Below are 62,163 nucleotides of genomic sequence, written 5' to 3'. Positions count from 1 at the left end.
TTCTGTTTTGATGGTATAGTGGGTTGTAGGATATTATTACAATTCCTGAAGATGAAGATGTTGGTGCTGTACCTGATGCTTCTGAAAGATTCGACGAGCTTTTGATCAGGTACAAAATTTGATCTCCAAAGACAATTATCAAAACTAAATCAATGTTTATTTGTCTTAAACTTAGACGTTTTAATAGTAATAGTTGTGGGTACATTATTAGCAATTAGGTTAATTGTAATTTGGAAATATTTCATAAATGATATAGCGAAATTCTAACTATTTAGGGTCCAAGCTAAAGACCATAAGAAGCAATCACTATTGAAGATACCTCTTAATTTAGGGCAAGATTTGGAAGTAGGTGTGCAAATCATAACTGCTACAGTACAACCGTTGGTAGCAAGAACGCAAGTATTAAGACACTATATCATTAATTATTAATAATTATCTAAATTTTATTTACCAGCTTCAGTTTATACCGACCGACTTTTAGGCTGAGCTATGTTCAATTCGATTCTAAGACTAACCAAGCACATACTGTAAAATACAAAAACGACTAATACTCTACGATATATTATGATGCAAAGATCCAGACTCATGCTAAAGACTGCAATGTGTACCGAAGTGTTACACTACAATGCCTATATCTGTAACAAAATCAAGTCTTCTTGGTACGGAGTTAGAGGGCATACTGTACATGTTTATTCAAATACTCCAAAGTCTTGACATACTTATTTATCCACTACCTACACATTCGGATCAATGATCTCGCATTTGAAAATAATTCCAACTTAATAGATAAGCTTCGATACAGCTAGTAAATTAGTAGCAATATATTTCTAAATCACGCTGCGCCTTAAATTCGAAACCAATGTTGCTGCCTAGTTGGAGGCTTGTAGCATAAACTGTTAAGTTTTAATACTTGTAAATCATTCTATATTATATACAAACTACAATAATTCTATCTCAGCAAGCGAGTGGTTTGTCGACTACGTTCAGATGCAAGTATTTATTGCAGTGCTAGAGTTATTGATATAAAAAATTTCTATCCCATCAAATCGTAATGTAAAGTTCAATTTTTTAATATTTTATTAATCCAGATCTTTGTCTACTTATTCTATTTGGCAAAATAAGCGACCTTTAAATTAAAATCATACCATGCACGTACGATGTATAATTTCTTTAAACAAAGTCGATATGATCGCAATGCATCAAATTTAGCTTTATCAATTTAATTATATTGTCAAGCATTTATACAGTAGTCAACATGCGTATACTATACATCCTATAAATCCGTTGTATAGAACGACTATTTTGTGTCATGTTATGGGAGTAAAGTAGTTAAGTAGTAGTTATCGTAAAAGACTCGCTAATAATTATTGTCTAAATGATTTCAAATAAATATAATACAAAACACTGAAATAATCAGTTACTACACAATTAGGTTATAATGATGTAGGGTTGTCATCAGGTTTTGAACAAGCTGGCCGTCCCGTGTAACCGGGTGTCTTCTTGACAACGTCTCGCTCAATTAATGAGTAGCCTAAATCAATTATTGCTTGACTAATATCTCGCGGTGGAACATTTAACACCTCCTTCATACGGGTGTTATCAAAGATAGTGGTAATATTCAAAAATGGTATAATTAATTTCAATGTCGGATCGAAAAGACTTGCAAGCCATAATACAAATTTAGGAGCGACCATGGTAGGAAATTTATAACCATAAGGACCAAATTCCCGTACATAAAGCAGCGAGATATCCTTATACCACATATTGGAATTGTAGATGATGTGACGCTGGCCAACAGCTTCAGGTACAATCATAGCTTTAAGATGAGCTGCTGCTACATCTCGAACATCACACAGTGGAAAGTTGAAGTTAGGCAATACCGGCATAGACCCATCGAATAATTTCAGTGCGGTTTGCATGGATAAAAATGGAGTATTATGTAGCACAGGCCCCACGGTAACACAAGGATTGATGGTGCAAAACTCAAATTTCTCATTATCGGAGCAATTTTCTATAAATTCCCAAGCAGCTTTTTCAGCTAGCGTTTTACTCTTACAATAGGGCTCGGTAGTTTCAATATCGGCCCAATCCTTTTCATTATAGACTCGTCCATTCTCGCCGTTCATACCTCCTATAATTGCCCCGACAGTGCTTGTCATAACGACGCGTTTCACACATCCAGCTTTAGCACAAGCTTTAAGCACATTTAATGTACCGTTCACAGCAGGTTTAATGAGTTCTTCTTCTTCATTTCTAGGCTTCCCTAATGGGAGTGGCGATGCAACATGCATGACATACTTACAATCTTGGACAGCAGCGTGCCAAGTTTCTTCGACTAATAAGTCAGCTTCGATAAGTTGCAACGGAAACTTGGCATTAGGACAAAGCTCTTTTAACGGCTTTACTTTTTTCTCGTTCGTTAAACTTCGCACAGAACCGCGAACACGGTAACCTTGTTGTTGCAATTGCAGTACGACATGTGTTGCAATAAATCCTGACGCACCAGTCACAAGAACCAAGGCTCCTTCATCGGTCTGTGCCATTGCGGATGTTGTTGAATGATCAAAGTTGGACAGTACAGATCTTCAGCTAGTCGTCGACTAGCTGCTCACGATACAGCCATGAACTACTAAACGCTACTACTATACTGTAATTAAGTAGTACTTTCTAGTACGGTAGTTGATGGTCATTGTGGACGTTGTTGAATGATCAAAGTTGGACAGTACAGAACTACAGATCTTCAGCTAGTCCGTCTAGTCGTCGACTAGCTGCTCACGATACAGCCATGAACTACTAAACGCTACTACTGTACTGTAAAGTAGTACTTTCTAGTACGGTAGTTGATGGTCATTGTGGACGTTGTTGAATGATCAAAGTTGGACAGTACAGAACTACAGATCTTCAGCTAGTCCGTCTAGTCGTCGACTAGCTGCTCACGATACAGCCATGAACTGCTAAACGCTACTAATTAAGTAGTACTTTCTAGTACGGTAGTTGATGGTCATTGTGGACGTTGTTGAATGATCAAAGTTGGACAGTACAGAACTACAGATCTTCAGCTAGTCCGTCTAGTCGTCGACTAGCTGTTCACGATACAGCCATGAACTGCTAAACGCTACTAATTAAGTAGTATTTTCTAGTACAGTGCGGTAGTTGATGGTCATGGATAGCAATTGTTTATCGTCATCATGCTTATATAAACAAATGTTGGACGATCTATAGTACAGTATAGCATCTGGGCGGGGAAATTTGCAAATCGGTGTACTGTACAGCAATTAAATTGCAGTTGAGATTTCATATTTTCCAACTCTTCCCCATGCATTTTGCAGTTACCGTACGCTCAATAGAAGCATAACATGTACTACCACAAAGTTGATGGTTCAGTAGAGTAGGATTTACCGAACAGAAGCACGTCCCTGTTGTCCAAAAAATGATAGCACACGTAGGGATTCACTTCCTCAATCGAATAGCCAATAAAAAAAAGTCATGTTCCTAGAGCTTGACTGAACTGGCATGGTTTTGATTGGGAAAGGCTGTGGGTTAACCACATATTGTTTCTTGCATGAGGAGTCATGAGGAGTACTACTGTAGACGACTGTTAGTAGAAGCAGGGATTAGTCAACCATTTTCCCCTCTATAAAGAAGAGGGGGAAAATGGTTGACTAAAAGGTAGTCATCCCCTGGTAGAACTGTAGAAGTGGATGGTTAGGCGAGAAGAAACGCGTCTGCGCAGTGCAGTCGCTTAAAATCGACAACATCTAAAAATAGATATTAGAGAGACAAGACTGTACTTGTCTATGACTCACTACAGTACTGAACTGTCAGGCGTTACACCACTGTCAGTGTCATGCCAAGTGCAGTTGAGATGCAAGTGGCATCACCCACCAGCGAGCTCAGGTAGACGCAAGCTTTGCCATTTTCACTGTCCAAAGAAGATTCAAAGAAAAATTGATTGCAAAATTGATTTTATTGGTAGTAGTATTTCCTAAATCAAGTCATAAATTGATTCATTTTAAGCAGTTGAAGGTAAGCTATTAATATTGTTGAACTTTGGATAGGGTTTGCAACTTGATTTCACTGTTTTTAGTGGTGTTGTGATGGATTGGCAAGCTTTTTGAAAGTCTTACACACTGTAAAGTAGTTGGAGCGTATCATTGAACCATGGATGCTCATCATTTGCAGAAGGGGAAAAGGAGAAAAATAGAACCAAACTAATGTTATCAATGCTTATAGGGAAATTGAATTGTCATAGAAGCCATTGGAGATACGATGACAACGTTTAGCGAAGGTTCAGCATGGATGTGGGGAGGAAGTGATATGTTTACTGCAGAAGAAGAAGATGGTCAAGACGTGGCTGCTGATCAGGAGGTACTGTCACAGTAGTCATAGACGATTTGTATCTGTACGGGGCAAAAATTTTAACCATTTGCAATCTCTATAACGTATTCGTATATTGATATGAATAGCAGTCTGTGGTAGCACACTTATGTATGCAAATTCAATTCAGCAAATTTCGATCATTTTGGATCACATTGAATGAGTATTTGCCTATCTCTACTATACTAGCATTACCGAGCTCTTACCATAGAGGTCAATAAAGACTAACCTCTATGATGATACCAATCACAACCTACGACAGTTATTGTACATAGGTACAGTATATGCGATATCCGATTTACTGTACAATCTATATTTGCATGATGTCTACCCAATGTATTATACGCAAATACTACATCGAATGGATTAATTTGCTGTATAAAAATATTATTGTTGTTATTTTGACGTGTATAATACAGTTGACTCTCTTCAAAACCCTAACAGATACGTTGGGCAAATAAAGATAGCTTAATTATGCTAATCGACTGCAGCATGCCAATGTTCCGACTTAGCGGTGGTAACGATTTAACGCCATTCCAATTGAGCATCAAGGTTAGTCAACGTCAACTTGGTAAATATAAAATAATTGGATCTACCTCGCAACATTGAGTTCAACTTCCCTAAATTGAAATTGAATATTACAATGCTCATGATGCAAGATGCAATACCTAAACACTTATACTACCAAGTGCTTCTAAGACAGCAATTTTTATGACTGAGCAACACTTGTGCTTGTAACATCTGGATATGTTCCATTGATTAATTGTCCTTGACTAATCCCTAAACTGGTTTATTATTTTCCTCAAGTGTACTAGAAGTGTTCTCATGAATAAAATTGTCAGTAGTGATAAAGATTTGGTTGGAATCGTTTTCTTCGGAACGGTTAGTTTACAATTAGCACCATGCTTATCTCTGATATTACGTGTAGTTTTGATCTCGTCAACGCATCTATTACTTTGAACTTTACAAAGCAATTACAACTTACTCTTAAGTAGCTATAGCAAGATACATAAACACTACAATATCGTTGAATATGATTAACTGCTAAAGATGACGCAATGCTACTGAATATATTGGGTGTGTACTATAATATGCGGGTTAAGTTACGTGAATATAAATCAATTTATATACATATATGTTGCAGCCAAAGCCGGTAATAGCTGGCCAGTTTCATACTACTTCCTGTATACACTTGCAGTTGCATATAGTTAAAGCTGTTTGCTATTATTCGTAAATGAATATACTTAACTTCACTTTTACTCATTTTTTAATTCGTACTTGACACAATAGGATAAATCCGGTAATCCGTCAGACTTCAAGCACATACACGTCTTGCAAGTATGCTATTAAATAAATATAAACGCAATTTTCGTATTTAATCTGTTTGCACTATACGAGTATACACATATTGATTGATTTCATTCTGCTACTAATGTCGAGTAACTTATGAACTCCAATAACAATTGTTAATTAACGATGAGAATTTTTGTTAGGAATTAGATTCACCAGATGCTCAGAGAATTTTGGAATTAGATACAATGTTAGCAGGTAATAGTCTCAACAAATAATCCGAACTATCCATTTCATACATTAAAATTAACTTATGATTGATTAATATAATTCGCTAAATACTCTCTTGTGCAGTTGTGACAAATAACTCTGCGATATTGCAGTAATATTTGATATTTGCACTTTTATAATCATGATAATACTGTCATCTAGAAACTACTTTAAATTACCCATTCAATGATATTTGTTTTAATTCAGTAATTGTAAAGAGTTCGTTTAGGGACAAAACACAATGATCTCACTAGTTGCTTACTTTAAAATCTACTTCGCGTCATTCACAGCTACGTACAGTATTATGGTATGTTAGACTATATCGAGAGTAAATAATAATATTGGAATTGAATAGTACATTTTGTGTTATCTGGTTATAGACGAAGACGGTACCGATTTTGTAGAAAATTATGGACATAATGATGACTTTTCCATGAATGATGCCTTATGGACATGCTCTCACATGTTTTCTAATAGGTAATTACTCTCAGAATATCAATGAGTTATCAATTTCAATTTGTCATTCATGGGGATGATTGACCTTGAGTATATTGAATCCATTGATTTAGCCAGCAAAAGATAGGCCACAAACGTATAATGTTATTTACGAATAACGACGATCCACACGAAGGAAATCTATCACTAAAGGTATGATTATTACTACAGATGCTTACACAAAGTATTAAGAATAGAAATTTATCGATGTTCGAATTTAGATTTTTGTAGCTTCAATATCGGCACAATATTACATTTTGAAGGGTTTTTACTAGTACTAACGTTTTGACACCGTTACCAATTTAGAGGCTGGCACAAACGAAAGCAAAGGTATAAATAATCTATCCACTAACTACATTATAAATCCGCTAAAGTAGCATGGTATGGACAAGATTCATATATAACATAATGGAATTTCATATGTTTTTTGATAAAATAGGATTTAAACGATATTGGGATAGAAATTGAATTAATGCATATTCAGTCAGCTAATAACATCTTCGATATTACTAAATTCTATCAGGTAGAAAGTTACTTTTGCTCTGGTCTAAGTTATACTATTGCAAAATTATTTACTGTTTTTCATGGTCTGGGTTATAGGATATTATTACAATTCCTGAAGATGAAGATGTTGGTGCTGTACCTGATGCTTCTGGAAAATTCGACGAGCTTTTGATCAGGTACAAAATTTGATCTCCAAAGACAATTTTCAAAACTAAATCAATGTTTATTTGTCTTAAACATAGACGTTTTAATAGTAATAGTTGTGAGTATATTATTAGCAATTATAGTAATTATAATTTGAAAATATTTCATAATTGATATAGCGAAATTCTAACTATTTAGGGTCCGAGCTAAAGACCACAAGAAGCGATCACTAATGAAGATACCTCTTAATTTGGGGCAAGATTTGGAAGTAGGCGTAACTATGTAAGTTTTCGAATTATAACTACTACAGTAGAATCGTTGGTAGTTAGAAAGTGAGTATTTAGACAATTTATATCAATTAATTATTAATAAATATCTAAATTTTATTTACCAGCTTCAGTCTATGCCGACCAACTTCAAGGCCGAGCTATGTTCAATTAGATTCTAAAACTAACCAAGTCGTTAAAACTGTAACCAAGCACATTTGTGAGGTTCGCTGATACATGTACAATTTGAATTTTATAATAAGATGGACTGTAAGCATATTTCAACGTCGTATTGAACGTTAGTATTACTGAAATTTCAAATACCGATAATTGTAGGATACTGGATCTGAGCTAATGGCTGCCGATATTAAATATTATCAGACCTTTGGCGGTGAAAGGGTATCATTGATAGAATTAGTGCTGTTAGCATGATCCCCTCAGGATATTTATTGTTTACTTTTCAGTTGTACATTTCAATTATTTACCGTTATAATTCTAGGTAATATTCGAGAAGGAAGAAGTTGGTGAAATTAAAAATTTTGGAAAAAATGGTGAAATAAAATTAACGATCATTTTCTAATTTTTTTCCTTGTACCGCATTTATACATGTGTTAGTATTAATAAACCAGTCATGAAAACAGTATACGCGTATCTGTTTTACTAGGATTAACATTAATGGGATTTAAACCGAAAAATTGTGTTAAGCGTCATTACCATGTCCGCCCATCATATTTCATTTATCCAGATGAAAGTGTAAGCAGAGATTTTAAGTATAATTAATCAATAAGCAATACTGTATTAGGAGATAGCAATCAAGGATGATTTTATAACTTTGAACACAATTAGGTGATATCTGGTAGTACTCGATTAGTTTCAGCACTTTTGGAGCGTACACTTGCTCGCGATGTTGTTGCAATTTGCAAATTTGTACCCCGCTTTGCTTCTGGTCCAAAATTTGTTGCTTTAGTACCTCAGAAGGAAGTATTGGATGAACATAAAGTTCAGGTTGTACCACCTGGATTTAACGTGGTATTTTTACCATACGCTGAAGATTTCCGGCAACTTAAATATGAAGAGACACCTGCACGTATGATTTATAATTTAGTGGATCCCAGACGAAATATATGTTATAAATTTACAATTTCATTAATTATTGAATCCCTTTTAGCAATGAATGAGCAAGTGGACAAAGCTAAAGATATCGTGAAATCATTGACTTTTCAGTATAATCCAGATAAATTCGAAAATCCAGGTAGTTTACATTCATTGCGTTTCTGCTTAACATTGCTAAAAATAATAATGGACGATTACTGCAATTCTCTGAGGTACCGTTAAAAATTCTAACTCTATTTTTAGCCCTGCAAAAGCATTATTCTAATTTAGAGGCTTTAGCTCTCGATCGCGATGTGCCTGAAGAATTTATTGATTATACAGGTACGGTAGAATAGGTTGATATATTATAATCTAAAGAGGTTGACTTTTAAATATTGTATGTTTATTTATATGTATTGTATTGATATAATTTCTATTAATACAATTTTGGGCAAATGATGACAGAACCTGATGCTGAAAACATCGATAAGCGTGCAGGACATCATATAAATGATTTTATCGAGCTTACTTTTCCTGAGGGCTATGACGCTAGTGCCGGCCTTAAAGGAGCAACGAAAAGAAAGGTAATTCATGCTACTATGGCTGCTGTAATATACTCGGTAATTTTGAGGATGATATAATGTTATCCTATACTTTGGTCACCCTCAGACCACAAGCGCAACCGGAGGAACAGCTAAGAAAGTAAAGCAAGAAACTAGCGAAATCGACGTCAAAGAATACGCGCAGAAAGGGCTGGTATGTACCCGTACATATTCGATCTATAATAGATAGTCAATCCACTATTTACGTATAATTTAATGATTACAAGGGAAAATGCTTATGCACTTCTATTGATATTACCTATTTCAATAGTTATCAAAATTAACGGTAAACGACTTGAAGGCATTTTGTAAAACCGCTGACATCAAGTGCCAAGGAAAGAAAGCTGATTTAGTCGCAGCAGTCGCCGCGCATTTTAATGTAAATTAACTTATAGGATGTTTAATAGATTTTCTCCTATTGTCTGCGGTAGACATTTCGAAAATTGATACATTTATCGTAAGCGAAATAGTAATATAAATATAGTAAATAACCCCTTTCTTTCCACTGGAAAGTCGCTGCTATAAACATAACTTTTGTTCATGCGATATTGCATATCACAATATTTTTCGTACATTCTAAGTTACAAATACGTAGTTACTTCCACACAAAGCATTCAAAAATTGAATTCTTTAGGATCTAAAGTTGACGAAGATGAACTTTTTTGGACATCTTGTAGTCATTTACGGCTGAATAGTACGGAAATTTAACTATAATCATGATAATAAAATCGGTCTAACAAATACATTTATATAAGGTCTACGCTGAATTAAGTTTTTATGTGAGGAAAATTCTTTAATAGTTCGGACTTGAATTCTTCTTTTATGCGCTTAAGACAACTCCGGTAAACTTTGCTTGACCTAAATTTTGTTATATCTCTCGATGGGCTATGAGGCATGTGAATGATAAAGACATTCGGCAAGACTAGAAATCGATAGCCTCGAGCGTGTAGTTCCATAATATGCGATACTTTATTCCATCCAAAGCCGATAAAGCGTTCATCGTATCGGGCTACATTTTTCGTAACTACAATATATGGCTCAAAATTTTCCTGCCATTGTACCTATAGTCGAATAAAGATTTTGTATATGAACGTTCCGGTAATACTCACAATGGATAATTTTAAAATTTTTATCGAGTAATAGTTCAGTAAATACTGAGCAAAGCTACATAGTAGACGTTAAGATTTATTCCGACTCATAAACATTCATCTTAAATGTAAGGCTCTTCAATAGATGCAAAGTGATTGACGGAACCGCTAAGATAATTTATTGACCATACAATGTACGGTACAGTAGAACGAAAATAATGACTCTTGTATTTACTATGTGTAGACAGAAATTTTTAAGATTACATTTGAAGCATTTTCCGGCAGAGATAATGATTATTTAATAATACGAGATAGTTAACCACGCTGAAAATTATTGCCACCACTAACTGTTATCATTCCGATTATAATAAAGTGCATACCTGATACGTTTCGTTTGCTGTCTGCCATTTCGTATAGTTAGTTGGAGAATGAGCTTTAGTGTAAAGATGATATCTAAAAGTAAATAATTCTTGCTTATTTAGTAGTGCTATCAGCCTTTCTTTCGACTCTGGAAAATTGACACGATAGCGTTGTGTTTCAAAGGCTGGTACGATTAAGGCAGCCTTATTAAAATTATGTTGCAGCGACAGAAAATCTCTATTAAAGCAGGAAAAAGTTAATTTACTAAATTTACTAGAAAATCTTAATGCTTCCTTAAAATGAAGACCAAAATAGTACCTCAAGTACTGATATGAGTTATGACTTGGAAGGAAATCGATATCGAGTAAGAAAACATAATCAGTGGTTATATAATCAAGGGCGATATTTCGCAATTTATTCACTGGGTAGCAGTCCTAAAATATTTACTACATATCAGTACAATAATTTTTATAGATAATTTCCTTCATCAATTAGTAAATAAGAATCTAAACGGGTATTCATCCTATAGTATATGAAGATACAAACAGTACAATCTGAAGCTTCCATTTATGCAAGTATACTTACTCCTTGGATATAAACGATATGATATCCTATATTTTTTCGATTGGACAAATTGTTAGAATGTTGGATAAAACTGCGTATGCTAGGAACGTCACGGTCTGTTACATAAAGAGCTATACTCATTGGACCTAGTAAATGAAAAAATGGCGTTACTATGCATCCGGCCGTGCATTTATGTTTTATATATTACATAAATTAGTTCATAAGGTAATGTCATACCAGTCCAATGTTTAGCTAAGCCGTCCAACATTTGTAAACGGTCAATTGATAAATGAGTTACAAGAGTAACATCGTAATTGTCATTCTAGAATTTAACATATTAATAATAGATGACTTGGAATTCTAATACGTCTGAAGACCTATTAAAATCAGTAACAGTGAAACAGTAATTGTTGATACTAGCAATCTGGAACAATACAGAACGCGATGCTAACCGGTTGATACTTGTAATCTAATAAGTATGGATGAATTCTGTGTGAGATGTAGGCTTCAACTCTAAATTGATAGCAAGGGTCACTCTTCTTTATGTTTATCGGCTAATAGAAGGCATACAGATCAGTTACCATAAATTATCGTTTGATACAATTTTTAGTTGTACGTGCATATTACGAGTTCTAACCGAAGTCGGCTTTAGATTGGATTTCTCACAACCAATTAGTTCACGTCTATACAGTATGACATTAATATCACAAAGTTTAATACATATTAATATTTAAGTATAATATATATAAATATGTTTATAAAGCAAATAATTAATGGAATCAGTTGCTACAAAACAAAGTTTGCTTACCTTAGCAAATTTCCATCTAATTCAATAAAAGTCTGATAAATGTTTCGAAAATATTGAATATGTTTATTTCTGACATTTATCTTTTTTGGTGAATTCCAGTGTATAATCTAAAGTCAATAAGATTTTACATTATTGTGGGCTATATTAAATCAAAAAGAAGATAAAAATATATCTATCGCAGCTATTTAATATTTAAAATCGTTAATCGTTCAATAACGTTATTAGGCTACCTTTATTTCTGATGATTTCTTATAACATGTCTGCCGTAACGGAGTGTAAAAATTGCAACAATTTACGTACCGGTAATTTATATATTATTTAATTTATTTCAATAATTTACAACTAGACAGTGATAAAGACTTGCATTAGCTTATTGATATAGGCCTAAAAAGGTAATACAATGTATAACAATGACACTTAGAGCTGAAGTAGTGTACTATTAAGTGACTGAAACTTTTTGCCTACGAATTTGCATTATAATACATATTATGAACAAACTTTACCTGGCTGCGAGTGTTATCACTTAATTGAATATTCCAGCTACACGGTAACCTGTACACTAACTTCGGATACGATTTAATTACAGCATTGATAATATCTTGATCTGCTAAGGTCGTGTAAGTTAAAGTCTTCAATTGTTTTTCGGTCACTTCCTTCCAGATATAGTTCCAGTTATTCTGTCGCAGTTTGCTTAGATTGATTAACATAACGCCAGTATTAAAACCACGACCCTAAGTAACCAGCCATTCGTTCATTTATTAATTAATTTTAAAATCGCCGTTTAACACAATTACCTTACAATGTGGTCGTAACATAAGTTGTACAATACCAAGCAAGTATCATTGATTTAGCGAACAATCTAAAACGCACATAACTGTGTATTCGAATGCTCTATCGACTATTCAACAAAAATTTCCTTGAGTAAAGCAGGTAGCGGAGAAATTTGGTTGAGTAGTCACTGGCACTATGCATATCAAGTATAATACGTACCAATGCTGGCCAGGGTGTGTGATTCTTCCATAGTTTGCCTAAGTACCAATCACTTTGATTTTCAACTAGGCCTAAAATCTAGTTTCAGCATTTATAAATAGCAGCAACTATTAAAATATTAACGATACCTTTTATTTGCGATAAAATGTATTAAGTTGTTGATATATGCGTAATAGTGATTACAACGTTAGTCTTTTACCTTATCCTTTGTTAAGTAGCGAAAATAGTACCATAAATCAGCAATATCGGCATTGAAAGTAAGATCTGTATCTAGTACGATTACCTAAATTTGCGATAATTAATTTGAAGGTCAATAGGGTGATACTGTAACATCAAATACTTATCTTAAAAGCTAAATAAGAGAAATTCATATAGTTATTTCGTACCCGCTTTAGACTATTGGGTAATATTGTAATTAATATTAATTTCATTAGTCCATAAATGCCGGAATAATGTCGATTAGGTATCCAAGCAATCTCTTTCTGTAAATGTAGTGAAAAGATTATTGATCATTCTTACTAGAAACTGTTTAATAGGTAACAACCATGCACTTCATACAAAATTGATGCGGATGAAATTAATGATCGATTCAAGCAATCCTTGTCTTACCTTGATACTTTGCAAGTTGTAAAAGCTAATATCAACTGTGTGATCATAAAGAAGAAAAATTCCTTGTTAGTAACCTTAAGAACTGATACAGCTGTGTCGTTCATCTTTACAGGAATAATAATAAGTCGCAAAGAGTTTAGTTACGCTTTAGTTGTTGCATTTAAAAATTTGGCTAACCATGGTGTAATTGCCAAGTAAAAAAGTGCTTGGACAGAATGTTCTGCGCAGAAGGATCAGCAATAAAGTGAAAATGCAGTGGATGATTTCGGTAAAATAATACAGACTTTATTAAAGTTATAACATCACGACTAGCATCATAGCCACCCACCACTATGGCCACATGAATAACCTATTAAGGTTCGATTGAAAACAATCACTTCAATTCCCATGAATACACAGAATTGAAAAGTATTACGTAGATCCAAAATTACAACATCGAAATTGAATAGTTAATGAATAGTTTCGTCAGTGAATTAAAAGCCTGGTGGAGATTAGAAGAACTATGGCATTGCCGTATATGGCTATAAAGCATCATCATTTTGTACCATGCCCAGACCTAGCTCAATAGAAATCTGAACAGCTACAGCAAATTTGGTAATATGACAATTCGTTTCACTATAAATTTAAGGTCTATATTTACCTCGCATGAACGAATCTCGCCGTATGGATGGTTATAATCAGAGGCCATAACATCATTGGCGCCCATAGACTGCCGATTTGAATCCGCATTTGTTAAATCTTGATGTTTGTTAATATTATCTTTATTGCTATTATGATCGATCGCATCCTCCATAAAGTGCATTCTGCTATTAGATGCATCAGCTGTAATAGAATTAATATTTAATATTATATTTGTTTTGATTGTGGCATCCAATTTCTTTACATCATGTCTCAGTTGATTTATAAGTTTCTTTCATACTTGGTAATATTATAAATTATTGCATTTACAATCGAGATAACTTTATCGGATAAAGTGTCTATTTAAGATTGCATCCTTAAGATTGTAGCATACACAACTGATTTCATTGACGGAATTCTTTCTACGACACTGACTATTTCATCCCATTTTATGTAAGACTACCAATTTATTATTCGCCACAAAAGTGACCGCCCCATAAGAACTTGGATAAACATTAAAGTGACGGGTAATTTCTTCAGATATAAGTAGAATATAATAATACGCGTGTAAAATTGAGGTTGTAGGTTGTGAGTTTGCTTCAATATCCACAATCTATACTAACAATGATGGTGCAGTATCCTCTCAGAAGGGATAGGAATTTAAATTAACATTAGTATCAAGCTAAGAGGTATTACGTCAGATAAATTAATTAGCAAAGCAGCATTATCCGTAATACTAATAGAATTACGGTGAATAAATAAGTCAAGGAGAAATATAGTCTTGCAATGGTGTAGCTACTGTACATACAATACAAGTAAAAGGAAGCCTAATGGCGACGAAAAAGTTAACTTAATCAGTTTACATTCTACGTTGTTACAGGGGCTATTTCTACTGATCTGCTGCAATTAGGATAATCTTCAAGTTCGTTATTGTATTGAATACACCGTATTGGATCATACTACGAGTAAAATTATTAGGGAAATTGGGCTTCATCTAATATCAAGCAAAATAGAATTACTATTAAAGCACTATTATCTCATTTTTCAGGATGAACACACGACAGTCAATGAAAATAATGAAAACATGAATGTGGTGAAGGCGTATTTGTTTCTAGACCACTGCATCATGTTGTCATCATTATTATAGTTGATGTGGTAACAGATGAAGAAGACAAAAAAGAATGGAGAACGGGACGAATCTAAATTGATTAGTACAATCACATTATTGAACTATTGAACGACTGATAAAAGTAATATGATATATGGTCGTCAGATTTTTTAAAGTCGATCTAATAACTCAAATCTGTCATTGAAGTAGTATTAGGATATTAATATATCTCGATTCTAGTCTATGATGCCGGATTACTATAATTCTACTGCAATAGTGGACTAGGATTAGCTTATTCTGTTCAATATTTACTTTATAATCAAGTAATAGCAAGTAAACTATGCGGTCTGATGATAAATGAGGAAGAATAATCTGCGATCGACCGTTTAGGATCAAAATTAAGCTGAAAGCTAAAATGAATAATGATATTATAATTATTTCAATCTTTTCAAGACTTGCATGTCATAACCTGAGGCTAAATTTTGATTATCCTTTTAAATAGTTGTCTTTATCATGCATGAGATTCTTCATCTATGGCTATCCATGCTGCTTCTTTCATTAATTATTAGTTGACATCGTCTTGAGACTTGAGTGATCTGAGTTGATGATGGCAACAAAGACTGCAGGTGTTGCGTAAATACTAATCCAGTATCCTATTTAATTACATTATAGTAGACTATCCTGATGGAAGGCAGCTGTCAATGTGTTAATGTCATCCACGTTCCTGCTTACGAATTAATTAGCTATCTGACGAAGTAGATGAAGCTAAGATGAGAGTAGTATGCCGATCAAGGCAAGTGTTATGATTTGATTTTTAAGATCATGGTTCAAAATCTACAGTACAGATGATGCCTTATCTTCAAACAAAAATCAATTTAAGTGATGAAAAGAAGATGTTAAGGTGGTCAATCCTGTTTCTAAATAGCAAGAATAAAATGGATGAATTGAGCATCTGTAATGTTTTCATGATAGGGATCGTATTTATCGACAACAATATTGCACGGCTAGACTGTTTTTCGGATCTCGATTGTCATGGCTGAATTGACAATGTTCAACGACTCGTATTGATGGAGAACTTTAGCAATAAGCAATTGCCTATCCAGCATGATCAAATTGATGAAGAATTGATTGTATTTATGACTGCTATCATAGAGGATTGTAGCATAGCATTACTCTGTTAGTCTTGTAGTATTGACTGCCACACTACCATGGACAAGGATAACCCATTGCTCCCTTTTCAAATTGACATCAACCTATGAAATATTGTCAACTTACCTTTCAATTGGATAACGTGCAATCCAGTCAAATAGATAGCACAAAAATAAATGGATAGTAATGGCATAATGACTATGATGGTGATAAACCATGTTAGAGGCCGCCGACGACGACAAGTAAAGCAATTGATAGCCATTCAGTGCAAGATTTGAACGACATACATGGAAAGGAAGTAGTTTTCAAATTCTATTTCAATGGATGAGTAGAATCGATGTTAGCCAGTACACATATGATGCAAAGTGGAACATGATGACGCGGTAGATTACTAGTAATGTACCTGCTAGCCAAGGTGCTACTACCTCATTCAGCATCGATGTCTTCTCCTTGATGGAAGAATGTTGCAAGTCGACGATAAACAGGCGGTGGAAGGGATAAGACAGCGACAGGCAAGAAAGGCGCCGCAGATCGACAGGGATTGCCTAACACCAGCGAATTGATTTTGGGGCCACCCAAGGTCGTGATCACACCTTCACTTGTTTCCTTTACTGACTTGGTCGACCAAAAGCAAACAACATGGACAAGACTTTGAAGACTAACGTTATTGCAACTTCTCAATAGCAAGGTAGACCAAAGTCAAAGCAATCAAGACAAGTCGTATCTCCTTTCTTCTTGACTTCTTTTCTACATCGTTGTCCTAGACCCCAATGCCAACCACTCCTCAACCGGTGGAAAAGAAACTCCAACTGTTTCCTACTACACAAGCCAATAAATTCAATCTTAGTTCAACAGCGACAACAACTACTCCTCCTCATCGCATGGATAACATGGACGCCATCATTGCCTCTGTTGCAGCAGCAGCAGCAGCCAGTCGGTTCTTCTCGCCATGGACATGCAAAATGAAATTGATTGAATGAAATGCTGGCCAAGAATGACCAACCCATACGCCTAGCCACTCAGTCGACAGGACTCTACGCCATCCCATACAGTACTGCATGTCCAATACTGTACCCTACCTCTATCGGCAGTCCAGCACTTTCCATGGTTGGACAGTGCTGGACGGCTGCGCAGTAAGCATTATCCAACTGGAAAAAAAACCATTCCGATCGTCAACAAATCCAAATTGCGGTCTGCAGGTACATCGCCAGAAAGAACAAGTTGCATAAAATGGATCTTGCAACTGGAAAAAAAAGATTCCGATCATCAACAAATCCAAATTGCGGTCTGCAGGTACATCGCCAGAAAGAACAAATTGCATAAAATGGATCTTGCAACTGGAAAAAAAAGATTCCGATCGTCAACAAATCCAAATTGCAGTCTGCAGGTACATCGCCAGGAAGAACAAGTTGCGTAAAATAAACCTTGCAGCTGGAAAAAAAAGATTCCGATTGGCCATGAAAGAAATCCAAATTGCAGTCTGCAGGTACATCGCCAGAAAGAACAAGTTGCATAAAATGGATCTTGCAACTGGAAAAAAAAGATTCCGATCATCAACAAATCCAAATTGCGGTCTGCAGGTACATCGCCAGAAAGAACAAATTGCATAAAATGGATCTTGCAACTGGAAAAAAAAGATTCCGATCGTCAACAAATCCAAATTGCGGTCTGCAGGTACATTGCCAGAAAGAACAAGTTGCATAAAATAAACCTTGGAACTGGAAAAAAAAGATTCCGATCGTCAAGAAATCAAACTTGCGGTCTGCAGGTACATCGCCAGGAAGAACAGGTTGTGTGTGTAAAATGGACCTTGCAGCTGGAAAAAAAAAGATTCCGATCGGCCATGAAAGAAATCAAAATTGCACTCTGCAGGTACATCGCCAGGAAGAACAAGTTGCGTAAAATAAATCTTGCAGCTGGAAAAAGAAAGATTCCGATTGGCCAAGAAAGAAATCAAAATTGCAGTCTGCAGGTACATCGCCAGGAAGAATAAGTTGCGTAAAATAAATCTTGCAGCTGGAAAAAGAAAGATTCCGATTGGCCAAGAAAGAAATCAAAATTGCAGTCTGCAGGTACATCGCCAGGAAGAACAAGTTGTGTAAAATGGACCTTTTGAAAGACTCTAATGAAGGCATCATGCTACTGTAGCAGGCGTACCGATGTAAAGATGAAACAGGTTATAGGAAGAAATGATAATTAATAAAACGTCAATCCACACAAACAATATTTAATATTACTCAATAATTAGGACAAGCTTACCCATCGTAACACGCGGGTAATCAAAGGCAGCCAATTTTGGTACAAAAAAATAAGAAAACATTGCCCACTCTCAGCTGGTCCAAAATAAAATAATAGGACTGTCCAAAAGTGGACGATTATAACGATATGTCGTCGTGGATGTTGTATAAAACTGAAATTCAACTACATCCTGCAAATACATAGCTCATACGCTATCCGTTGATATAATTTTACTCTATACTAGTCAATACTTGTACAACTATTCCATTTTTTTCCTTATTGAGCGTGCTGGACTGAGTACTGATATCGCCATTCATTTGCGCTTTAGTCAACATGGCGTCATGATTGGATCAAGAATAGCCTCTGAAATACGCACTGTCCTAATGCAATCCAGCCAAATCCTTTCATAAATATAGATCGCACAGATAGACATTGCTATTCCATAGCGCTTTAGTGCACATGGCGTATTGATCGGATCAACAATTGGCTCTGAAAGATCCACGGTTCCAAAGCAAAACCCAACTTCTCCAAGGACATGGAGACTAACTACAATTAGAATAGTATTTTCTTACTACTGTAGTGATTTGCCAGTTTCTACCGATAGAATGAACTCTCGTACACTTGCTTTCATTTTTGTCACTTGTGGCTAGAACAAAGTCATAGAGTCTTTACGTTACTGATGAAAAAAAACACTTTAAAAAGATTCTGACTGCCTTAAAAGTGCTTAGCGTCAATCTGGAAATATGAAATACCCATTCCAAACTCAATTCTTCAACTCCAACATGAATTCTACGTATATATTTTATTGGTAAAAATACTGTTCTTACTTATATTGACATACACACGCCTATGATATTGACCAATGCGAAAATCAATTCTACCAAAGTCAAACTAGACATTTCCAAATTCACTCAACTTCCCTTTCTGTAAGCATCACATATTGACAGTGAATTAATCAATTATCAATGTTAGATGGCATAGTTCAGTATGAGGAGAAGGTAGCCAACGATGATACTCATTTCCATAGCATAGGCATTATTGCTATCGTCGCCTAATGTTGCACTATAGTTGAAGAACAAGACAGTAAAAGGGGCAAATAAAACGGTCAATGTAAAATATTCTATCCGAGATTTACAATTTGCCTGTCTAGATGCGCTATACTTAAATGCATTTTCTACCGAGTGTCAACCATCTTGGAGCTTATTGCATGAACGAAAGCCATTCGCTCTGGTCGTTCAACATCTCCATTCGCTTATAACAAAAACTAGGTAAGAGAGCGGTGGTTTGCAATATTGGAGAGTTACCATCATTTTTAGGCATAGCTGCGTGCCTGAGAATATAAGCATCATAGCTTGCATGAATACAAAAGTAAATTATCGTAAAATTTGAACAATTCCAGTATTCTTAGTATAAATGGATCCCAGCTACTTTTCGCAAATTCCAAAAATTGGAATTTTGCGATCCAATTTTATTTTACCAGTAATATTACAGCCAAGTTTTATACGCCGTGCCATAAAGTGAGAACATCAAAAACAATCATTCAATAAATACATTCATAAATCAGATGATATGAAATGATGGATCGTCAGTATACTATCCATTTCAACGAGTACACATTTTGTTATAACAAATTTTGCCAATACGAGAGTCATATCAAATTCTTATAGAAAAATGAAGAACAACCAACTCTCGGCAGTATCCGTATATGACTATAATCATATAGAAAAATATCCTAGGACAATGAGTGCGTTGCTTCTTTTCTTATGATTTGTCAAAATAAAGCAAATCAATTTAGGATATAGAAACTTGTAAAAGTAAATTTGTCATCCTATTCAGCCTCGTACTAATAGAAGCAAACGCTCCATTAACGGTTTCGATTGTGGGCTTCCCTTGCTAAGCTTTTTCAACGAGAATAGAATCTGCAAGTCTAAACAGGAATACAAATAGTTGTACAGCCAGGGTAGGCATTTTAGAAGCTTCTTTACATGCAATCACTTCAATGGCAGCGAAGATTGATTGCTAAGCGCTGTTTCAGGTTCTGAAAAACGGACTTTAGGTCGTCTTCCAGCCTCTAATATCAATAAAGTAATTGTCAATGAATCATCAAAGCAAAAATTACCCATGGAAATATTCTCCAAGGGGTTAACTACAATTTTTGAGTCAATAATGAAGTTCATTCCTACGTTAAGTTAATAAGATGATTATAATTATCAAGCAAGCATGGACTGTAGGAACCGGAATATTTTTTGTACAATGGATGTTGCATTGCACGACTCTTTTATACATTCTCTCAAGTTACTGAACAACTGTTTATCGCCTTCAAATTCCTAATTTCGGATACTGCTATACAAACGATTAGTGATTAGTTATATAAGATGTGGCTATGTTTTTCTATATGCAAATTGATCGCTACTGCTGCTCTAGAAATAAAGGAGAAATAGCTATCGTTGTGGAAGCACAAATTGAGTAGATTGCAAAATTGACGCTGATTAACAATCGGCACTATACAACGTTCATGTAAAGTAATATCATTATCAACTTAATGGTTCATTACTTTGCGTTTGCTATGCAAATGTTTAATTACAATTTAGTTTTCTAAAATTGACACACAGGATTAATTCAAAGCCGCAAAAGTACTATTTATGTGTAGAATAACGCTAATAAACTTATCAATCTCAAACCTGGTTGAAAGCGAAGTTGACGTCTTCGAGCTTGATTGCTTCCACGATCCTGCATCTAGAAATCATCCAAAGAAACATTCGTCATAGACTATATGCTACTACTGTATAGTTATTTCGTAATTCGACACGTATTTAAGCAATATTTAAAGTCAGATAACCCATCAATTTTTTTAACTTCTTCAATTATAATTTGCTTTAATTCGCTATTATGGAGCACATAGTATTACTGTTCCGCCAGTCAATTCCAAACGGAAAATGTTCCCCCCCCCCAAAATCGTAATCGGTAAAAACAATATTATGCATAGATATAGATATAGTACAGTATATAACATTATGTATTCTGTATCATTGAAATGAATCTTAGGTTGATTCTTCAAGCTATTCTCAATTATTTTGCCAACTTTCTCAACCAATTGCATATTTTAGCAGTGAAAGGTACTTACTGGTATTGGTAGTTTACAGTAAATATTTCGTAAAAGAATCACCATCATCGATACAGAAAATGAAAAGCAGAGCACGGCTACTGACAGAGACAGAATGGAATACCAATAGAATCCGTTAACATGATAGACTTGAATGATAGTTGTTAAGGAAAGAGCTGCTTGAATCATAGAAACCACTAAAGAAATAACCGAAAAGGAAAAATAGGAAATTGTCTGCACAATCAACAAAAGAAAATTTCATTAACCATTTACTCGTAGAAAATGGAATACTTAATTTAAATTCAAATTCGAGAAAACGCTTTCAATATCAATCTACTGTATTGGTATTGAATCAATGAGATTAAGAACTTTTAGAGCGCTTTAGTGAAGCAATTGTATTCATAATGATACGTTGTATTTCAATCCAATTTTATCATGAATATATGCTTACAATCATAAAGGTAAAGCAGGAAATGGTCTGCAAAATCCAAAATGGAAAATATATCAGTGGTTGTGCTTATTTTCTTAGTAAAAATTTTAATCTTTCTAAGAATGGATAATTATACTATGCATCGCGATATAATCTATCATTTTTACTTTTCAATCCTTCATAGATTATAAATTTCTTGAAATTAAAACTGATCTTTACTAGTAGTTAATATATAGCTAGCACATGTTAGTATCGGCTACATTTTTGTATCGAATACATTATCATTAGCCTAATTTCAAATTTACAACCGCAATTTGTAGTGCAAGTGCGATTATGTGTTCTTTATTAAGAAACAAATTAGCCAACAGTAGCCTTTATTTTAAATTTTTAAACTTTTACAATCTTCTAAAGCTAACTTGATTAATATCATTTATTGGCATTGGTGGTGATTGATATTGAAAAATAGCAAACAAAACTACACTTGCAATTTGATTATGATAATTCATTGCCACAAAATATAACTGAAGTGGCAATTACAGATACAAAATTGGAATAGAACATTATACCTAAAGACGTTGTTAATTTAGTAAAATCAATCAGCAATAGAAATAAAGAAATGTTCTTACCAAGCGATGATTAATCCTTTGGCAATGGTTAACAATGGCTAAGCTCCCACAAATAATATACTAAAATGTGAATACATAGGTAAAAGTTTTAGACTATTTGAACCTGGACACAGTTACTACAATATTTTATAATCAATGTCGATATTTAGATTAAATATAAGCTAGTAGCAAATTCGTTCCTATCCATTTGTCAGTGCTATAGATAGAGTTGGAGAATTCCTTCTGATCAATTATAATAAGTGATTTTTACAAATTTCTAAATTTTGAGTCAACCATCTAACAAAATGCTTTCATGGTATTGCGAATTTAAGATGAGTGTACTCTTTACTACCATCAAAATTGCAACAATTGAAGAATTCTTAGTATTACCGATCTATACCAATCATGGAATAAAGGCGCTATTACACTACATGGTTAATTATTATATCGTCCAGAACATAAAGGAACTGATGCAAAAGTGAAAATGATTGCCATTAAATAATAATCCAGTTAATTATTTAAATACTATATATTTCCTCTTAATGCAGTGGTTGCAAATAATCATCACTTGACTTAGAATCGTATTCTTTATACCGAATTTCTACCCCTTGCAATATGCGTCAAAAATGCATAAAAGGTAATCCTGGACTTTATAAAATTATTGCTAATTATTCTAAAAACTTTGAAATGATCAGTATTTTGTACTTACCATTGCTCCAGCCCAAATATTAATTGCTGTTGCAACGTTAGGATCATGACGAATTTCAAGAAATACATATGGTACGCAACCTAATGTCACACTAATCAAGCCGATGATTAAAATAATGCTGCCAATGATGATGGAGACAGTGCGTATGTTTACAGGCATGGCTAGAGGATTATTCGAATGAGAATGCTCGCTAAGCTGCGATGATTCTTGAAGATGGAGCGTCGGATTGGTAGGCATGATAAATTTTTTCTCCGTTTACTTTTCGTCGATCAAAGCTTTAAATAGATCATCAAAAGCTGTAAAGTAATGATAGCCTCAGTATTGAAACATAAATACTATCATCCTAAATACTGCATTCTACGGTATGTGAATAATATCATGGTAAATATTCTCTTGCTGGGTCAGTTAAGGAGCGGTAAAGATTAGGCTTTGTAATACTCTAGATAAGTAAATATCACGTTCAGCGCAAAGTTCTATAATGTAGCCAAAGACAAAATCGATTAAAAACTAACTTCTACCCTCTTAATTAAGGGTGAACTGAAGTTGTCAATTATGTTATGTGAATATACTGATTACAGTCCTTAATTACGGAATGAAATTAATATTTTTGTCATTCAATCTAATTCGTATGGGTTATTATTTTTGCCAGGCGACGGATACAAGATAAAATCATCCTAGCACTATTCCAGCTCTGAAATAATAGACGCAAGTTTAATTAAGCTACTCATAAAGGAGAAATGTAACGAAAGTATAAATGGTCATGTAGCTTTCTACTATATTAATTGATTGTACAGCAGACGAAAGTCTCGAGAAATTATTATGTAAAGATATCTTCACACAGTAAAACATTGCATGAAAAACTAGATCGTACAATTCAGTGATCTATTCCGATGACAAAAGCTATTTTAAGTACTGTTATGACGTAAATAAATCATTAAAATGATCCTAGAATTAATGTATAGCTTGAAAGTTTTATTTTATTACTGTGATAATAATCGAAATGCTGAAATTCTAACGTAAAAATAAATAAGTATATTAAAGTTAGATAAAAATTAATTCTTGATTTATTCTCATCGTCAGAATAAAATGGCATCAGGAAATATAAAACTCGAACTAAACTGTGCTGTATATTATTCGGTACCATCATTGTATTATAAGGCCACAAAATACAGCTTTAAAGGTAATGGGTACAAATGGCAATCCATTTTTAAAATCAAACTAAACTTACAACTAAAGTTACCTGACTATGGATTCAAAGCTATTTGCCATCAAAAATATCATAACAGAATTTCTGGACCAATGTTTTAGATATTTATTAGCATAATCGATTATTTCTTATTTCATACATACTAACGCATAATAGAAAAGCATAGCCGACGTAACCGAAACTTTAAGATTAGCGGATGATAAAAGGAAATATCAGCAAGGTATCGGTTAGAATTTTTTCAAATGGTAAGGTTATTTTTGGCCTCAATGACTTACTTGTACTCTACTGAGTCATGACAAAAGTTCATTTTTCCCTAAGTCTTTATATCATGGATTATTTTGTTTATTTTCATGCTTGTTTGTTTATACTATACATACTTGACCAACAGCAAAACTAATGATTTAGACTTTGATCATGACTTAAGCTGCAGCAAAGCAATTCAAGTAAGCTGCTAAGATAAACACAACGATAGATGGCTAGACAAGTGCAAGAGAAATTAGATACACTTTCAAATTTAAAAATATTTTATGTCCTCCGGTATGGATTCATATCCTACTTATGTTGACAAATTCTATCTTACCACTGTAAAAATCATTTCATTGACAGAGCTGATAGTATTATTGAATCTAGATATCCTATTTGTTATGGCTTGTTTACGAATACTTTAGCTAACTATTATTTAATTATTGTTGTCTTGAAGTATGACCAAAGCTGCACCAGATCAAAATAAACCCTTCAAGCATGGCTTAAAGCAATTTGCGCATTGTACCAGTTTGATATTAACAATTTTATTAATTATTATTATTGACCAAACTCAATATTACATCGAGCACTTTAGCGCCCAAGCGGAAGATGCAGTATACAAACTTGGCAGACTATTCGCTACTTTTAAATACATGTAGGAATCGAAAATTTTAATAATCATTAGTAAATTCTTTTTAAAATTATCCTTTAACTACCAATAATGCAGTAGCTTTGAAAGTTACGTTTATTTAGTAGGGAAATATGAAGGTAGGGTTAATTTTTCAGTATCGTATTGAACAGTGAACATATCCATTGCTTCTAGTCCAGCACATTACTTAAAATTGCATAGAACGTTTGGAACTATATATGATAAAAGCCCTTATGGAACCATAAAAACTCTGAATACCTTTAGACCTATCAATTCTTGATAAATAATCTATTAATATTGATAGATAACATACTGAAGCTATGCTATAAATTGTCGACGATACAAAATTATGAGCATATACTAATCAAAATGCCTTGAATTACGTTTGTAAACTGATATCAATAAAGCTCACCAGCATCATTCAGTATTAGTATTTAGCTAATTTAAACCACAACCGATCAATTTATAATCATTGTATCGCTCATATTGAATTAATTTTGAGGATAATGAATTAATGGCACAAAATTGTTTCTAAGAGCAACATTTCAAGGATTTAATGCATTAGATGCTCATTTTAAATAGTTATTGCATTACGTCGAATATATAGGTTAATGCCTTTAGCAGATTATTAAATGTGAACTCATTAATCATATTATATGCAACTTATTTTTCTCAATAAAATATTACAGTTTAACATAGAAATATTATTACAAAGCTTCTACAAATCCATTCTGACATTACTTTGATATTTGATGATCGTGTATCTTCCTGAATATCTTTCTTTAGATAAGATTATGATTAAAGCCTTAGGTGTAGTCCTGTATCTGAGTTTAAATTTGAAAGATGATACATGCCGAAAAACTATTTTCAACTAATTGATTAAATCAATCGTTGGTTGTAGTACTGAAAAAGTGGCTTGAAGATGCTCTTATTATCATCTTGAAATATCGTCGATTATTTTAGATGGTAAACTAGAAAACACCCAGAAGGGTTAATATTTAATTTTGAGCATTTTTCAAAGCAGAGATCATAATTATGATACGTGAATAAATAACTTTTAAATGTAACTAAATGAGGTAAATGACTATAATTCATATTTGCTTCGTATTAAAATCAAGTGATTGAAAAATTTTATCCATGTTGGATGCTTGACTAAATATACCGTCTCAATTTTATAAGTATGCCCATAGAAGCTACTGTAAAGCTATAGCAAATCATGTAAGAATTCGAATGTAGACGTGAATATCCATATCAGACTTAAATACCAGATTGCACTGATAGATCGTATAATTGTAATTAATTATTCTCCTACTATAATCCTCTATGAGTACCTGCTTGATGCAGATCTTTGAACTGTAAAGACATCAATGTCGCAAGGCTTGATTAACCTAGAACATTGAAATAATTAATTTAATATGATTTATATTAAGAAAAAGCAAATAATAACTTTTGCTAGTCATCTAGTTATTACAGCTTATTTACTGGCATAGTTTCTGAGAGTAGAACGAAAGTTTTACATTAGATTTTTAGATTTGAAGTTTTTGGAACATGCGATATAAGTACTATACGATAGAAGGAGTGCGTAGATCATGTTCTTTTCTAAAGGTATTCTTTTTGTTGATAATTCAGTCATCCTTGCTTTTTGCTACTAGTGCAGTAATGAGCATAGAGCAAGAAAATTTCGATGTATAATATACAGTACATGGTAATACTGGATGATAAAAATAACATATTAACTATTTCTATTACTTCTAAAAGTTCTCCTTTTCTTAAAATATGTCACTGATCAGTATATTGCAACTCCATAATTCATCCTAATACCTTTTAAATGCTACTTAGCTGATTATTAGAACAGAATTTTGTTTTGTAAAATTTGAGCCTATTTAGACTGAATGACATACTGTAGTCATATAAATTAGCAAGGAAATAAGTCCATATTCCACTTACACTTTCGAAAGGCGCAAGATTCTTGAAACCACGAAAGGTAATAACAACCAAGGCTGAAGAAATAATGAAGCAACCAATTGATAGACCGCAGGTAACATAAGTATGCATGTAAGAAGCATTCGAACCGTCGTAGATCATTGAAAATACTGAGTAAATAAATAACTGAAGCATCGATAAGGCAGAGATTATCGTGGTAAAGCCAAAAGAGATGATAGTCTAAAATTAATGAAAAAATTTATTGTAAAAAGTTTAAGCCCACTAGGTTATCACATCGATACTTTATTATAGTAAAATTACGGTTGTATGAATTCATTCATTAATTACAATGGTTACACTTTTTTCGGCAAAACAGCTCGATAAATTATATTATAGTAAGCACCGAGGTAAAGCAGCCAAAATCATCGCTTAAAATAATTTCTCTTAAAATTATAGTAGGAATGGCGACCAACGATCAGATACTGAGTAGCTTACTTAAAAAAATTATCTCATATCAAAAATAGCTCAATCTAAAGGACGACTGTACTTTTAGAAGCTTTGACTCGATAAATCAATATAACTAATTAATGTATATCAGGGATGATTTAGGATTGCATCGATGTATTTAAAAATGTAATGTAAAAATCTTGCTTTCTAAGGTGTGTTTCAAAACTGGCTATTTCTACACGATACCAGTATTTATAAAATAGATAGTAATTTGTTGGAATGGAATGCGATACTGAAATGCACAGTGCTATAATAGAATGAATAAACCTGGAATCGTAAAGGATTTTAGTTACTTTAAGAAACAGTGCAGTTATATGAAAGACGGCTGAATCTATTCTACTGTTTATGTGTAGTTCGATGGAAACATAAGGATTTATCGCTCTTATCAGAAATGTAGTTATAAGTATATTCTAAGTAGTGTTTTGCCATTTAGTTTCCTAAAAATTTATAGGTAAGCTCAATATGAATAAAAGATGTTAATTGTCACTTTGCTAGCAATTATAGAGCATTACACACGCATATATCATACCAAAAATTTTGGACACTTCCAATGAAGGTTAACAATTAACGAGGCCGCGCAAATTATATACTAAAATAAAGTCAACAGTCAGAATTAGAATTCATTTGAGGAAAAAATTTTTAATATTGAAAAATTCAGAGAATTAACACGCAACAATTGCATATGAAAAATAGATTGAAAGGAAGTGAAGGATTTAGAATAAAGTATTATAAACATAAAAGGAAAATAAATATATTTTGTGATTTAAACCACCGTAGCCTGCCTGTGTATCGTTAGAATGGTAAGGTCTAACTAGCTGTCTAATATTGATAATATTTATTTAAGACCTTACAATGAAACCGATATTACGGCAAATAAGTCAAACATATATTGGATAAACTTTAAAGTGAAATAATTTGCTATAACTTTCACTAAAAATAAAATTTTAACATGATTATTATTTGCTGTTGATACAAAAATTGAAGCACTATCATAGTTCATAATCAGTTTGAATACTAATCGTAACCGTCATATAAATTTAACTTTGGAGTATAGTAAATGTTGTTATTTACGAAAGTTCTTCTACTCACAGTAATTCCTAACGCGGTATTTACATTTCTTTTTACCAGCTCGTTTTCCTGTAAGTCTTGATCTTTACAATTTTTAGCCACGGAACCAATGATAATAAATATAGAGCCGATGAATAGTATGCAAATTCGCAAAATAGTAGAGGTATAGCGGAGCCATTTTGGCATTAACACTTGACTATAAGCATTGGTGGAATAGTTTATTGATTGATAACCAGGCAAAAATTCGCTATTTGTAGATGCATCATCTTGATTTATTGCCTATGCAAGCATTGAAAACAATCTTTAATCATCAACGTCCTTTACTTAAGCCATTCCAGGTTATACTACGTTATTATGTAAACGATAACATTAGCAGAGGCTGACTTTCGTAGATAGGTTACCATGGTTTAATCGTCAAACATTTACTAGCGACTATCTACGCAATAATTAAATCAGGGATATTTATGCTATTTTTCGTATATATTTTAAATAACTCTTTAAATAGTAAGTCGTCTTTGAGATTGTGAAAGTGAACATCTTTTATACCGCAACTTTTTTGATCTACTGCAAGTATTAGCGTCATTATCCTGAATTCATTAGCGATGCGAAATTTTGTATTTTGATTAAATTTCATAATATTTAATCACTAGAGTCGTCATAAAGGCAAACAGATATGTAGACCCGAAAAAACTGAGGAATAGAAATTTGAATGTATCTTCAATAAAGCAGCATAAACTTCTCGTGACTACTACTGTCATTACTGTGTGCAAAAGTTCTATAGAACATATTGAAAAAATCGTGTCATAAAACTTTTTAATTGCACGTACAGTACTGCAGCCAATTTAAAGAATTAAATCACGTAGAAATTATACTCCATTATATTCTGTAATAGATTATAATTTAATTAAGAGAAGGAATCTACAAATGGATTATTAGATTATTTTATACTTACATCATTGCCCAATTTGGGATAAATTTGATACAGAATAAAGCCCAACTGCCTTAATGCTATAAGTAAGCAAAGTCCCGATACATAAGTTTCGATAATGTAATACCAAAAAGAATACTTAAATTGGCAAATTTCTTTTCTGAAGAGGCTCAGGGCAAACAGACTGATTATACTTTGAAATAATGAAGCTGAGAACAGTATGATTACAGACAGGATGTACAGAATTTCCTAAAAAAACAAATTAATCGTTAACTTAAAATGAATTATAAAAGTCTTTCTAGATCCTTAAATTTAGTTACAATCATCCACAGGCAATATTTGTTGCTGTGAGATGTTATCCTTTTATGTTATGTTTATGTATGTAGATGGATGTTTATATTCTCGTACCCTATCTTAGCGTTAGTACATAACTTAATACAATTACTTCATTGATGATTTACTAAAGCAGTATCGACGTAGTAAAGAGAAGAAGTAGAATTCTTTACGGAGAATTTTTTTCATTCGTAGTTCAATAATATGGCATAAGCATAATATCATAGATCTTAAGGAAAGTTATTTTGGTTATGTTAATTTGAACGATAATACTAAGGTGCTTGTTCTTTGGTATCACTTAGTTATTAGCTAGTTAGTAAGTAGGATGTTTCGGAAAGGTACTGCATTTTGAATATATTTATACTTGTCATCTGAGTGATTAGTAATAAGCATGAAGGCTATAGTGAATTGCTTTTAATGTATCAGTAAATCAGTATTATATTTCATTCATAGAAGTAAACGATACTAGAATTCATTACGTTACACAAAAGAGTTCAACAATTAGATTATATAGGAGTATTTATTTATATTGTAATGTGTTTAGTTTCACTGTAGTTATTAGACAAGTTCGTAAATATAGACATTTTGTTATGCTCCGAATACAGATACCTCTACAGTCTATTTCAATTATGCTCAGATGTAGCTTGTCATATTTAGTTATTTATAGCACCTACAATCTTCGCTATTTTCTACAATCATTTACTATTATATAGCCTGCTTATGGTATATGATGTATCTAATTCTACAATACTGTTCTCTATATGTATTCTCTCTCTAAAACTATCAATACTGATGGTTTTTGCCTCAGATTTATCAGTTGCATTATTTGTAGTAGTAGTATTTCCTCACGTTACTTCACGACGACTTACACGCTGATCTAACGTAACTAACGCATTGCACCTCCATTACTATCTACAATAAAGTATTCACTTTATTAAAATCCCTTTCATATTTTCTGTGAATGGCTACTAAGTCCGCGGCGGCTGATTCTTCGAACCCTCCATCACAGATATAGTGTTGATTTCATGGACTAACACATTACGCATCAGTTTCCTTTAGAATCTATTAAAAATATCTACAGTCGCATTAGATAGGATGATTCGCTGGTGGTTTACTAAACTCGCACATTATGAAGTTTAGAAAAGAATATACTCGGGTATAGAATCACTTAATATACTGGAGACTGTTTATCGATCTATAGATTCATATTTTAATGACTCTATGATCTTATAAACTATTAAAGCATAGGATGTTTAGCTTTGTAGCTTAATTAACAAAGCTGTTGCCATTGGCCATTGGTACAGGTTTCCATCTAATTTGCTTTTTGCATCGACGTACAGTTTGAATAACTACAGTACATGGTTTATGAAATAATAATGTATCAATACTGCATTTACTCTCAAGACTAGCTTGTATTCTATCATACGGCCTTTTGGGAAAGGATTAAATCTATAAATTATAAACGCGAGCATTAACTGTTAGATTTAGTACTTAAATTGATGAAGTACTGTACGAAGCTATGATTTCTATGTAGAGCATTTTTTTTGAAAAGAATTCTATTATTATATTAGATTAAACGTCTATCATTATCTCATATAGGAGGCCATATAGAGTTGAGTAACTGCTTTAAGATTTAATAATGTAAATAATATTGTCTATCTAACCGTACAATCGTATACTGCCAGATAGTGAAATAAGTAATGATTTACTGTATAGTAAAGCACTTAAGTAAATTGAATGTCAGAGAATTTGTACACTTCATAATATTTACACGTTTATCGCACAATTTAATATTTAAGTAATCATAAGTTGATAAATAGTTCGTCTTAGTTGAAGGAAAAATAGAGAATAACCTATACATACCAAAGTACTTTTAAGATATCGGTATAGCGCTGTGTTAATAGCTCCATGGATTATATACTGTGAACGGAATGGGTAAATTTGTAAGTTTTCATAGTAGTTTTATTATCAGATTATCTCATAGAATTGTAAAAACTGCTTTATTACTACCATGATCAATTAAAAGCCGTAATGAACTACTTTAATAGATACTATAGTCAATAAGGCCGCTAGTTACTAATAATTGAATGTTATTATTAGATGATGAAAGGCAAGGAAATAATTTTTCGCTTGCGCAGTATTAATTGTTACTAAATGCAAGGTTTCCTAAGCGAATCATTCTCGTGTTCAAATTAAACATCAAGAATAAGCAATAACTTCAGGACTAATAGTAGCAGCTATATAGATGAGGTTAGGGTTGCCTTGTACTAGAGAACGATTTCATATGACAAAATGATAAGACTAACAAGAAAGAATTTTTCAAATAAAACAATTTACCAGCACTCCGATCCAGATGTTTAATTGAATTTTAGTAGTGTACAAGATACAAATATCAGAATCCTTATTCGCTGTCACATTTCCAATAATACCCAAGACGATACTTGCTATTCCAAGGATAAAGATGCTGATAATATTAACGACACGAGATGTACGTCTTATTTCTTCTCGGCTGAGTAAAGTAGCATTTCTCTCTTGTAATACTGAAGTCATTTCGCTAGAAAATAGGTGCTGAGTCGCCATAGATTACAATACTGAGAGTATTTTTCATACGCTACCAGAAATTTTCTGTTGGAAAATAGTCTTGTACTTATTACAAGAGAGATTTGAGTTTTATTGAATATCCTATGTTGGATACGAAAAAGTTAAGCTACTACTGTTTGGCGTATCTTTATTTATAGGCTTTAATAGTACGAGTTTATTCGGATTACGTAATCACAATTTAATAAGGGCTATATATATATTTTTACTAGAATTAGATAAGCTCAAGCTGTAGGTTTGGATTATGCAAATATATGCGATATTTTACTATTACAAAACTACCTTCTGCTCAGCTTGAATTCGGACATTGGCCGTAACCTTACGATGTACTAATCTAATCAGTTTGCTAATCGTTGCGGTAGATGCTCAGATCTTCGTATAGATTAGAACAAGCCTGGCATCATATTTTAGACATGAAGCTCTAGAAAGAAAAAAGCTTTTAATTACGCTCAGTATACCATCCTACAACCCTGTTTCAATTACTTTTCCATTCTAAATTTACTGGAAATCGTCAATTACCGCTATTATTATCTACTGAGTATTGACTACACAGTTTTATTATTATTCTAATCACATTATGTGCTACTAATTGAGTTGTTTTCGGTAGATGTATTTAAAAAGTAAAATCACACATTCATCTATGACTTTAAGATTATTATAGAAAAGGCAATCTGTTGAGCCTATGGATCTATGATAATTCATCTGTCTACATTATAGAGGCTATGTATAGGGTGAAAAAATTCTTTAAGGTTGAGAGAGCTTTACTGAAATAAGTTGTCAGTGTTGGTGATCGCATCTGTGATGCTTGCATAACTCTCAAATAATCTTTTAAATGGATAGAACGATTATCTCATAGTCAAATAATGTTAAGCCTAAGCGTGATACAGAATAGGTTCACTAGGTTGTATTATGATTATTAGATTTATCTTTGAAACTTTTTTAAAATGATTACTATGTACCTTTAAATATAAAAGTCACTTCCTTACCTATAATGGTAATTATGGTACTCAGCTTGTTTATAGTCCTAGACGGATTTTAAAGTGATTGCGCAATGCAATGGATTATTATTTTTATTTTGTATTCGTAGCTGTTTATGTTTACTCTTTCCAGTAAATTGACCAATCGAGCATTCAATTTGGACCTCCATTAGAGTTAGTAGATATTTAACTATAAAAATATACTGATAAAATCGCTGCATTATTCATTTGATCATGTACACTATTCGTAACTATTTATTTATTCTAAAAAAAGATTAAATTTTATCCTATTTCCAGTGTATTCAATTCTTTAATTTGATTAAAGTCGGTTTTGTTTAGGGTAAATTAGTTTTACCCTGATAAATTCAATAAATATTCGTAACTATTTATTTATTCTAAAAAAAGATTAAATTTTATCCTATTTCCAGTGTATTCAATTCTTTAATTTGATTAAAGTCGGTTTTGTTTAGGGTAAATTAGTTTTACCCTGATAAATTCAATAAATTGATGCCAGTATGAATAAGCTGTGATGGCGCTTACAGCTTTAATGTGCAGTGCTAGTTGAGATACTAGCATAGATGAAGGTAACCAGGCTTATTATCGTATTTAGCATGCATGTTTTGCTTTAGTATAACACATAAGTAAAAAAAGCACGAAAATAAAACTTACATGCTGTAGGCAATGAAAATGTAACTGCTATGATAGAACAGTAATTTCTCTCTATTAATCTCATCTATATTCTTTTGTGATAGAAATTAATTGAGTAGAAGAGCTCTTTCTAATTTTTCTATCATAATAAAGAGATATACCAAGTCCATTAGCGAAATTCGTCCTATAAAGTACTGATTCTTTATTAAGCAGAATACGCTATGTAAGGGTTTATTGGTAGACAATTTATCTTTAATGCTTACATGAACGGAATCATTGGATTTATACTATTTACTTATATATAGACATATTTTAAAGTAATATTAAACCTAGCAGCCAAAGATTGCGATAGATAAATTAGATTAGCATTACTATCAGTTATAAATAGACATTAAAGATAGACCATTTCTAAGTTTATAAGCACAAGGAATACAGTAAATTGTTATATAAGCTTATAGAGAAACTGCAGCAATATTATACATGAACAATTTTTAAAAAAGAAGCGCACTATTTTATAATATTAGACTATGCTAACAACATTAGTGGTGTCTTGAGTGATCCGATCTACTTTAATTCTGTCAAATATTATGGCGGTTATCATTTTATTCTACTTTTGGTAATTACACACCTAGGCCATTATAACGAATAAAATTGTAAGTTCCTGTGCTTTAAGAATTAGTCACTAAGATGACTTTACAAATACTTTTAAAAATTGGTATGAAACATATTTATATGTAACCCATTACTTCCACCTGGATGGGCCTAATTGGAGAAAGTATTATAAGGTGCAATTTGTGGCGGTCCTTCGTTTATCTAAAATATTTCCAGGGTTAGTGTTAATGATGCTATATGATGTATTAAGGATCAGAGGATAATTACGATCATCAAGAATTGCTAACACTTTTACTACTTGCGAATCCCTAAACTTCTATATTGTGTAATTTTAATATAATTTAAACAGGGTAGCCTATAGATAGATTGTATCTTAAGGGTAATGTACGGTATATCTTTCTTAGCAATCGTTTAGAAATTTTGATGCTTTTATTGATTGCGTGTATTATGCAACGATGACTAAATATTACTTTAAATTTAAGATCAATATGGTTTGAACGGTTGGATTCAACGAAACGAAATTTTATGCTCGTTATCATTCATTTGAACTATTATACTGTAGCATCTTAAAGTATATTCAGAGTATGACAAATTTATATCTTATATTACATTCTTCTATACTTACAACCAGCGTCAGATTCTTAAACTTATGCACGTAAATTAGAACCATAGCTATGGATAAAACAAAGCAGCTACCGGATAGAATATAGGTGGTATAGACATACCAAGATTGATCCAGCGAGCGTAGAGCAGGATCGAGCTTTGTTGAGGCTAAAATAGCGCTAAAAAGCACTATTGATAAGGCGGAAATTATATTTAGAAAGCCAAACGACAAGACAGTCTGAAATTCGATAAAGGAAATAGCTCGTTACTTTGAAAATTAAATCTAATTGAAACTATTTCTTCTTATACAACTAGTAAGTTAATTACAATAAAACACTACGTTATTGTAGCCTTATTAACTGATTGTCTGCGTACGTATACTAGCATAAGGTATGGAATAGTTACCGAAATTCTACAAATGAAATTAGGGTGTAAATCTATAACTGCCTCTTATGCTGCTTTGATACGATTTAATCCTATATTATAGCCTCAATATCAATATGTCTTTCAAGTACTTTTGATAATAGTCCTTTCTTATTAGTATCTAACACGATAAAGTGGCTGTTCTATTTTGCAATGTAAACATGTATTAATAACTGCTCATGGCTGAGTTACTTTAATGTAATATAGATACTAGGATGCAATGCCTATTGATAATTATAATGATAATGTTTCTTTTACTCATTAAGAAATACTACAAGATGGCTCTTCTTGAAAGATCAATGCTTTTGTTTATAGACTCTAATACTGCCTTAACTATCATTAACTTAAATGCTAACTTAAATGATAGATGCTTATTAAATGTGTATATGTTATTTCAATCTTTATCCTAAGAAAAAAGTTAATTGAATTGGCTATTCTATTGACACCTATGCATAGCAATATATCGCCATAAATTGCTTTAGTATTGTACTTATCTAGGAAGCGTACATGTAAAGATAATCTAGCTATCAATTTTCTCTTAATGTATTGCAATAGCTTTGTGTAGATTGAGTTATCATCCATTCGAACAAGTTTTTTACTAGTAATTATATATCTGTGATATTACTAATGAGCTGGGAAGGCAGTTCTTTTTTACGTACTTTTATATTTCAGAAATAGTATATTTTAAAATCTTAAAATTGATCAAATCTATTCTATTTAATCTAATTCTACTCAAGAATCGAAAGTAAAGATTCTGTTAATGATTTACAGAGAAGTAACATTATATCTCATTAACGCTAACACATAATGACATGGGCATTCTAGATATAAGTAAAAGATATTAATCAACCATATTTTACATGCCGAATGATTTACTCCATACCAAGAGATTATGGCTTCCTCGACGTAGGCTTGCAAGCAATGAAATTGCACTAATTGCGAACTAAAGTAAATGAAGAATAACGCATTCAAAATTGTACAGAGTTCAAATTTGAAGTTTTAAAGTATTTAATGGGCTTAGCAAAATAAGAATATCTACAAAAAAACATTTAAACAAAGAATAATAAAGGATTAGTGATCCGAAATTGACGCCTATACCGCCAGCATGAGTACATTAAATCAAAATTTATACAAAGCCCCCAAAAAGACATAATGCTGCATAAATCGATAGACTAATGATATAATCATTTCTAAAGGAGAATGATTGCTAGAGCTTGATGCCGATTCCGCCAATGTTATCGGTATGTAAAATTTCGGTTAAAATTGACAAAATTATTGCGAGGGCTAGTTATTAATCTCCAGCTAATAAAAGCTCTTAACTTACGATACACCCTAACCAAGAGTTGACTTTTACTTTTACAATGCAAATTGGACGGAATTGTGGAGATTTTTCAATGTAACTTTGGATCACTATCAGGGCAATGCCAATACTGAGAATAGTTACACCAATAGCGATTGATATATAGTGTAGCCGTTTCGGCGGTGATAACCGATAATCAGTATTGATTGGTTGCCTTTGCAACTGATGGTTTGGTATTGCTTCGTCGTTTTTGAATGTATGATAAATAGTCTATACGATAAAAAGGAAGTTTAAAATATCAATATTATAACCTACTTGTAATTGAATTAGGGTAATATTGCTAAGGATTTGATTTGAAAGGATACTTTAATTTTTATATATTTCATCTATTTTCCACTATTAAAAATTAAGCTTTGAGCGGAATTATTACTAAATTAATTTTTTTGTTATTTGATATAAAATTGTAAATCACTGAAGAGATATTGTAATTGGATGTCATAACTAGCGTATCTCATTGAATTATCATAATTATTCAGTTCTAAGTGAGTAATGAATAATTTGTGGCGCATTGTTAATTTCTAATATGTTCTGTCTTTGAGTACAGTTTATGATATATATTTACTACTACTATGCATTACAGCTATATTAAATACAACCCAGGCACAGTACTGTATGCAAGAATTCTTTGTATGAAAATGATCGATTTTAATTTTAGTTCTATTCTATCTCGTAATTCATAGAGTAACAAAGACATCTATGGAATAATGAATTGCTAGTTTTTCGTGTACTTACATGTTGGGCCATTTCACGGTATAACACTCTCAAAATGAAAACCAGTTGGATTAGTGTGACAAGCAAGTAAAATACTGCTAATGCAGTCACAAATTTACCATACCAAAATATGGTATTACGATAAAACCTCTGAATGATTGATTCGCTTACTAGATTGATGATGGCCTGAATAACTGTTGCCGAAATCGTGATGATCATAGACATAATATAAATAATTTCCTAAAATAAGAAAGCTATCGTGATAAGTAAATATGAAGTAAGAAATGGAAAATCTTAATAAAGTCTGAGTTGCTTCAAGTACAGTATCGCAATTATTGTTAGAGCGAGATATACTATATCGCTTATTAGTATTTCTATGATATCTGTACGGAATAGCTATTATAAGGATGTTGTTTTTTACAAAGATTTTATACTAATGATATGCGATCAGGTTTATTAGAAATACAATAAAAATGAGAAGAATATCCATATGTATAAAAAAATATGGAATGAATAAGCACCGTAATTTAATCAAGAATGGCAACAATTAATAACGTTGTATTGTTTCCTCGTCAATCAATTATATTTGCTTAAATGATATTCCGTACTATAGTGAAATAAAATTGACCACTGGAGAATTAGCTTAAATTCAGCATATTATATTGTCATATTATTGCAAAAGTAGAAAAAATACGTGCAGTTATTAGTAAGATGTTATATTGGATAATTTACTAACCAATGCCGGCTTAAGATACACATACAGTAAGACAAAGATAATTCCATGGATCAAATACTAAAAAATGAAGAGATAGAAGCAGTAATAAAATTGAGTTTCGTTACTTATAAATTAAGTATGAGCTCACTTGAGGATAAGCGTAAGATTTAGGTTTTTATACATAATACAGGCTTTATCAAGGTAAGAAATTTTTAATTCTAATATCCAGAATTTTTGGCGCATCCACTCTTAATTCTAGCGTTAATAATGTATACTTTACTATTTAGTTAATTATAATTGAGTTAGATATGTCCACGATGATAAAAGGATTAAATTACGAATTGTAGATAACAAACATATTGTTCATATCTGATTCTTTCTGTATTATGCGTATCAAGAAAAGTAATACTTTTCACATTAGTAGCAAGGATAAGTATGGAGCGGTAAATGATTAACTGCGCATCGAGCGTTTCACTAGACAGTAATTTTCGATGTGATCAATACTCATTTTCGATAAGATGGAGCTTACAACTTACCAATGCTCCGATCCAGAGATTAGTACCAATTTGGATAGCGATATCGGACGCCCCATAGTAAATTGAAAATCCAATAGCTCCAAAAATAATACTTGTAATGCCCAAGATAAAATCAGTTATAATGCTGATAACTAGAGTTTTGCTATGGATATCCGTCCTATCGAATAGCTTATTAGTCTCCCCACTTATAGAAATATATTCTTGATTGGCGTGATTCGTTGCCATTGCCAGTACTAGTGAACGATTTTGATTACTTTCTGAAGGTTAGAAAAGTGGATTTGGCTATAACTACGATGATGCACGTCGCTGGATATGCCGAACTTTCTTTAACGGCGAATTTAGCTACTTTGAGTAAATCAGTTCTGGCAATGGATGTTCAACAGTTGCTATATTTGCATCAGGCAATGTATCGGATGCTGAAAATTATACCCGCGTGCTTTTTTGAGAAAATGTATCTGCCTGATAAGCTTGTAAGCTGGGCATCTTATACAATTGATAAATGACATTGTGCATTCGACAAAGGAAACTTTTTGACTGTTCATCAAAAGTACACGCAGTTAATAAAATGTTAGAGAATGGAAATAAATTAAAGCATATTTTACTTGGCCTGCCTTTATCAATTACTGTCAAATAGAAGAATATGCTGATAGTAAAAGATGAATAATAAGCTTTATCTCATACTGATATATTGTGCTAGATCAATATTTAATCAAGGAATGTTTATTCCGTCTTCACTATAGAGCGTATAAAACCTCAGCATGAACGTCGCTAATTGGATTTTTAAACAATGTTACTGATATTGCAGGGTTAATGTCATTGCTATTGGCATTTTTGACTAATGGCAACAGCAGTCTAGTAATCTTACAGTTATTTATAGCGAACATTTGCTCAGTGGTGTTTCAAATTCTCTTATAATTACGGAATTCGAAAGCAATTTGCTTTATCAGGGATAATTATTATTTCATGACTTCATCTTTTGGAATAAAAGAGGCATATTTTTCGCGATGTTACCCATAGTTGCGATGGCATCGCTAGTTTCAAAATAGCTTTGCCGTTCTATTTAAAGCTATCGCAATAGCTAGTTGTTTTGACTGATTTATTTATACAGCAAAAATCTTGATTTGCCTTTCATTTATGGTTGATGGACCCTTACTTCTATACATGTATAGACTAGCTTATGCGGACCTCTTTAAATATTGTAATAAAGAAGATTTTATCTTAACTTTGTAGTCTTGACTTTATTGTGATTTAGTAAACTTATACAGAATAAGATATAGTCTGCCGCATTACATTGGGTCAACTGCCATAGGAAAATTTTTACCTAAACTATTGAGACGTTTTAATGTATCGAAATGATATCTTAAATTTAAATTGATTACCGTGCAATCAGCAATATCAACTGTAAATATATGATATGAATATTGGAAATGCAATCAATTTATACTTGATCAATATGAAAGATTGAGAGCCATAGAATCACTTTGATAAGTATATTTTAGATATAAAAAATTAGATTTTACCTTCTGGATGTGAGTAATACGTCTGCCGGAGACGCTCAGAGCTGCAAAAATTAGCCTTTGATTGGTAAATAAATTACTTTATTATTGTATTCATGATGAAATTTGTTAAAGCTTATTGTTAAAACAGAATAGCTATTGCGTTTTCGTGGGAAACTTTCAATAGCATTACAAGTTGTATTATAGTCAATGTTGAAAATTAGATCATTGATTTATAAATAGTTAAAAGTCTTCAATCATGCGAAACTGACTAGAATAGCATCTGAAGGGAAATTGTATGAATAAAATAAATTAACACCTGATTTCTAGCCGTACTTCTATCACTAGTTGCATTGATTGACTTAAGGGCTATCGCCTAGAGTAAACCTTTCTGAAATCCCTAGATCTTTGGATGTTGTGTTAGCACAACTAGTCCTACAAGCCGTCGCACTACTGAATTACATATCTACGGTGGTAGTATTAAAAATTGCTTTTCAAAAGCATCGTATAATACAGTACATTCGCGCACAATCTTGCTTCGTAGTCCTCCTAAAAGACTCCATGATACCGTAGTTTTTGTGTATGTTTTAAAGTCTAAGAAAGATAGCTTATAGGTTAGCGACTTATTAATCCTAATACATTGTTATTTTCCTTGAATTTTAACTATAGCCGATACGGCTAAACTGTATACAATGTTGAAATTTTATAATTCAATTTAAGTGATTGGACTTACATGATGGTGAAAGGTTATCAATTATGGCTTTACCGGGAAAAATTAGTTTTTATAATTAGCTAAAGAATCTTACGTGGATGGGTTAGTATAGTAGAGTGATAGTATCATTGCTGATTATTATTCACGAATAATGACATTGCCTTATGGACATAAATTGGTGAATAATAGTTGTGCTGTTATCAAAGATAAAATTCAAGCACTATTGGAATAGCGAACGGTAGTCAGTTTCAGTACAACTAGTAAGATATATGATATCTGTACTGCTGGAATAGATTTATGAACTTGAGGCCAAAATTCAAAAAGACGTTACGAATATTCTAGAAGAAGACTGTCGCAAGGAGCCGTAAGCGAAGTGATACACTGGCACAATTTGAAATGCGTGATTATCCAGATGAAGTAATGATCATTCACTTTTCCTCCATTTTGCAATTAGCCATCATTTCTACTAATGTTGATATTAGCATATTAAATTGGAATTCATTATAGATAGTTGTAGACTTATTCATTACTTTGATCAGCTAAACTATACAATAATGGAACGTAATATTGATTACCATATGTAGAGCTATGATTCGCTTTTCGTTACAGTGAATGTATTCGATTGCCGCTGATTAATTGCAATGATATCAAGTAATTATGACAGTAGTCATTTAAAGCATCAATCAATCTCCGTCATGAGAGAAGTTTAAGAGCATTTTATCTGCTATCGGGATTGAGCTTAATTATTGGTACTGAGCATGGCGATGATGCAACGCTTATGACATATTTTCATGGCACTACGGTTTCTATCTTAATTATCGTAGCTATAATTATACCCCAAGGGTTAGCTTTTATAATAATCGACTGAGTAATTGCAAACTACAAGGTACAATACTTAGTTAGAAAATAGTAACCTATAAAGTATGCATAAAGAACTCCATAATTGAATTATTTTTAATTTAATTTGCTTTCCAATGATAACTACAACTATTAAATACTGCATTCAAAGTTATAGGTTGCAGTTTATAACCAGCTTTTAGCAGTCAATTAATCGTCGAAAGCTTAGCTTATTTTTTTTTGACACCAACAGTAAAGGTAATATTTATGTCACTGGCTGGCAGTAACGTCTTTTATCGTACTTTATGATATGACAGTGTATACGAGTATATATGAATATATACTTTAGTTTTGCAACCTGGTTAGCTATAAGTACGTTCGGGAGAGAACGAACGGTTCAAATATGAAAGTCGTAGTTTACCAAGACGAAATATCGATATTACGGAGAAATCACTTTGAATACAAGCTTTGTAGAGATTCATAGCATCATAAGTACACTATTAATTAATAAAAAAAAATGGAATACGACAGTACATTATGCGGTTTGCAGTAAGTTGTAAGATGAACTTTATCATTTTTATGTAAAAACAAATATACAGCACGATTGGTAGTTGCACAGGGCGTATGTCTGGATACAAGTGGATAGTTGTGTGCCAACAAAGTGTTCCAAAGTTCACGAACAGTTACTATAAGAAAGAATGATGTAGGTTTACAGTTTCTTGGATGCACAGCGCGTATGTTTGGATACAAGTGGATACTTGTGTGCCAATAAAGTGTTCCAAAGTTCACGAACAGTTACTATAAGAAAGAATGATGTAGGTTTATAGTTTCTTGGAGTTAAGAAAAATAATAATACGAAGTTGTAGGAATTGTCGGTTATGTCAAGATTAGATGCTACTGCTGACATTGCTACATTAGTCTAGAAGGATGCTCGCAAAGCTTGAATACGATAAATATGAGAATAGTACCAGTTTAGAATTGATTCATTTCTCTTCCTATTTATTCTTCTATCTTGTACAAGTTCAACCCTGCTGTCAATATCTTGGATGAATTATGACTGCATGTACTGTATCGGCTGGTGTAAAACTGGTATGTCTGTCAGGTTCAATTTTTGTTCAATAGGTTAGTTGATGGTTTACCGGCTCTGTGTGAGATGTTTATTCTTAAAATAGAGGATCTTGTACACGTTGCAGTGCGATTGTTTGCATAGCATGAACTGGGAAATTTTCATCCAACTCTCTAGGAATTGGTCTATTAACTAGCTCGGCTAGGAATTTTGATAGTATTACTTCTTTTTTAGATAATTTTTTGTCCCGTTCACCTTCGTTGAAAAAGGATCAATTCTATAGTGTTGTTAGTGGGTATCCGTTCTCAGTATTGACCGGATCGAACAGGTTGTAACTCAAATGTTGTTGATCCTTTTGAACCTGCATTCTATGTCTACTTAGGTAGATGTCGTTAGGTCTTGATAAAATCAAGACCTAATCTCTAATCTGCAGACTGCTAGAGAGCTAAAAGTTGGCGTGAACTCTTGAAAATAGCAGGACGTACGGATGCGCGCGTCTGTGAACTCTGGAGCCTGGACCATAGTACACAAAGTGCAGCCATTGTAAAATTGGAAAAGGTAATGACTCAAGCAAACCGGGGAGGGCATTGCTGTTCAAAATGCCTAACAATCAACATTACCGGAAATTCAAGGCTTGTATTTCCAGTACTCTTCCGCAAATAGTATGTGGATAAACTGCTGGCATTAGCAACACCGGTCGATGGATAAACAATTGTACACAGTACAGTACTGTGCGTATTCCATGTTGTGAATTCAAGGCGTCTTGTGCCTAACCTTTGGCGACTACGACGACTTGTACACTATGCGTAGTTTGCATTACCCCATTTTTTTTATGACTTGATACCCCAATGAATGAATTTTCCTTACTTTTGGTGAATAAACGAATGAATCGTTCGTTATTTTTAGCGTGGTTGGGGTTTTGCATGATAGGCATCCTTCCCTTGATGAACGAGTTCACAGTTCATTGACCTGTGTACTAGCATGGACTGGAGGTCGGAGGTGATTAGTCACTATTGAGAATGAATTGATTGTATTCTGCTAGGCGTTATTGCTTTTTCTAGTATTGCATCAAGATTAGTATGAATCTCCGACATGGATTAGTCACTATTAAAAATGAATTGATTGTATTCTGCTGGGCGTTATTGCTTTTCTAATACTGCATCAAGATTGAGATGCAACTCCGACATTGATTAGTCGCTATTGAGAATGAATTGATTGTATTCTGCTAGGCGTTATTGCTTTTCCAATATCGCATCAAGATTAGTATGAATCTCCGACATGGATTAGTCACTATTGAAAATGAATTGATTGTATTCTGCTGGGCGTTATTGCTTTTCTAATACTGCATCAAGATTGAGATGCAACTCCGATATTGATTAGTCGCTATTGAAAATGAATTGATTGTATTCTGCTAGGCGTTATTGCTTTTTCTAGTATTGCATCAAGATTAGTATGAATCTCCAACATTGATTAGTCACTATTGAAAATGAATTGATTGTATTCTGCTAGGCGTTATTGCTTTTTCTAGTATTGCATCAAGATTAGTATGAATCTCCAACATTGATTAGTCACTATTGAAAATGAATTGATTGTATTCTGCTGGGCGTTATTGCTTTTCTAATACTGCATCAAGATTGAGATGCAACTCCGACATTGATTAGTCGCTATTGAGAATGAATTGATTGTAATACTGCATCAAGATTGAGATGCAACTCCGACATTGATTAGTCACTATTGAAAATGAATTGATTGTATTCTGCTAGGCGTTATTGCTTTTCTAATACTGCATCAAGATTAGTATGAATCTCCGACGTTGATTAGCCACTATTGAGAATGAATTGATTGTATTCTGTTGGGCGTTATTGCTTTTCCAATATTGCATCAAGATTGAGAAGCAATTCCGACATTGATTTGGAAATTCAATGGAGTAGAACTGGGCGTGGCAGGACGGCAGCGTTTCCCCTAGTGTCTTTTCTGCACACACCCGGATGGTGTGGTGTGCCAGCTAGTGTATTGTAACCCTAGTCTTTAACCACGGTTACGGTGTGACTTGTACACAGTATTGTACAGTATGCTGATTGAAGCGACCATTCCTGCAGCAGTGACTGTTGGTTTGTGTTGGAATTACAAAGAGAGAACAGAATCCTGTCGTTCAAATAAGCAGAAACATCAACAGTTTATTGCTCAAGCTTGTTATGATCTGCTGATGTCGAATTGGAGCCAAATTGAATGTCCATGCCTTGAAAATGGAGTAGAAGTAATCAAAGCTTGCACTGCAATGGAAGCCAAACAAACGAGTCCAGTACAGTGTACAGAGAGCACGCCACGCCCCTGCAATCGTGGCCCACTGATTACAGTACATGGACGTACAGTACTTTGCACTGTCCACGTGGCTTCAGCAAAAGTAGTGAACTGCAATTTCTGCGGTCTAAAAACACTACTTAGTCGATCAGCACTGTACACTGTACAGTGACACATACAGTACGGTTGTGTACAGTGGACGGTACTCTTCTATTGTACTGTACTACACTGGACCGGACGGTTCCGTACCGCACGGTTCCATACCGTTCCGATCCGTACCGCACCGTACTGGTGCACACGACCACCAACCAGTCCCGACAGGACAGCCTATCGCAGACCGTCTGGTATTAGTATATACTGGCCGTCATGATTGAGTACAAATCATAGTTGTGATTTCGGCTCATCGAGCAACAGTGGTTAAGCAATCTTCCTCCCAATCGGTTCATCATGTCTTCAGTTAGTCGTTGCCTTCTTCAATCTTGGAAATGTTTCCCTTCCAGGGTAAGAAATGATGTTGATTATGATGGAGAATCGAGGATGATACAGATAGAGAGAGTCTTTTTCTTTACAAAGTCTGCAAGCGTTGATTTGAATGATTACAACATGACCTAATTGCCATTTGATGTCATTTCTCTTCTTGCACATGTTCCATTTCAAATCAATGGCTGCGCCGCGCTCCACTGGCTATCCTTCTTAGTCTATGCCTCTTTTAGCCAGTATTCGCTGGATGTCTTCTCTCCATGAAATCAATGTAAGTCTCATTGCTTCATCTTGTTACTTGGATACGATGATAGGTCTTGGTAGTGATTGCGCTTTTCATTCTTTTCTTACTATCGGATGACAATCTCTTGTACTGTACAGTATGTCATTTTTTTTTTACAAATGACTTTCGCTACCGCTGTTAAAGGATAGCCTGTGCCATGTTCATCGATTGTATTTTGACCTACTTTCAAGCACTATTCTACACTAGGGCAAGTTGTTGTTCCTACCCGTGTCCCATGGACAATCTAAATAGGTTAGAGTGAGGATGCTTTTCTCACTTGGGATAATGCCATCAATTCAATCTCAGTTTGTCAAACTATCCTATCCAATTCGAGGTACACTCCCATCATGATGGACACTCTCTTAATAACAGTATACTTTGCGCATTAAACTACAATATTGATGCAGTAGATTAATCAACCGTTGGAAATAATAGTAATGTATTGTCGCAGGCTTCCATTTCATTTGGCCCAATGAAAGAGTGCTTTGGGCGTACTGTTTCCGCCAACGATGGAGTAGGTTTTGCGATACATTCGTCCTAGGATGAGACTGTCAAAGTAAAAGGTACTTTTCATCCATTCTAGTGCACTGCAAGATACCCCTTTTCTAGCAAATCTACCCAACTTGATCCTTTTTTGCTACAACGAATGCTACACTGTAAACTTAAGTCAATAAATTATCTTCTGCCAGTTGTACGGTAACCGTATTGTTTGCAAATTGCCTTTAGGGCATGACCATAGTTTTTCAACATGAGAATTCAATCCAAAAAGTTGGGCATGATTCCATTGCAGACTTGTTCAACGCATACGCTAAATTTACTTTGTCCGATGGATACGCCATCAAAAGTCAGTAGTTTTCGCCTTATGACTTTTATCCACAGTGGGTGCCGTATGCTTTTTCCTTGAAAGTACGGGCAATGATGGCTGGTGTAGGATTGTCGCAAACTGGACAACATTTTACAAGCAACGCATGATTCATTTGACAGCAAAGAAATCTTCCTATTAGGAGGGCACCTTTGAATTCGGCATTGTACAAACGCATAGACACGAATGCATAACCGTAGCGTTAAAGACGTTATTGACAGAATATTCAATACGAGTGTTGTTCTACTATGATGTGCAACTAAGGCTATCATTGACAGTGTACTTGACGATAATGTAGCCCTGAATGAAGACTTTCTGCTGAAAATTTGCTCACAACAGCAGATGAAATTCATTTTAGTCGACACAGTAGGTGATAATAATGAAGTTCAATTAATTTAGCAGGGTGATTTAGCTGCTGTAGTCCGCAATAGACACTAGAAGAATAAGTGATGAAAACACGATCACATTGCTCTCAAGGAGACATTGAGTCATGCTTTGCACTGATTTTCTGATTCCTGAAACGTAGCCCACAGTCGACTGCATAGCGCACAGTAGTGTAGCACCAAGTGCAGACGGCACGTTGTCATTTTATGGATATGCCGTCATAATTTTGCACACCTTGGCCACATGTGGTAAAGTAAATACGCACTGAATGCTACCACACGTATAAATTCGATCAATCGGTGCAGTCCAAGTTTCAATTCAATGTTGTTAACCAGTAGCGTTTTGTCCTACAACTTAATGATGAAGTAATGGATTGTGCACTGCTGGACAAAATGCTGTTGATTTTTCAGTTTCCTACCTTGCTATAGATTGATTAGGTCGATTACCCGTTGGTACAAGTTTGATATAGCGACATGCTTAGATTGATCTCCGAAACTGTAGTTAGCAATTTATGTGTCACTTGGCTCCCTTGATGGAATCCGGTAGCCATGACTTTACTACTTTATAGTCAAGTTGATTTCTCTCTTGCCTATGATGTATGGAATGAGTTTTCCAATTTTTTTAGTACTTCAGACTTTTCTTCGAGTTGGTTACAGCCCCTTATCGTCTAGTCGTGGTGTTCATTGAGTCATGTAATTTAGTACTGTCCAATGTTCAACGATTTAAAAATGTGCAACTTAAGAGTATTTGCCTTTGATAGCAATAGGCATCACTACATCACTCTATTAGTTGAGTTTGAAAGCAGCCTATTCATTTTGTAGACTGGCGATGGCCTAGACTATTTGATTCAATGGGCACCAAATCCTTCGTTAATATCGTCCTTATTCAATCGTACTAGACGATACACTGTATGAAGGATTTTCAAGAGATGAGCCACTATACGATGAAAAGGATGAGTGATCATGCTGCTTTGAACTATTGATTTAATAGTGATTCAATGGTAGAGGATGATATTGACTTTGCAATGATTGTATGGAAGATTGATTAATGCTAATGATAATAATGATGATGATTCAGTTTGCCAAGTTGAAAAAGTTGCGTCACAACGGTGAAATAACAGTAGAATGCGCCAGTATGACATCCACTACTATACTTTATATATAGCTCTACTAATGCAATGCAAAAAGGTTGCTCTCTATCCCGAGACAACCACGAGATGGCTTTGCTTGAACACTTGGCAACACATCATACGATCGAGGCCCTTTTGTTGGTTTATTGACATTACTTATTGGTTTATTGTCAATGGCTGTACTGTATAGTGGTGGCATACTGTCACACCTCCACCAATCCCTCCATTTGCTACTTCTATTGGTAGAAGAACTGCTAGATAGATGGTGATTGCAACGCCTACAGAACCAGCCATTTCTATGGATACTTCCTTGTTGAAGATGGAAAGAGCGTTGAAAATAGCCATGTTTATACAGTGTGTTATTACCTTGATTAAAGGTCATGGACAAATTCTACTCAACTAGCAGACTTGACGACGGATTGTCTGTTGCTGGCTGATCGATTGAAATGATTGTCTACGTTACACAGAATCTACTGGACTTTTAACTTGACATAATGGAGAGAATCAATCCATACTGAACGAAATGGGTTGTTGAAGAAGCAGTAAATAAATAATGGAGAAATAGTTTTCCACTATGGTATGGATGATGGCATCCTGTTAGTTTACACCATCCAATACAAGGTATTGAAGAAAGAGTTGGCAACAGTTGTTTTATGCGACGTCTTGATAGGACTGTTGATTACCAAAGCAACTCGCATACGGAGCCTATCCAGAATAGTTTGTCCACTTCAGTAATGGATTAATTCGTTCTATTCGCTTACGCCATCTGATGCAAATTACTAAATACAGTACCAACAGTTGTTGAATTGTACACATTGATATTGCTCATCATCCACTTTTCTTCCATACGGAGAAGTCTATTGTATAACCCAACTATCGACAAAGCAAACTAGCATTGAAATAGAAAAAGAATAGATGATTTCTACAAGAGATTTCTTCATTCATCATGAATATATCGTCGATATATATATATATATACAATAGACTAGGATTAAGAATAATAACGCCAGCGACTAGTGACTCGATGAATACATGCATTGAGATGATAATTGGATTTTATTATTACTCTACTAATAAGTCATTGAATTAATTAACGCCATGATAATCTTCACCTGCGGAGCTTTTCATCACACTATATAATAGCATATGCTATAGTACGTTGGTGGATCACATTAGCCAAGGATTACATTATCACCAGGACTGATGTGATGGTTGCGATGATATGCTCCGTCGCAAAACACTTATATAAATACTACTTCGGATCCATATTTCCACGACAATGATGCGTACACCTACGTTACTGTTGCTTTATATTTCATCGCCACTAATTGCTTTAAAATAGATCAACTGTGCTAACTATTTCCCCCCCCCCCCCATACGTTACGATTGCATCGTTTTTCTGATGTGAAATCATAGGATGCTTGAAATGAATACATTGATTATTGACAACCGGCAGTATTTAGCAGCCAATTATAATCCTATAAATTTAAATCAATTTTATTTTTAATGGAAGACGACTGCTTCAAGTTTGTCATCGATTTTAGTTTACTTGTAAATGAAAGAATGAACACTATTTTTATGGTTTTAGCCAATAGCTACATTCTAAAACTATCAGTGTCAAGTACTGTATATACATGGACTACTAGAAAAAAAATATCATATCATATTTTTTCTACTTCTAGTAGTCCATAGTATATGGTTATTTAAAAAAATAGCAGTTTTATTTATACTATGGGTTCGACTGCCAAATGAATTTTAATTCAACTGTTAGACATTTGAAAAGGAATAACAATTTCATCGACCTTGTTAGCTACATATGGTCGGTCACTAATGGTCATTACTGTGCACAATCAACCCGCTACTCTGCTTACTCCTCATTGCAATAGTTCATGCAGTCTTGCTTATTTTACACTAGTATCATTTTGATCAGGTTACTTTTCCTTGAGAGTAAAAGTTAGGAATAATATTCCAATCAGCTAACTTTTTGATGCTATTTTAATTGGATTTGTAAGTGCACCATATATTTATTAGCAAAACAATAAATTAAAATCGATTTCGCTGTTTTATAAAGTAGAATTTGGAACATACTGTCTTAGGGCACTTATTAATTAATTGGAAGATACTGGAAAGTAATAACGATATCCTGCACAGTGTACAGTACCACAGTGTGTAGCATCTTGCTTAAGGCCTTGACTTCAAACTAAAGTCAATTAAACTACAATCAATGTCGAGTACAGTGCCATACGGCAGTCACAACTCGATATTATTCATGGATTCAATAATTGTGGTTGCTAGTAATTGATTTATGATCAGTTGTGGGCGGCTAATTAGACTACTGCCGTGTTATTATTAGAGAACTATGAAATAGGACGATTATAGGACTACTTTTTAGGGTATTTTGACATCATTTCCATGCTGTACATTAGTTGCTTCCAATTTCTGCTCATTACAGCTAGTAGGTGTATTAAGGCAGCCTGCATTAGTTAGCTATTACTTAATATTGATTGAAATGGATGAAATTGAGCGAAAATAACAGTAATACTGTATGACACCTTTTTCTTCTGTTTTATGACCAATAATCATCACAAATCAAAGGGGTTGGCTTCCCTGTTATCTTTCTCCAACGATACTCAATACGATCCTTAAACTATAAATTTAAAATTGAACTCAATTTGCTTTGTATAAGCGTTAGTATTTTATCAAATTCTAGTTGGGGTAGAAGCGGAATGATTGTACTGTACACGTTTTGATTTTACTATTAATCGGAGATGTTAGAAATTTCTCCTTTCCTTGGCAATTATATGAACGTGGCACACTTGCTATTCATACAATAGCAATTATACACGAACTTCTAACTTTGTTACGCAACAGTTTACGTGATTTGAATTTTAAGTTACCAAAACACTCTATTACAATGAAAATTTAGTAGGAGATTGGATAGAAAATATTGAAGATCTCACGTGTAAACAAGTCAGTTTGCTAGTTTCAGTTGGTCATTAATAATTATAATCAATAATAGATAACAGTACAGATAGAACTAAAATATTACTAGTTTCGATTAAAAATAGCATTGGCCTATGCTTACCATAACGATCATAGTCTTGTCGTTACAAAGTGTCCATTGGATTAATTGAATTATTATTATAAGAAATGATATAAATAGTGTACAATATCGTTACTTACTGTGCAGTTGTATAACGTTAATATGTATGTAATAAGTACCATGCTTTGCTTCTAGACCACTTGCAAAATCAGCAAAAACAGCATAAGGCGCCGAAATCCTATAGCACAGTATGGATTCGCTCAGTAGCGTTATAATCAAATTATTACGCCATGTCTTGTGCTAGGATATGCTATACCAGTTTACTTTAAAGTCCATAAAGCATAGCGATATCTAGACAGAGATGTCAAATATGGATTATATTACATTTTGACGCTAGTGTATTTGCGTAGATTGCATTGAAAAGATTTAGTTACAGCGTATTTGCATGAGATATTCAAGTCAAAGTTTGTACCTTTCTTTTCTAGCGGATGATATTACAGCTAGTATTTTAGAGAGATATTCAGAATGATGAAGGTCATGATTATAGTCGTAATGTATTTCATAACATTGGCATCTCATTGAAAGTACTGTAGTATGAGTAATCTTTAATGATTACTTTCTGTATAAGCTCGTCGTACGTACTTCTAGCTTCAAGCATTACATTGGCAGTCAGAAACAGTAGTTCACTGTAATTATACTGTAGTTTACTAAATTTAGTATCATGATATTGAAATTTTGAAAGCTTTGATCATGTAGCAATTGTATAACTTCTGCCCATGATTTTTTATTCTTACCAGTATGTTCCATAATCGTTCTATCATGAAAGAGTTCTACAAATGCTATCTATAATGTAATTACTTTTTAGCATACTACTACTCAATCATGAATTTCAATGCAATAACATTAGTGTATTGTTGCCAACTTGGATATTTAGGCTAAAAATCTAACTATTGAAAGGACTGAAAATCCTAAGCCAAAACCTGCTGAGAAAGATTTAATATTTGGTCACAACACAACTGATCATATGCTTACCATAGAATGGCATAAAGATATAGGATGGAAAGAACCTCGTATTGGCCCAATACGTGATTTGCAGATTTCTCCAGTAGCAAAAGTTTTCCATTATTCACTTGAGGTATTGGTTACATGAAACACTCTTCATCCATTTAATTGGTAAACCCTTATTTTTATTACGAATCTAAGTGAGTATTTATTTAATTTTATAAAAGACTTTTGAAGGTATGAAAGCATATAAAGGTACTGATGGTAGAATAAGATTATTCAGACCCCAACTCAATATGGAAAGAATGAACAAAAGCGCTCAGAGCTTGGGTCTTCCTGTTAGTAAACATTGCTAATAACGATAGTGACGGATTGTACTTTTTCACATCCTGCGTATCTTACGATAGAACATAGAATCACATGTAACTATTGCATCATAGGGATTTTCTGGAGATCAATTTCTTGAATGTCTGAAAGAATTACTTAAAACTGATATGGATTGGGTACCTGAATCTAAGAATGCTTCACTTTATATCAGGCCAACTATGATTGGAACAGATGTAAGCTATTAGACCAATTCATGTGGTTATTATAACGTTATCTTAGTTGGTATAATATTTATACAGCCTACTTTAGGTGTTAAAACCAGCAAATCAGCATTACTGTATATCATTCTTTGTCCGGTTGGAGCATACTTTACCACCGGTGTCCTTAATCCCATTGCTTTATGGGCTGATACTGAATTTATTCGTGCGTGGCCTGGCGGTTTAGGATGGGCAAAAGTTGGAGGGTATGTATCTTGAGATTGCTTTTAAGCAATTACCGGTACGGGTACTGTAATATTATGATCTATTTATAATTCTTTTAATATATCGTTTACAGCAATTATGGTCCAACTGTAGCCCCTTTAAATAGAGCTGAGAAGCACGGTTGCCAACAGGTTCTTTGGTTATATGGCAAGGAGCACAGCGTACGTACTATGAGCATTAAAATCGTCCGAATCTATTTTCGATGATATACTCATAGCTAAAGTAGCATTAATTCTGCATAATTAATAATGCATAGGTAACTGAAATTGGCACAATGAACATTTTTATGTATTGGATTAACGAAAATGGGGGTAAGGATAACTTGGTAGAATCTATTATACCATGAATGCAGTAAATATGATTATTTAATACTAATATAGAAAAAGAGCTCAGGACTCCACCGCTGAATGGATTAATTTTACCTGGTATTACTCGTTTGTCTCTGCTTGATATCGCTAGGCAATGGGTATATAAATACTTTGGGATGCTTTTAATGAACAAGCATTATCTGTGTAATAGAATAAATGACGTAACTGAATTTTTTGTAACAATTAGGATGGTATAAAAGTTGTAGAAGAAGACTTTACAATGAAAGATGTGGTACAAGCTAGCAAAGAAGATAGGGTATATTTGAAGAGATAGTGTTGATGTTAGTTCTTTTATAGGTACCTATATGAATTGTTTTGATGATGAGAATTATCATGTTATATAGTTATTAGAAATTTTTGGTGCTGGAACGGCTTGTGTTGTTAGCCCGGTCGATAAAATATTATATAAAGATCATGTAAGACTTTTGTAGTATTTTTATTGAAAGTCTACATTTACTGTGTAGTTAGTTGCCCTTATTTTAATGTTTTATGTTGCTACATTCAGGAAATTTTATTACCTACGGCTAGTGAGGGGCAATCTATTGCAGAAAGGTTATATCGTCAAATCATAGATATTCAAGTAAGTAGTTTAAATATTAAATATTATTCATTGAAATAAGATATTTATCGATACGGATTTCAACATTACTGAGATGCTTTTATTTTTATTTTAGTATGGAATCATTGATAGTGATTGGTCTATTCCGGTTTAATTAGTTATATTATAGTACTTGTGTAAGAGCGTTAGTACTGTAGTAGGCAGATAGAAGTAAGACACTTTCGTAAGTGAGCAATTAGTTGCACTATCTGCTTCGACAAAAATAGATGCCAAGTATTATATAGTCAAATGGCGTTAGATAGGTTTTTTGTCCTGTATCTGTAATTGATTTAACTCCTTGATATTCGTATATATGTTATCAAATTCTACCATTTTTTTAGTTAACATTCTATTTATGATTACACATTTAGCCTGACTAGATTACGCGTATATTAGCAAAAAATTCTGGTATGCGCCATTTATACGAAATCTTTCTAAATTGCGACTCTTCAGTAACTTTTACTTTGAATATTCATAGAAAGTGGACTGAGTTATCTTGTACCTATGTTCAAAAGATTTCAGCATTGTTATGCTATCAATTTTATCATCTCTTCTATGATAATTAGTAGATGTTTGTTCATATATCGCGACAAGTGGTATCTTAGATCGAGTTATATATTCTTATGCATACTATTGCTTGCTGAGAGAACTAGATTTTTATAGTTACTTTAATTGTATAACACAAACGTCAAAATTTTAATAAAATGTTATAGCGCTTTATTAATTGTGTATCATGGTCGCTGTGGCGTTAATTTCGAAAGAAAATATGTGTACATGATTTGGCTTGATCGGTCTATTCGTATTCGTCATGATGCATAAAAACCAGTAATGTCCATATGATATTAGCAGGATTTTCGCATGTTTACAGCTCGTCGATCTTTTAATTTAAACAACGGTAGATCACAACTGCCAAGAATATTATTAAAAGCGTTATCTACAGTATGGTGATGCTGGTGAGATTGAGATAAAACTTTGCTGATGCTTCTATCTTAAGCATCCACTGAATGAATACAAATGTTTTTGTCAAGTTTGTATACAGAAAATTGTTGAAAGATGGCTTTTGTTAGATTTAAAAATTTTGCAATGGGAGAAGGTTTATGCTACACTGGGCAGTGTACATGAAATGTATTAGTCATACGATAATGAAAGGGATGAATTAACTTGAAATTGGACCAAGACCAGATGTGTTAAGACGGGTACAATACTAAAAACAAAATCTTAAGACTCGCAATTCTTTCGTATTTCTATTCACTTTGTTTTATCCGCGCTCATATATTTGACTACTTATTGGGGGAAATAATTAGGACTGGTGCCGAGATGTACAGGATGTGTACTAGTTGCGCACACTTATGGTATACTGTTTCTTAATATTGGAATATCCACTGATTTTCTTGAAGTAATACAATTGATTTACTATCTGCTCCTAACCTACTAGTCCTAGAAAATGTATGTTAACTAGGGATCGATTAATGCACAAACTTTAGTCTAATTTTATTATAAGTTGCCAACACTAAATATGAGGAAAGTGCATATTGCTCTACTTGCGTTTGTAAAAGTGTGCAATTTCCTCTGCTGACATAATAAAGACTATCCTCTTGAAAGTTTAGGATTTAAACTAATTTTACGGAGATTCCTATTTTTTGCACAGAATCATTAATACATACGTTAACAACTAATCATCTATAACAGATTTTATTGGTGGGATTTGGAATGATGGAAAATATTTTGAAGGGTTAATGCTACTGTGAATAGAATCAAAGACAACTTTGCAAAGTAGAAATAGTAATTTATCATCGATAATCCATTACTACAATTCACATAAGTTGCTGGTTGGATTACTAAATTCTCTTGCCATTATCAGAGTTGCACTATGGCTGCTGTGCAAACTATTTGCAAACATAAAGTTAATATGCATAATACGAAGGAACTATTTAATGCCACCGAAAACCGCTTATTGATGGAGGTGAATTCCCATGGCAACTATAACTATCCAACACAGAAATTCTGATTTCTCTTACTAAATGCACCGTTACAAGAAGGTGAGAATGTATATCAAATCTTCCGTTTATATTTTTTAATTCGTTAGCTGGTAGAATTGGGATAGCAGAAAAATATTTTGAAAAGATAGGAATGTTTCTTAAATGTTCCTGGTTTAGATTCATTCGTTAGCTTTGATATAAAAGTATAAAAGAATACTGTTGCCGTATTTAGGGCTATCAGAAATCGATTCAATTAGAACTATACACGGTATAAAGAATTGATCATATAAGGCTCTGCTTGGATGCATTCGCTCTTGGCCAATACCAGAATTTTACAGGGGTAGTTTTACAAAACTATGGATAACCCAGCATCGCTGTACACTGTATGGTATATAGTGAGTAAAATTTTACTACTGCAAGATGTCTTTGGATATCAGCCAAGCACCTAGAATGATTACTTGTACACAATTACAAGAGGCTGGCATCTTCAAAATAAAATATTTATTCGTATAAGATACATTTAGATAGAAAAGGGAAAGATATAAAGAAAATGCAAATATCATTTCCTCAATTTCCATCAGATTATAAGTACATGATAAAAGATCAGGATAACAATTGTAGAAAGGAATAGTAATATCATTGAAAGATAACGTCATGGACATGTTTCTATATCAAAGCTATCACAGCAGTAATTTGGCACGTTTTAGAATAGCGATTAGATAACTACCAACCTTTAACAGCATTAAGAGTAAGCAAGTGCTCTAACATTATTCCGCAACAAAGTTATTATACTAGAAATTTGGTCCATTTTAGAATAATGATTAGATAGTCATTAATCTCATTTAATAGTGAGCAAATATTCTAACATTACTTTGCATTAAAGTTCTTATGGAATAAGGATGGAATAACTATTAACCCCCCCCCCCAAAAAAATAGTGATCAAGTTCTATATCATTATTTCGTATCAAAGTTACTATAGCAGTAATTTTCGTCCATTTAAGAATAACAGTTAGATAGCAATTAATGCTATAAATCGTACGCAAGCTATCCAAGACTAAGTTTTAATGAAAAAAATGATATCTGATGCATCTACTTTGATGATTTCATATTATTACTACAACTGTCATAAATTCGAAGATATAAGTCATGCGCTGCAATTTTAACATTTTTATCGAAAACTAAGAACATAAATGGATTTACCAAGTAGGATGCGATATTGATCGCAAACGAAAACAAGAGGATTACTAAAAATTTGGGATCATGGAAGAGTAGCTGAAATTGATTCTGATTGAGTATTGAATAAGTCAAGACAGATACAACATGGGGTAATGTTAGTAATGTTTGTGCCAGTGTCGCGATGATAAAAACTCGAATAACGCTCCTTGTGCGATTAATGGAGGCTTCACGGTCATGAGCTATAGCAGTGTTACCGGATATTTGGGAGGATAAACAGATTGTGATACGTCTGTAATTCCTTAACATTATTATTCCTGGAATCAAGTAGATAAATAACAAAGTGGCGGAAAAATAAACAACGCTGAAGATGCTACCATAACGGAAACTAAGGTCGCAGCTTTTCGTCGTTGGATTATAAGCTCCTGTTAGGAAAGCAGGGATAGCGAATACGGCGCTCATAAGCCAAGAAAGTATAATAAATTTAGTACAATGTTTAAAAATGATTGTGCTTCGAAACGTCAAAGGACAAGTAACGATTTTTAATCGATGGATACTTATCATAGTCAAACTTGCAATAGAGGTATTGGTCAATACAACCGAAAGTCCATATGCTAATCGACATACCACTGCACCAACAGGTGTAGACATTGAAACTGTTGGTATTGCTGTAATGTTATATGTATACTGTATGATCGATGCAATAATATCAGATATAGATATATTAATAATAAAGTTATAAGATAGATCGTGCAGATTCTTAGAGAACGCAATGATCACAACTAGGGTGATATTGCTAACCAATGTCAATGTAACAAGGGAAAACTGGATAACTAAAAAAATAGAATTTTCTAGCGATTGAGTATAATTAGTATCATTAAGCATAGTCGATCAGTTGGATGTTTTTAATATACACCTATAGCTAAAAGTCCATAAGATTGATTATGCGTGCTTGGCCGTAGAATGATTGATTTTGTTAATACTCAATTATAATTTAACGTTTCTTGATTAAATAGTATCTAGAAATAGTTCAATGATTGATAGAAAGAATTCTCCTAACTTTACTCTTGTAGCCAGAGCCGTCTTATTATCCGAAGTGAATTAATGCTTTAAATTGACCAGCTGTAACATCTGGTAGTAGTATTTTCACATCAATTTGTTTCGCTTATTAATTGAGCTATTTTCTCTTTTCTACTATGCACAGTAATCATTTATCCATTGTTATTCGTTGGTAAAAGGTATTGGTAATGATATTTTGAAAAATCGTAATCAAATGTAAAATTATTATTATAGCATTAAATTAGCTTTAACTGAATTGCTTATTGTTACTACTCTTGTACAATATTGGTAGGTATTATTAAATTATTGTCAATTTTTATATCGCAGTTCATCTACTTTTAAAGTAAATAGAACGTATAAACTAATTGGGCAGCTAATCCTTACTAAGCTCAACATTATTTTCAAAGGTGGAGAATGAACAGATGAGAAAGGATTATCAAGAATTTCATGGAGAAACAATCTTCAAGTTTTAAGCCTGATCATTTATTAATCGGGCTTGTACTGACTAAAGTTTGCCTAGGGAGCTAAACTTTGTTTATTAATAAAATGAAGTATCAAATACTATTAGTAACGGCTATGAGACTTAATTAGCCCAAAGATGATTTTAATCTTTCGATATGTAATTTTAAGAGTTAGTAATATTTTAAGACATGCTTTTTATTACTGCAACTTGATAGTTTCTACTTGTCTTTGGCCTGTGATACTTACTAGAAAACCAATTGATAACAAGATGATTATAGAAAATTGAAGATTATCAAAGAATAGCTGAAATTGGTTCTGGTTGAGTATTATTGAATAAGTCGAGAAAGATATGACATGGGCAATGTCAGTAACGTTTGTGCTAGTGTCATAATGATAAAAATTCGAATAACACTCCCTATACGATAAATGATTGCTTCACGGTCATGAGCTACAGCATTGGATATTTGAGAAGATAGACTGGTTACGTCCCTGGATTATAAGCTCCTATTAGGAAAGCAAGTATAGCGGATACGGCGCTCATAAGCAAGACAGTGTGATAAATTTTATATAATGCTTAAAAAGATTGTGCTTCGAAAAGTCAATGGACTACTGTCGTAGTAAGGCAAAGCTGGATGATTAAAAAAAGGAAAATTTTCAAGCGGTTGTACAAAAGTAGTATTATTAAGCATAGTCAATGAGTTAGATCATTTTAGTCTATATCTATAGCTAAAAGTTGATGCGATTATATATGTCTGTTGGGCTATAAAATGATTGAATCTTCTAACACGTGGTTGTAACCTATCGTTTCTTGATTGAATTGTGTTCGGAAATACGTTCAATGATTGAAGCAAGGAATTCTCATAACCTTAATCTTGTAGCCTAAGCCGTCTTGTAATTATATTATTCCAAGTGAAATAATGCTTCAAATTTACCAGCTGTAACAACTTGTAGCAGTGTTTTCACATCAATTCCTTAAGCTTATTAATTGAGCAATTTTCTCATTACTACTGTGTACAGTAGTCATTTATCCATTTTTATTCATTAGTAGAAGGTATTGCTAATGATATTCCGGAAAATCGAAATCAAATGTAAAATTATCATTATAACGCTAAATAAGCGTTGATTGAATTACTTCTTCTTATTGCACCTGTTAGCAGGTAACATTAAATGATTGACAACTTTTACAATATACCTCATCTACCTTTAAAGTAAATAGAATATATAGAGCGTTGGGGCTGTTAATCCTACTTTAGTTTGAAATTGTTTTTAAACGTAGAGAATAAATAGAATGAGAAAACATTATAAATAACTTCAAGGAGAAAGTATGAGCAATATTGAAATTTTAAATCTGATCATTTATTAATCGGGTTTAAACCGACTAAAGTTTAGCTATGGAGCTTATCATTATTTATAGTAATAAAATGAAATATCAAATACCACTAGTAATGGCTATGAGACTTAAATAGCCCAAAGATGATTTTAATCCTCGGATATGTAGTTATCAAAGTTTAATTATGTTCTAAAACATGATTTTCATTACAGTAGCTCGATAGTTTCTACTTGTTTATAGCCTACGATATTTGCTAGAAAATCGTTTGATAACTATTTGTGCACAGCAAGATGTCCTAGATAGCTTATAATTAGTTTTGATTTCAACTGGAAGCATAAGATAGAGCTAGATACGGTTGAAAATTAACAAGTAATTTTATACCCTCAACGCATTGCTATAATGATTGCCTATTAATTTTAAATGTTTCCTATTAAATATGCTATAGAATGTATTGACAGGCACCGGTTTATAAATAGGAAATATGTTTTTACCGTGCTATTGAGTATTTGTTGGTCATAAACTTAGAATCAAACGTTACATTCCAATGTCTTACATTTTAATTACCAGCTTCATTTATTATTAGCTCAGCAGTACACATTAATCAGTGCTGATTATATAATTATTGAAGAAAATTGTGTTATTACATTTATGCAGTATTCAATCACAATTAAATAATAATATTCGTATTGTTACTCTATTAGGTACATTATAAAGAAATAAAGACTTAAATGAATTTTAGATTGGTCTCTATTAGCCAAGACAATCTTAATTCGTTGAGACACTATAGATATTAGGTAGTATGAAATCGTGTAATAATAATATTTAATCCTTAGTCTTGATCTGTCTGCGAAGTTATCATATAAGGTAAGGAAGATACATACTGTATACAATAGAATTGACTTATTCTCATTGGTGAAAACTTTCACTTAATGGAAGGCGATTAAAGGTAGCGTAACGATTATCTACTTCTTTGACATAATTCAGTCAAGTATCAATGGTTAAAACCATTTTAATTTACTTCTATAAGACAGCGTGTATTAGTGATACCCATTACGTATTATGCATATGTTAAGAGCATGCTTTTATTATTTTTCTAGTTTACGATCACCAGACGAGCAGTATACGAGTATTTTAAATTTTTTTTCATGTCATTTATTTCAAACGTACGCGTATACTCGGAATAATAAGCAAATAAGTTGAAGTGCTGTCGTTACCTTACAGGTTTCGATTTCTACCAGATTAAGTATATGATAAAATCAGGATAGCTGTAGAAGAAGGTAACTTTATTAGAAGATAATAAAATGGTTATGCAGTATAACAAAGTTATCAT

At 33.3% G+C, this 62,163-nt stretch overlaps 8 protein-coding genes across 8 annotated transcripts in view; 2 read left to right on the top strand and 6 right to left on the bottom strand.

Moving 5' to 3' along the window:
* TRIADDRAFT_61628 (uncharacterized protein) overlaps nt 1-524 on the bottom strand; it is a gene marked incomplete at both ends in the record, with an annotated part of 1,630 nt that extends 1,106 nt beyond the window's left edge. The window contains 3 exons of the mRNA XM_002117565.1: nt 73-144; nt 320-410; nt 516-524. Of these exons, the coding sequence (XP_002117601.1) occupies nt 73-144; nt 320-410; nt 516-524 (172 nt within the window). The remainder of the gene's footprint in view (nt 1-72; nt 145-319; nt 411-515) is intronic.
* A 909-nt stretch (nt 525-1,433) lies between these two features.
* TRIADDRAFT_32781 (uncharacterized protein) lies at nt 1,434-2,543 on the bottom strand (the record flags this gene model as incomplete). The annotated part of the gene is made up of 1 exon (XM_002117564.1): nt 1,434-2,543. The coding sequence occupies one exon, from the start codon at nt 2,541-2,543 to the stop codon at nt 1,434-1,436; it is 1,110 nt and encodes a 369-aa protein (XP_002117600.1).
* Nucleotides 2,544-4,269: 1,726 nt separating this feature from the next.
* TRIADDRAFT_61626 (uncharacterized protein) lies at nt 4,270-9,428 on the top strand (the record flags this gene model as incomplete). The annotated part of the gene is made up of 21 exons (XM_002117604.1): nt 4,270-4,368; nt 4,822-4,929; nt 5,185-5,259; nt 5,668-5,715; nt 5,871-5,925; nt 6,318-6,414; nt 6,507-6,585; nt 6,739-6,762; nt 6,872-6,955; nt 7,033-7,112; nt 7,279-7,362; nt 7,475-7,571; nt 7,683-7,745; nt 7,846-7,897; nt 8,011-8,099; nt 8,193-8,433; nt 8,515-8,598; nt 8,703-8,780; nt 8,904-9,022; nt 9,108-9,194; nt 9,312-9,428. 21 exons carry the CDS (start codon nt 4,270-4,272, stop codon nt 9,426-9,428), a joined length of 1,860 nt encoding a protein of 619 aa, XP_002117640.1.
* Nucleotides 9,429-9,807: 379 nt separating this feature from the next.
* TRIADDRAFT_32796 (uncharacterized protein) lies at nt 9,808-13,805 on the bottom strand (the record flags this gene model as incomplete). The annotated part of the gene is made up of 15 exons (XM_002117563.1): nt 9,808-10,101; nt 10,509-10,723; nt 10,796-10,922; nt 11,074-11,198; nt 11,290-11,374; nt 11,505-11,586; nt 11,634-11,735; nt 11,861-11,967; nt 12,091-12,120; nt 12,364-12,591; nt 12,851-12,928; nt 13,050-13,133; nt 13,237-13,332; nt 13,460-13,494; nt 13,637-13,805. Coding segments are annotated over 15 exons (1,857 nt in total), but the record flags the coding sequence as incomplete, so codon positions are not given.
* Nucleotides 13,806-20,563: 6,758 nt separating this feature from the next.
* On the bottom strand, nt 20,564-23,656 carry TRIADDRAFT_61624 (uncharacterized protein; the record flags this gene model as incomplete). Its single annotated transcript, XM_002117562.1, has 4 exons — nt 20,564-20,751; nt 21,254-21,308; nt 22,732-22,791; nt 23,420-23,656. The coding sequence occupies 4 exons, from the start codon at nt 23,654-23,656 to the stop codon at nt 20,564-20,566; spliced, it is 540 nt and encodes a 179-aa protein (XP_002117598.1).
* A 3,226-nt stretch (nt 23,657-26,882) lies between these two features.
* Nucleotides 26,883-32,827, bottom strand: TRIADDRAFT_61623 (uncharacterized protein; the record flags this gene model as incomplete). Its single annotated transcript, XM_002117561.1, has 6 exons — nt 26,883-26,906; nt 27,466-27,681; nt 28,478-28,537; nt 29,074-29,295; nt 29,969-30,193; nt 32,615-32,827. 6 exons carry the CDS (start codon nt 32,825-32,827, stop codon nt 26,883-26,885), a joined length of 960 nt encoding a protein of 319 aa, XP_002117597.1.
* A 4,328-nt stretch (nt 32,828-37,155) lies between these two features.
* TRIADDRAFT_61622 (uncharacterized protein) lies at nt 37,156-39,685 on the bottom strand (the record flags this gene model as incomplete). Its single annotated transcript, XM_002117560.1, has 5 exons — nt 37,156-37,173; nt 37,463-37,708; nt 38,231-38,449; nt 38,946-39,002; nt 39,461-39,685. The coding sequence occupies 5 exons, from the start codon at nt 39,683-39,685 to the stop codon at nt 37,156-37,158; spliced, it is 765 nt and encodes a 254-aa protein (XP_002117596.1).
* Nucleotides 39,686-52,578: 12,893 nt separating this feature from the next.
* TRIADDRAFT_61621 (uncharacterized protein) lies at nt 52,579-54,945 on the top strand (the record flags this gene model as incomplete). The annotated part of the gene is made up of 12 exons (XM_002117603.1): nt 52,579-52,587; nt 52,988-53,188; nt 53,283-53,393; nt 53,496-53,615; nt 53,682-53,845; nt 53,938-54,025; nt 54,121-54,175; nt 54,245-54,330; nt 54,420-54,488; nt 54,577-54,648; nt 54,738-54,812; nt 54,907-54,945. 12 exons carry the CDS (start codon nt 52,579-52,581, stop codon nt 54,943-54,945), a joined length of 1,089 nt encoding a protein of 362 aa, XP_002117639.1.
* Between the last annotated feature and the right edge of the window lie 7,218 nt (nt 54,946-62,163).

Source organism: Trichoplax adhaerens, genomic scaffold (assembly GCF_000150275.1).
Source record: "Trichoplax adhaerens TRIADscaffold_26 genomic scaffold, whole genome shotgun sequence".
Classification (NCBI taxonomy): Eukaryota; Metazoa; Placozoa; class Uniplacotomia; order Trichoplacea; family Trichoplacidae; genus Trichoplax; species Trichoplax adhaerens.
Note: the sequence above shows the minus strand (reverse complement) of the source record. Positions and strands in the feature narration are given on the sequence as shown.